Consider the following 72,089-nt stretch of genomic DNA (forward strand, 5'->3'; position numbering starts at 1 on the left):
ACCTGGTGGGTCTGAGGAAGGGTAGAGGTAGGCCTAAGAAGTATTGGGGAGAAGTGATTAGGTAGGACATGTCATTGCTTCAGCTTACTGAGGACAAGACCCTCGATAGGAAGGTGTGGAGGTCGAGAATTAGGCTTGTAGATTGATAGGTAGTTGAGAGTTTCTCCTCATCGTACAAGTAGTATTGGTATTATTCTTACATTTTTGTGTTCTTTGACCTTTGTTATTCCATATTGTGTCATTCTTACCCGTATTGTTAGTTGTATTCTTGTATTTCTTATTTTTAGATCTTTGTTACACATAGTGTCTATGTTTTTTTTCTTGTATCATTACTGTTGGTCGCTTCTTGTTTAGTGTTTCCTTAGCAGATGGTCTATCGGAAACATACAACCTCTCTATCTTCAGAAGGTAGTGATAAGGTCTGCGTACACACTACCCTCCCAAGACTCCAATTATGGGATTATATTGAGTTTGTTGTTGTTGTTAAATATAGAATCTGAACCAAAGCTACTGGGTTCACCTTAACCCGTAGGGAACATGGTGGCTCCGCCCCTGTCCATGCTGGAATTAAGTCCTGTTCTAGAGAGGAAAAAAAGTAATTGTTCTCCTCTAATTAGGACATTCGAACATAAGTCACACGACCCACGATCACAGGATGTTCCTTTCTGATTAGCACGTTATTATTTATTAAGGTTGATTATTGAATTAGCACATTATTAATCCGTTAAATCACTTTTGTATCACGGCTTAATCTTAATTGTTTCCGCGTGTCATTCTCTACGGTATAATATATTGTCCTGCTGTGGAAGCAATTACTTTGTTACTTTCGTAAGTAACTTGCTGTTGTCAAATCAATATAGCATGCGGAACGATAATTATTTTTTTAACTGTAGCTTAATAATGTTTATACGCATCAATTGCAATATTGCCTTTTTTTTTCTTCTCTTTTTCGGACGAGAACTTGAAACCAATTAGTTGAGAATATGTTTTAGTCATGTTAATATGTTTACTTTATGATACTATTATTTTTAGGAGTTTTTTAACCGTATTAGAGTTGCTAACGATGATATAAAATATAGAAACTTTCTAGTATTTTCCACAATCAACCCTAGCTTGTTTGGGATAGGGCGTCACTTATATTGCTGTCAGATTAAGAAAAATTAAATATTAGCCAATGGGTATCAGTAGCAAAATATAAATGAAGAAACTTCTTGGTAGTGTACATACAATTCCTAGAAACGCTTAGGCTGGAGAGCTACTAGTTTCCAAGACGAACAAAAATATTGATGTTGATGGGATCCAGATCTTGGCACAGGTCAAGCATGTTGAAGAACAATGTTCAAATAATTAAAGAGAATAATCTAAGTCCCATGTGAAAATAAAGGATGGATAATTTATCGTTGAGGAAGAAGATAATAGACAACTAATGACATTCACAAAACTACTAAGTCTATAACCCATAATAGTCTATCTCAAGTTGCATTGGCCAGCTTGTCTTGATATTTCTCTATAATTTTCCCTGCAATGTGGCCACATGGGACTCTCGCAATTTTCTTCATTAATTTCAGAAAATTGAAATTAGAAGAAAAATATAATCAGAATATCCACCTATAAATACCCACTCATTTTATCATTTCCAAACACCAAGCACACAGCATTTTCACTGTATTAGTCACATTCAATCAATAGTTGAGAGTGCTAATTAACACTGACAAAATGGCTAAGTTTGCTGCATCCTCCATTGCCCTTCTTCTCACTTTGAACATTCTCTTTTTCACTATGGTTAGTTCCACTGATGTCCCATGCCCACCACCCCCACACCCCAAGCCCCACCCTACCCCCAAACCCCACCCCAAGCCTACCCCTACCCCCTCTACCCCATCCACCCCATCAACCCCATCATCTAAGGGTAAGTGCCCTAAGGACACACTTAAGCTAAAAGTGTGTGCCAACTTGTTGAATGACTTGGTGCACCTTGTTATTGGAAGTAGCCCAGCCAAGACTGAATGTTGCTCTCTAATTCAAGGACTTGCTGATGTTGATGCTGCTGTTTGCCTTTGCACTGCCATTAAAGCTAATGTGTTGGGAATTAACCTAAATGTCCCTCTTTCCCTCAGTTTGTTGCTCAACAACTGTGGAAAGTATGCCCCCAAGAACTTCCAATGCGCATAAGCTGCTGTTTTCTTTATTTTCCTTGTTTATTTAGAAGCTTTTCATTTGTCTTTCTTCAGCAAGTTTGGTATTTTATGCTTATGATTGTATCCGAATTTTATTATTAATAAAATGACATCTTATAAAGATTCATAATATTGTTAGGTGGTTGTCTTGTTAAGTCATTTATCGTCATTCAAGGTTTGCTTTCATTTATCAGCTTCCGCGTGACACCTAATTATTTTGATATCACATATTTGAGATTCGAAAATTGGCTGACAAATTAGTTTCTCATTTAAAAGCTGGTTTTTACATGATATTTTTAGGCCGGTCGACTAAAAACTAATTACAGTCGCTAGTCAAATAAACAAAATATATATATATATATATATATATATATATATATATATATATATCACAGATTCAGTTATATTGATTTGGGGGTGACTAGATTGTGTAAAATTCTCTTTTAAATAGAAATCCCAGTAACAGATTTGTATTTTTCTGTCCCCATGCATCTTGTACGAACCAAGAATCGCCTAGAGAAAGAAAAAACAAAAGTTGAAAGAAGCTTCATGCAGCAACTGTAGCTGCTAGCTTCTTTCTTCAGGCTTCAGTAGTTGCGTCTGTTGTCAAAAATTGTACGTAGTTAGTTTGCTCAACCAGTTCCATTTTATATATCTAGACTAGAAAACGTTCGATTTAATTTTCATCAGTTCTAGAGTTGTTTTATAGTACTGTTTACCCGTAAAACGGTCCAGTTGAATTTATACGTGGTTTATAAACAAGTGAATTAATTTGATCCTAAAATAATAGACAAATTAGATGAAAATGTGATACTTAACCTTGAGATTTGGATAGAATGTGGCGTATCTTTTCAAGAAAATTTGTGTCTTTTACAATGGTAATGGAGCTCACTATTTATAGCTGGATCTAAGGAACAAGGTCCGGGGATCAAACCCCTCTTTAATGTCAATTATGAGGGTCATTGAAGAATGTGTAACAGCGGGCATGAATGCCATATCTTTTTGTAACGAGCAGTATACTAAATGCTGTAGAATATTCTTCATAAATACTACCTGGTGGCAAGCATTTATTTTATCTTTATGAGTATCATTCTCTCACATAATAGACGAGATCGTTGCCTTCGATTTCAGCCATCATCTATCTTCGTCTCCACGTGTCACTTTCTTATGTGATCATTTAATATAACATATTTTACCCTATACATATACATTTTTAATTACTCACTGGATTCTGATAGATATCTTGAATTGTTGCGCTAAGTAAAAAAAAAGGAAAGGAAAGAAGGATATGTTCAAAGTAAGGGGAAAATCAATATTACACTTGAAATTAATTATGTGGCTGACATAGCAAGACACATGGATCAATAGAAAAGTGACAGTTGACGAACAATACTTAAAGAGATGCGAGTCTTAATAAGTACGAGCAAAGCGTCTAGAAGACAAGAAGAAACGGTCACTCGGGTCTCTTCATACACCGATGGAATGAATCAAGACAACAAAAAGTACAGATTCGCTAATCTTCAATTAATGAGCATGAATGATCAGAAATATTACAGAATCCTCACGAAACAGTTACGATTGCCAATTATAACATTTTATTAATGTCATTAAATTCTCATAATGACTCGATTATGAGAGGAAAAAGACGTTGTACTTAAAAATAGCTATAAAAGGAAGAGAAATGGCATTTGTATGGACACGTTCTAATTACTATTGGAATATACTTGTTTATTTTGCTTTATTGCTTTGCTATTTTTCATTCTAATTTTCCTTTTTCATTGCAAAAACATTCTTTTATTTGATTATCAATAGCCCGAGTACTTCATAAAATAAGTTTTGACAGAAATTCTTATTTTCTGGTTAAATAGTAACATTTCTCTGTTGTGGGAATGGCCAGGTGATTCGTGGAAAGAATTAGACTGCAATATTAAGGAAGTTCTAGCTTCAATTAAGTGTTGGTACAAAATGTTTAAAACATATATAGGTATTCTGAAAAACTTTCTCGATCTCAAACATTTACATGTCACGTCTAAATGTCCGATCATCATAATATTGGTGAGACCTAGAAGAGGAAATATACTTAGAAATAGATGGACACTGGAATTCCAAACTAGGGGTATACAAAATTCGATAAAAGTTTGAATTGTCGAATCGAAATCAAACCAAAATGGACGGCGTACGGAAATTGCAAAAAGGAAAATTCGCAAATTTAGGGTGTGTTTGGTATTAGGGAAAAATGTTTTTATGGAAAATGAGTGATTTTATCACTTATTTTTCCTTATTTGGTTGGTGAGTAAAAAGAATTTTCCGAAAAATATTTTCTAGTATTTGATTAGTGTTATAAATAGAATTCTATTTAAGGTGAATGTCTATATTTTAGAGAGATATTAGGGTTTGTTACTTGGTGGCTAAGTAACTTTTTCCCTATAAATAGAGGGGTTGTATTCCATTGTAAATCACTCCAAGATCAATAAAAATTCTCTCTCCCTACTTTTCTCTGCAATATTCTTCTTCTTCTTCTTCTTTTATTGTTTTATAACACGTTATCAGCACGAGACTGTAACCAATTGAGTAGAAGCTTTGAGATTGAGCATAATGATTGTCAATTATTCTATGAACTTCCTTCATGATTAAATTCTGGATTTAAGGCAAGTATTTTATCTTATTTTTCTCTTTTAAATTCTATAATTTGATTTTAAATACAAACGAAGACAATAAACTTTGATTATAACTCTAACAGAGTTTGAAAGAAATTATAACCACCCAAAGTGGTAAAATTTCTATGTCTTGCCATGATCAAAGTCATGTATGATCGTGAGCACAAGAAGTGAAAACCCGCCCCGTTGAATTTGCTCCATTCTCATTCCCTTAAGAGAATATAATAGCAATATGTGATAAGTCTGAAGGAAGACAAAACTATTGCCATGAAGGTATCAATGGATGTGCACGTGGCAATAGACGAAATTATAATTGTCATCATTGTGGTAATGAGAATAATAAGAGTTCTCAAAATAATCCTTCACTCTGTGAAAGTAATATTTGTCATCGATTTGACATGAGATTTTATAAAGCACATATAGATGATTATGGTCCATTCATGATGTGAATGTGACAACATCTGATTTATGAATACATATTCATTCTTAGAAGAATATGAACGTGCTAGTGGTAGTGAATATACCACACGCACCTCTAAAAGGAGGTCTGAGATGATATTAAAAATAATGTCATTATTATGGCATGAATGGTCATTGGTCACGTACCTATTGCATGCCAAAATATTTTGGTAATGTGATTATTAAAAAATAACATTAATGCAAGAAACATATCTTGCATATAATTTTGACCATAACCATAATGGTATAATTTTCTCTTTAAAAGAGATATTCACCATATGGATGTTGATGAATATGTGGTACTACAAAATTAATTGAGAACTCTGCAAGAGCCAATTATACTATTTTGGAGAAACATAATTGATTACCAATAAGGTATTGTGTTGTAATAAGTATCAAAGAAATTTATTCATTTTCCAAAGTATACGCAAAAGCGGTTGATTATATTGAGACTATAAATAAAAGAAAGATTTAATATCTTCTATTACTACAACTTGTAGCGGGATAATATGTATGTGAAAAACTACCCGCTTTATTCTCCAGTTTGTACCACACAAATAAAATAATACCAGATTAAACTGAATGTTTATTGATATAAAACCCATATCATAATAAACTTGGAGTTTATTGATATTCAGTTGGCATGGCTGGTTTAGTCATATTAATTTAAGTATGATGTGCAAAATATAAAAGAGAATTCACATGGGTAAATATTAAAGAACTACAAAGTTCTTTATGAATTCTCTTACGTTGTTTGTTCTCATTAATTAATTGTCACGACCCCAGTTTTCCCTGCGTGAACTATTGTGACGGTACCTAGTCTCTACGACTAGGTAAGCTTTGCAGAAACGGGAAAACAACAGACAAAAACTAATAAAAACTGCTGGTAAACATAATGAAAATGTATAAGATGCCGCTCGGCATATACAAATACACACTCTTAACTGAAAAAATCTCCCAAAATCCGGAATCTCATGAAATCACAAGCTAAGGATACTACATAGTGCTCTAACTCTAGAATGTCTAAATCAAAGTAAATACAGAAGGACTATAACTACAAGAGAGAATGAAGGGGGACTCCTCGGTCTGCGGACGCAACAGATATACCTCAAAGTCTCTGAAGAATCGCCTCACCTCAAGGATGGTAGGGCTGAGCCGAAGAACCTGGATCTGCACATGAAAAACATACGCATGAAGGGCATGAGTACACCACATCGGTATTTAGTAAGTGTCAAGCCTAATCTCGATCGGGTAGTGACGAGGAAGGTCAGGGCCCTACTGGTTATATATATATATATATATATATATATATATATATATATATATATATATATATATATATATATATATGACAGGGTAAGCAGTATGAAGTAAAACAGTATGATTAAAGTACTAACAGTCGATAAAGAATTAAAGACACAGAAAGGATATACCTCAGTACACAGAAATAGCAACAGGGGAATCTATCGGAATATCGTCTCATAGTCCCAAATGTAAATGTGCAGGGGGATCTACCGGAATACCAATCCGTAGTCCCAAAGTAAATATCCAGTATAGGGGAATCTACCGGGTGCTGTCCCGTAGTCCCAAACGTAAATGTGCATTAGTCCCAAAGAAAATATCTAGTACAGGGGGATCTACCGGGTGCTGTCCCGTAGTTCCAAACGTAAATGTGCAGGGGGACCTACCGGAATACCAATTCGTAGTCCCAAAGTAAATATCCAGTATAGGAGGATCTACCGGGTGTTGTCCCGTAGTCCCAAATATAAATATGCAGGGGGATCTACCCGAATACCGATCCGTAGTCCCAAAGCAAACACACAACAATCTCAGAAGAATTTACGGTTTTATTCTAGAATTAAGCAGGAAATTCTACTCTAATATGCTGCACAAAGTACAAATAGGCAATTAAAGCAGGTAAGACAATTAAATCACATAAACATGATTTTCCTAAGCTAAACAGGAGTTTTCAATTACAAGTATTGCTTAATCACAAGAAAAATACAGATATTTACGTAATGAAAATGAGTTTTTCAATAATTAGCACGTGTACGCACTCGTCACCTCACGTACATGACACTCATATAACAACAGTACCAAATCCTAAGGGGAGTTTCCCCACACAAGGTTAGGCAAGCCACTTACCTCGAACGAGCTCAATCAACTCGAAATCACGTTCTTGTCACGAGTACTCGACTCCAAATGGCTCAAATCAATTGCATAATATAAATATAACTTCAAGTAACTAATTCTACTAATTAATTCGAAGCTAACACGCGAAATTAAGAAAATTGCCCAAAAAGTCCCCCGGACCCACATCTCAGAATCAGGTAAAAGTTACGGATTATGAACCCCTATTCACTCACGCATTCACTCGTACCAAAATTACTCCAATCCGATACCAAAATCTACCCCAAAATTAGGCCTAAGAACTTTTCCAAGTTTCCCCCCAATTTCTCACCCCAAATCCGAAATTAGATGATGAATTCACGTTTAAATTAATGGGTTATAAGCCAAAAGGATTTAGGAATCATTACCCAATTGATATATCTGAAAACCCCTCAAAATCTCGTTCAAATCCGAGCTCCCAAACTCTAGTTCTTATAAAAATAGCTGAACCCTCGATTTTGAAACTTTATAATCTACGCAGGTAATTCCTTCTTCCCGATCGCGAGTCCATTATCGCAAACGCGATGCACAAAAATCACTGGCCAGTATTTCCTCTTTCGCGAATGCGAGGGTCCACTCGCAAATGCGTAGCTTACACTGGCGGACCCTACGTGAACGTGAGGACCATGTCGCGAGCGCAAAGACCAAATAGCCCACACCTTCGCGAACGCGGGGCATCATCGCGAATGCGAAGCATGATTTAGCTTCTTCACCCAGATGCTCTACGCGAACGCGAGAACCCTCCCGCGAACACGATGAAGGTTTTCTCTGCAACACAACAACAGAAAACCTGCAACTTCTATAAGTCCAAAAATGACCCGTTGAGCATCCAAAACACACCCAAGGCCCCCGGGACCTCAACCAAACATGACAACAAATCCTAAACCATCATACGAACTTATTCCAACCCTCGAATCACATTAAAAAATGCTAAAACCACAAAGTACTCTCCAATCCAAGCCTTATGAACTAGAAATCTCAAGAATCCTACATCCGATGATAAAACCAACCAAACCAAGTCCGATTGACCCCAAATTTTGCATACAAGTCACATTCAACAATACGGAGATACTCCAACTCTCGAAATCGGATTCCGGCCTTGATATCAAAATTTCATTATCGAACCGGAAACTTCAAAAATTCAACTTTCGGTATTTCAAACCTAAATAAGCTACGGACCTCCAAAACACAATCCAAACATGCTCCTAAACCCGAAATTACCCTACGAAGCTAACAGAACTGTCGAAATTACATTTCGAGCCCGTCTTCATACTGCTCCGACTACGGTTCAAATTCTAAAACTTAAACTCTCTTTTAGAGACTAAGTGTCCCAAAACACTCCGAAACTCAAAACAAATCATCCCGACAAATCAAATAGTAGAAACAAGCACAAGGAAAGTAGTTAATAGGGGATCAGAGCGTTAATTCTTAAAACGATCGGTCGGGTTGTTACATCCTCCCCCTCTTAAAATATTCGTTCATCCTCGAACGAGCATAGAGATATACCTGAAGTGGTGAAAAGATGAGGGTAACAACTGCGCATATCCTGCTCGGTCTCCCAGGTCGCCTCCCCAACCGCCTGACCCCGCCACTGAACCTTCACTGATGTAATGTTCTTTGACCTCAGCTTCCGAACCTGCTTGTCCAATATTTCTACTGGCTCCTCAACATAATATAGATCTTTGTCCAACTGGACTGAACTGAAATCCAACACGTGTGATGGATCGCCGTGATACTTTCGGAGCATCAAAACATGAAATAGCGGATGAACTCCAGTCAAGCTGGGAGGTAAGGCAAGTTCATATGCAACCTTCCCAACACGTCTTAGTATCTCAAAATGACAAATAAACCTCAGACTCAACTTCCTTTTCTTCCCAAATCTCATAACGCCCTTCATAGGCGAAACCGGAAGCAGAACCCACTCTCCAACCATATAGGAAACATCACGAACCTTCCGGTCTGTGTAACTCTTCAGTCTGGACTGGGCTGTACAGAGTCTATACTGAATCACCTTAACCTTCTCCAAAGCATCCTAAACCAAGTCTGTGCCCAATAATCTAGCCTCACCCGACTCAAACCAACCCATCGGGGATCTACACCGCCTACCATACAAGGCCTCATATGGTGCCATCTGAATGCTGGACTGATAGCTGTTGTTGTAGGCAAAATCTGCCAGTGGCAAGAACTGATCCCAAGAACCTCCAAACTCCATCACACACGCACGGAGCATATCCTCAAGAATCTAATTAGTGCGCTCGGACTTTCCGTCTATCTGGGGGTGAAATGATGTGCTCAACTCCACCCAAGTACCTAACTCATGCTATATGGCCCTCCAAAACTGTGATGTGAAATGAGTACCTCTGTCTGAAATGATGGAAATTGGAATACCATGCAGACGAAAAATCTCCCGGATATAAATCTCCGCCAATCGCACCGAAGAATAGGTAGTACACACAGGAATGAAGTACACTGACTTGGTCAGCGAATCCAGAATCACCCAAATAGCATCGAACTTTCTCAAAGTCCGTGGGAGCCCAACTACGAAGTCCATGGTGATCCGCTCCCGCTTTCACTCCGGAATCTCTATCTGCTGAAGCGACCCACCCGGTCTCTGGTGCTTCTACTTCACCTGCTAACAATTGAGGAACCAAGCTACAAACCCGACTATATCGTTCTTCATCCACCTCCACCAATAGTGTTGCCTCAAATCCTGGTACATCTTCGCGGCAACCGGATGGATGGAATACCGCGAACTATGGGCCTCCTCTAGAATCAACTCCCGAAGCCCATCAACATTGGGTATACATACCCGACCCTGCATCCTCAATACCTCGTCATCACTAATAGTCACATCTCTGGCATCACCGTGCAGAACCTTGTCCTTGAGGACGAGCAAATGAGGGTCATCATACTGATGCTCCCTGATACGATCAAATAAGGAAGACCGAGAGACCACGCAAGCTAGAACCCGACTGGACTCCGAAAGATCCAATATCACAAACTGGCTGGCTAAGGCTTGAACATCCATCGTCATGGGCCTCTTCACTGCTAGTAAATAAGCCAAATTCTCCAAAATCTCCGCCCGACGACTCAAATCATCGGCCACCACATTGGCCTTGCCCGGGTAATACAAGATAGTGATATCATAGTCCTTCAGCAACTCTAACCACCTCCTCTGGCGCAAATTAAGATCCTTTTTCTTGAACAGGTGCTACAAACTCTGGTAATCAGTATAGATCTCACAAGGAACACTGTACAAATAATGATGCCAGATCTTCAATGCGTGGACAATAGTAGCTAACTCGAGATCATGGACAAGATAATTCTTCTCATGTACCTTCAACTGTCTGGACGCGTAGGCAATCACCCTACCGTCCTGCATTAATACCTCTCCAAGGCCAATCCTTGAGGCATCACAATAGACAGTATAAGTCCCCAAACATGTAGGCAATATCAGAACTGGGGATGTAGTCAAAGCTGTCTTGAGCTTCTAGAAGCTTGCCTCACACTCTTCTATCCATTGGAATGGAGCACCCTTCTGGGTCAGCCTGGTCATAGGTACTGCAATAGATGAAAATCCCTCAACGAATCGATGGTAATAACTTGCCAATCTAAGAGAACTACAGATCTCTCTAGCTGAGGATGGTCTAGGCCAACCCTGCACTGCTTCCACTTTCTTCGGATCTACTTGTATCCCCTCACTTGACACCACATGACCCAAGAATGCCACGGGATCCAACCAAAACTCACATTTCGAGAACTTTGCATGTAACTTCTTTTTCCTCAAAGTCTAAAGCACTGTCCTCAGGTGCTGCTTATAATCCTCCCGACTTCGGGAGTATACCCGAATATCATCAACAAAGACAATGACGAACGAGTTAAGATATGGCCAGAACACACTGTGCATCAAATGCATGAAGGCTGCTGGGGCATTAGTTAGCCCAAACAACATAACAAGGAACTCGTAATGACCATACCGAGTCCTCAAAGCAGTCTTCGGGATATTTGACTCCCAAATCTTTAATTGATGGTAACCTGAATGTAATTCAATCTTAGAAAACACTCGTTCACCCTGTAACTGGTCAAACAGATCATCAATACGAGGCAAAGGACACTCCTGCTGCCCTAGCTGCTCTGCCCTTACCACGACCACGGCCGCGTCCTCGGCCTCTGGTGGCCACGGCTGGTGGTACTGGTGGTCGTCCATCCTGACCGGTAGCGCGTGTCCTCACCATCTGTGAGAGAATAGAACAACAAAATTTTAGTACTCGGACCAGCAAATTCACACGACAAGAATTTCAAGAATATGAAGTTTTCCTAAAGGTTTTGCAGCCTCTCGAGGATAAATACAGACGTCTCCGTATTGATCCGTGAGACTCTACTAAACCTGCCCATGACTCGTGAGACCTATGTAACCTAGGCTCTGATACCAACTTGTCACGACCCTAAACCCGGACCCGGTCATGATGGCGCCTCTCGTGAAGACAAGGCTAGCCGACACTTCCCATTCTCCAATTTATTAACAATTACGCATTTAGAAACAGTCTAAACATGAATAAATAAACCAAAGTTTAAGCAAATGCTAGTATAATATGCGGAATACAACCCAAACACAGCCCGATACCGGGGTGTCACTAGTCATGAGCATCTATAAAACCTAATACACGTCTGAAAAGTCTACAAGCCATTACAAATGTCTGATAAGAGATAGAAATGATAAAGAGGGAGAAACACGGAACTGCGGACGCCAAATAACTACCTCATGGACTCCGATATCTACCGTAAGCTCTCAACTCGCACTGGCAGGATCAGCAATGCCTGAATCTACACACGGAGTGCAGGGAGTAAAGTGAGTACTCCAACTCAGTGAGTAACAAATGTAAATAAAGACTGAAAGCAAGAAATCACGTGAAGCACAAAGCATTCTATAATGAAGCAGTAAAACCATTTAAAAATCAGTGAATTAGTGGAAGATAAGCAAAAATCCTTTATATCAAATGTAATTTCATGAAAAGCCTTTTTCAACAATTAAGCAGGTAATGGACAGTTAATTAAGAAAATAAACACATAAAGGTTAGACCTTCGGGCACAGTATCCACAATTCCGCCCCTCGGGCAACATCTCAGAACAATACCAGCCCCTCGGGCAATTACATAGGACAGTACCAGCCCCTCGGGCTCAATCTCACATCACAATGGGTACCCGCACTCACTGGGGGTGTACATACTCCTGGAGGGGTCCCTTATGGCCCAAACGTAATATCAAGCCACCTCGTGGCATCATCACTAAGACCTCGACCTCATATTAATCAAGCCACCTCGTGGCGTACATATCTCAGGCCCTCGGCCTCATAATTAGTATCAAATGTTCCCTCACAACATAGGCCCTCGGCCTTACTCAGTCAAAATCCTCACAAGCAACTCAGGCAATACTAAAACATGATTTTCAACCCAAAATATCATTTAAAGATCATGTAAGTGTTAAAATAGAGTAAATATGGCTGAGTACGAAAAATAGTAAAATATGACATGACTGAGTTCAAGTATGAATTCAAAACAGTGAGGAAATACCAGTATAAATCCCCGAAGAGTTTAAATAGTTGGAACAAGGCCCAAATATGGCATTCAGCCCAAATCATGATGATAGCAAATAGATTTCAGTCAAATACGCGGTAAAATAGTAATTCAGGACGGACTAAGTCACAATCCCCAATAGTGCACGACCCCACGCTCGTCATCAAGCGTGTGTGTCACCTCAATATAGCTCAACGATGTGCAAGTCCGGGATTTCATACCCTCTGAACATCATTTACAATCATTACTCACCTCGAACCGGTCAAATCTCTAGCTCACGATGCCTTTGCCCCTCGAATCGGCCTCCACTCGCGTCGAATCTATTCAAAATCAGAATGAGGACGTCAAAATATGCTACGGGAACAAAGTCCAAGCGAAAATAATTAATTTATAACATAAATCCCGAAATTACCAAAACTCGGCCCCTGGCCCACATCTCGGAATTCGATAATTTTTACATCAATATATTCCTTATATCCCTATTAGTTCACACATATCAAAAGTTCTGAAATCCGACCTCAAATGGTCCTTCAAATTCTCAATCAAAGGTCTAAATTTGCAAGCCCTAGTTCTTCAATTTTTGGCTAAATTTCCATGATTATTTAGGTGGAATTCACAAGTCCAAGAATCTTACCTCCAAGTGATTCCCATTGAATCCCTCTTCAATCCCCTTCAAAAAGATCTAAAAATGACCAACAATGGAAAAAATAAACCCCAAAATCGCGGACAAGATGAGTACTTAAACATTCTGTCGAGGCCTAAATTTCCTTCTTTGCGAACGCGGTCAAGGCCTCACGTTCGCGAAGCACAAAAATTCCGTGGACCAAAATTCTTCTTCGCGATCGTAAACACCCCATCGCGAACACGATGCTTTACCCAGACAGACCTTCGTGAACACGCTCCCTCGCCCGCGAACGCGATGACCAAAATATCTCAAAACCCAGCTGGCCAATTTCTTCTATGCGAACGCGGAGCAGACCTCGCGAACGCGATGCATCATTTCCCAGCCGTTCGCGAACTCCATCACGAACATGAAGGCCAATGTCTCAGCCTACTCCAGCTAACCCTTTTCCATCGCGGCTCACCTCTCGCGAACGCGAAGAGCATTTGTCTGCAACACTGAGCAACAGATTTTTGGAAATTCTAAACTTCATGAAATGGTTCGATTGACCACCCGAAACTCACCCGAGGCTCCCGGGACCTCAACCAAACATGCAAACATATCCCATAACCTCATTCAAACTTGTTCCAACCTTCGAAACGCTCAAAAAAACATCGAAACACCAAATTCGCATCGGATTCAAGCCTAAGAATTCCAAAATCTTCTAAATTACGCTTTTGATAAAAAATCCAACTAACCCACGTCTGAATGACCTGAAAATTTGCACACATATCCCAAATGACACAACAGAGCTTCTGCAACTCTCGGAATTCCATTCCGACCCCTATATCAAAATCTTGCCTACCAACCGGAAATCGCCAAAATATCAACTTCGCCAATTCAATCCTAAATCTACTCCAAACCTCCAAAACTCAATCCGATCGTGCTCCTAAGTCCCAAATCACCTCCCGAAGCTAACCAAACCATCGAAATTTACATCCGATCCCTCTAACACATAAGTCAACATCTGGTTGACTTTTTCAACTTAAGCTTCCTCAAAAGAGACTAAGTGTCTCAAACCTTACCAAAATCATTCTAGATTCGATCCGACCAACCCGATACCACATAACACAGATAAACAAAGCATACAGAAGAAGAAATGGGGGAAAACGGAGCAGTAACTCATGAGACGACTGGACAGGTCGTCACATCCTCCCCAACTTAAACAAATGTTTGTCCTCGAACGAGTCAAGAAACATACCTGAAGCCTCAAACATGTGAGGATATCTGCTCCGCACCTCCCGCTCGGTCTCCCAGCCTCTATGGGCCGACCTCTCCACTATACTTTCACTGAACCTATATCCTTTGACCTCAACTTTCAAACCTGATGACCCAAAATAGCTATTGGCTCCATATCATAAGTCAAATCATCATCCAACTGAACCGTGCTGAAATCCAAAACATGAGATGGATCCCCAATATACTTCCGGAGCATAGAAACAGGGAATATCGGATGCACACTTGATAAGCTGGGTGGCAAAGCAAGCTCATAAGCCACCTCCCCAATCCTCCAAAGCACCTCAAAAAGCCCAATGAGTCGAGGACTCAATTTCCCTTTCTTCCCAAATCTCATAACACCCTTCATGGGTGAAACCTTCAATAGAACCTTCTCGCCAACCATGTAGGACACATCTCGAACCTTCCTATCAACATAGCTCCTTTGCCTCGACTGCGCTGTACGAAGCCTATCTTGAATCACCTTCACCTTTTCTAAGGCATCTTGTACCAAGTCTGTTCCCAATAGCCTAGCCTCACCAGGATCGAACCAACCAACTGGATATTTATACCACCTCCCATACAAAGCCTCATATGGAGCCATCTGAATACTCGACTGGTAGTTATTGTTATAGGCAAACTCTACGAGCGGTAGAATTTGATCCCATAACCCTCTGAAATTAATGACACAAGCATGCAACATGTCCTCCAATATCTGAATAGTGTGCTCGGACTGCCCGTCCGCCTGAGGGTGAAAAGTTGTGCTCAACTCAACCTGAGTACCCAACTCTCGCTGCACAGACCTCCAAAATTGCGATGTAAACTTAGTGCCCCTATCTGAAATGATGGAAACTGGGACACCGTGCAAACGAACAATCTCTCGGATATAGATCTCTGCTAACCGCTCTGAAGAATAGGTAGTACACACAGGAACGAAGTGCGCAGACTTGGTCAGCCGATCCACAATCACCCAAATAGCATCGAACTTCCTCAAAGTCCGTGGAAGTCAAACAACAAAGTCCATAGTGATACTCTCCCACTTCCACTCGGGAATATCCATCTACCGAAGCAAGCCATCCGGTCTCTGATGCTCATATTTTTTCTGTTGACAATTGAGACAACGAGCTACAAATCCCACAATATCTTTCTTCATTCTCCTCCACCAATAGTGCTGCCTCAAATCCTGATACATCTTCGCAGCACCCGGATGAATGGAATACCGCGAGCTATGGGCCTCTTCCAGAATTAACTCCCGAAGCCCATCCACTTTGGGCACACAAATCAGGCCCTGCATCCTCAACACCCCATCATCACCAATGGTCAGATCTCTGGAATCACCATGCTAAGCTCTGTCCTTAAGGACAAGCAAATGCGGATCATCATACTGGTGCTCTCTGATGCGATCATATAAGGAAGATCGAGAAACCACACAAGCCACTACCCGATTGGGCTCCAAAATATCTAACCTCACGAATCGATTGGCCAAGGCCTGAACATCAACTACAAGAGATCTCTCCCCAACTGGAATATATGCCAAACTCCCCATACTCACCGCCTTTCGGTTCAAAGCATCGTCCACCACATTGACCTTTCCCAGATGGTACAATATATTGATATCATAATCCTTAAGCAACTCCAACAACCTCTACTACCTCAAATTGAGATCCTTCTGTTTGAAGAAGTGCTGGAGGCTATGATGATCAGTAAACACCTCACAAGACACACCATACAAGTAATGCCTCCAAATCTTCAATGCGTGAACTATGGCAGCCAACTCCAGATCATGAACGGGGTAGTTCTTCTCATGGGGCTTCAACTGACGAGAAGCATAAGCAATAACTCTACCCTTCTATATCAATACATAACCAATACCAACTCTCGAAGCATCACAATACACGGTATATGAACCTGAAGTTGATGGCAAAACTAACACTGGAGCTATGGTCAAAGCTATCTTGAGCTTCTGAAAGCTCTCCTCACACTCGTCTGACCATACAAATGAAGTACCATTCTGAGTCAACTTGGTCAAGGGCAATGCGATAGATGAGAATCCTTGAATAAAACGACGATAATAACCCGCCAAACCAAGAAAGCTGCGAATCTCTGTGGCTGAGGACATTTTGGGCCAACTCTGAACCGCCTCTATCTTCTTCGGATCAACCTGAATACCCTCGCTGGACACCACGTTCCCCAAGAAAGCCACTGAACTGAGCCAAAACTCACACTTGAAGAATTTTATATAAAGTTTATCCTCCCTCAATCTCTGCAACACAACTCTCAAATGCTCCGCGTGCTCCTCCTGACTACGTGAATATATCAGAATATCATCAATGAAGACTATAACGAACAAGTCAAGATAAGGTCGGAACACACTGTTCATCAAATGCATGAATGTTGCTGGGGCATTGGTCAGCCCAAAAGACATTACCAAGAACTCATAATGACCATATCGGGTCCTGAAAGCTGTCTGAAGAATATCCGAGTCCCTGATCTTCAACTTGTGATAACCTGAATGGAGATCACTCTACTGGGAACATAATCAATCATGCCTCGCAACTCAATCCGTGGCACACCCGGTATAGCCAATATGACTGTCTTAGCATGATAGTCCAGAATAGCACGACACGGAGATAGCCAATCCATGCCCAAAATGGTATCGAAATCCACCATACACAATAATAAAAGATCCACACGGGTCTCCAAACCCCCAATCATCACCACACACGACCAGTACACTCGGTCTATAATAACAGTATCGTCCACCGGGGTAGATACATGAACATGTGAAGCAAGAAACTCATGGGGTGTACCCAAATAACGAGCATAATATGATGACACATAAGAAAAGGTGGAACCGGGATCAAATAATACAGAGGCATCTCCGTGGCAGACTGAAACAATACCTATTATAACGGCATCTGAAGCAATAGCATCGGGTCTGCCTGGAAGTGCATAGAAACGGGCCTGACGGCCACCTGATCAACCTCCCCCTCTAGGGCAACCCCTAGATGACTAACCTCCACCCCTAGCTGGCTGGGCGGGTGGTGGTGAAGTAACTGGCGCTGAAGCCAATGACTGACCCCTCTGTTGAGATGACCTCGCAAGACGATGAGGGCACTGCCTCCACATATGACCCATCTCACCACACTCATAACAACTCCCAAGTGCTGGAGAAGGGGACTAAAGGGAACCCCTCGCACCGGAGTGACTAGCAGATGCACTCGGCATAGAAGAGCCCTGGACTAATGGAGCACGGGACGAACTTTGAGCTGGAAGGGCACTAAGTGATGACTGACCCTGATGAGAATTGTGAGAACCATGACCCGATGACGCCCCACGACAACCTGGGCGAGCTGGCTGAGCATGCTTGAATGGACGACCTCTGCTGTGCTGAAACTAACCTCTCAAAGGAGTATCACTGTAACTACCAGATCCTCGAGGCCTCTTGGCCTCCCTTTCCTCGCGCTCCTGGCGACGAACAGACTCAATCTCATGGGAAATATCCACAACCTCCTCAAACATAACACCAATCACCCTATCCCTGATCATGAGAATACGAAGCTAATAAGTGAGGCCATCAACAAACCTCTTAATCCTCTCTCTATCTGTCGGAACCATCCAAACAGCGTGACGAGCTAACTTGGAGGACCTCATCTCGTACTGCGTCATAGTCATCTCTCCCTAACGCAACCACTCAAACTCCCTACGCAACTCCTCTCTGCGGGACTGTGGCACATACTTCTCCAGAAAGAGAACGGGAGAACTGCTGCCAAGTAAGGGATGCTGCACCAACAGGCCTACGCCTCTCAAAAGCCTCCCACCAAGTGAAGGCAGCTCCATATGTAGATATTTATTTTTGACCCACGCATTAGAATCACCTTTAATAGTCCTAGTATTTTTAGTATATTTATATGAGTTTATTTCTATAGAATTTTAATTTATTACTAGTTTTAATTCTATTTTTAAGGTACAAAAATTGAAAAATACAAAAAAATATTTTCATTTTTTATTTTATTTAGTATTAGGTATTTTAGAAAGATATATTACTTTCAACCTATTTTTAATCTAATACAATCCTTAAAATTACCAAAAAATAGTTTCAACTTTCATTTTTAGCTTTTATTTTTAATACTAATAGTTTATCAATTTCAATTAAGAGTTTTTATATTTTTGTAGGTATTTAAATTGGATTTTTAGCTTGCTTTTGGCCCAATTTTGTAAAGTTCGGAGCCCAATTCAAATATAGCCCAATACCCCTGACCCGCCGACCCAGTCCGCCTGACCCGCCCCACTCATTTGTTTTAATCCTGGCCATAATTAATTTTAATCCAATGGCCCATGTTTTATCCCACTCCCATATAAATATAACCTTATAATCATTAACCCTCAACCTAAACACTAACCAAACGGCGCCCCACCCCAACGCCTCTACCACTGCGTTCGGTCGCCGGAAAACTCCCTTTCCGGTGACGCGTTTTGTGGTCCCTTCTCTCATGGTCCCATCCTCTAATTCTTTCCCTCCACGTCACCCAAATCACAACAAACTCCTCACTCACCACAATCTTCCATCATTGTTTTCCCTCTATTAATCAAATTCAAATTCTTTTTAGACAATTTTTGGAAAATTGGAGGTTGTAGGATTAAGATTCTTTGGTCCTAGACTTCCACTTGTCTAGAATTTGTCTATATAGAAGAATTTCGGATTTTACTTTAAGGTTTTTGTATTTTTCGGATTTTTTTTTAAAAAAGAGAGGAGATAATTTTCGAATTCCTTGGAAAGGGAGAAAGAAGAAGCTTCTAGGATCCCTATATATATCGGAATTTTTCGGACAGAAGAGGGAGGGAGTCGGAGAAAAAGAAAAAGAGAAGTAAGAACTAGGGTTTCGATTTTGATTTTTTCCTCTGATTTTTGGTTAGTTTTGTTTTCCTATATATATATATATATATATATATATATATATATATATATATATAATCAGTTTCATCTATTTAGCATTTTACATCAAGAATCAGAAAAGAAAACACAAAAAGAAATTTTCTTCTCTGGATTTCGATCTTTGCTTGAAACATGGAATTTGTTAGAGTCCGTGCGGGATTTTGAAGCAACCATCCGTGGCTTGTTCGCGGTCTTACTTGCAATCCATTTGTTCGATTCTATCGATATTTCTTGTCGGATTTTTGGGGTTAAAGAAGTGTGTAGTAGCGGATTTTTCCTCTGTTAATTAGAAGAACTTCGACGTAACAGGTTCATTCTTCTCCCTCTATCTATTGGTGGCAATATTATCTTGTGTGTGATGATAAGTTATTCTATAATATCGGCCCATAGAAATGGTTTCACGTCACTGAGATTTGGGGTTAATGAACTTAAACTCACTGAGGCGTATTTAGTTTCTTCGAAAAATATAGTACTGCTCCATTGATGTCCGTTAGATTTGGTTTATGGCGCTTCTCCTTTCAAGCTAAGCTTGAGATTTCACTTTAATGGGTATAACTTATTTTGGGAGTCACACAGTTGATCTCTTCCTTTATACGTGAATAACACTTCTTTGGTTCATAGCTTTGCCAAATAGATTTTTAGTTAACAAATATTTGGTATGGTTTCGAAATTGTGATTCTCTGCTCATTTAGCCAATTTTTAGTCACAAATGAAAACATGACTGAATTTCCTTCAAGTATTTACTGGAACCCAATTCTTGAGACAGTGAATCTATTAGTATTTTTCTTTCATTCTTGGCGTTTATATCTTTTACTAGCTTTGTGTAAGATTTGGAGTATTCTAGTGTTCTGCCCTTTTATAAATATTTTAAAATGTGATTAAATATACTGTTAAATGAAGGGGTATTTCACATGAGTAGTATTGTTTTTAAAACAGAAAAAGAAAAAGTAGACTTGAGGTTCAGACGGTCTTATGGAATGGAGCTTAAAATTGCAATGTTAGTAACATTAATATTCAGTTACAGTCATGAATCTTCCTTTTTAGTGTAGTTAAAAAATCAAAATTGGAAAGTCTGCAGTTAACTTTGCTAACTCATATTAAATTGTGGTCATTCCGTTTCTTTGTCTTACTCGGTCATTAAGGAAAATTTCAGTTGGGCATTTGTCCATTTCTTTGTTTGCATTAGATATTATGAGTTATGCTTTAAGTATGCTTTTGTTTGCTTCGCCTTTGTGTTTTCTGTTCTGAATGCCTTGTATCACATTGTGCGCATATCTCTTGTTGATGAGTATGGATCGTTGGGTTGGGTTTAAATAGAACGAATCAAATTTGAGCATGAATTGAATTTTCCTCTTATTTAATACTCTTCTATTTATTTTACTTTCATAACTTACCCGTTAGTAGCATGTTTAGGCCGACCACATTTGGGTAGGCAAGCCTTAGGATTTTTATTGGTTTCGAGGCGAGAGGTTGTTTCCTTAGTTAAGTTTGTCTGGGGAATGCCCCGAGGTATTTGTAATTGGAGGTCGATAGTAGAACTCATGGTATTTTCATTTTTATTTTCATTTTTCTCTTTATTAGGTGGGGACGACCTCGAGCTTCTTTTGTGTTTATTTTTTTTTGTGTGTTATTACCTCAATTCGAATATTTTAAAAGCCAACTTGATCGAGTACGCCACCGTACTAGTTACGGGACTTGGTGAGTGCCTAACGCCTTCTCCCCGAGTCAAATGAACCCCCTTACCCGAATCTCTGGTGCAGACTAAGTTTTGAAGTCCTAGTGTTTTAAAAGAAAAATTTATTTTTTAGAAAAACGGTGACCTGACACACCGAAATCAAATGTCAGGTGGCGACTCTAAGTTAATCCTTTTGAACACGGATTTTTGTCACTTTCTAATTGAAAACCCGTTTGAGCCTCACAAAATATTTTTATTTATTTAAGAGGATTTGTGAGTTTGTAAAAAAGGGGGTGTGACATCTCTGGCGACTCGGCTGGGGACTTGCAGGTTCGAACTAGTACTTGATCTTGTTGGCTTTTTAGGATATTCGTTTGAGGTTTTTATGTGTGTTTGTTTGCTTTATTTGATTTTTATTTTTGTTTTATTATTTTCTAGATGCTTATTTGTTTACAGATTTCTTTTTATGTGTTTATTGCTTTATAATTGTTATCATTTGCATAACCCTGGGTCTTTTTTCTGCAACAAGTCTTCCGGAGTACGTTTGAGCGTACACAGTCTTTTTGTGAGTCACCCGTGTCTTTAGGGGGGTGGCGTGGGAGCGTGGAGTGGGCGGATAGCTAGAGCAGCCGCCATCGACCACGTGTCGCCCCGAATTGCCTTGTTAGTGAACCCCAAACTTGGGTCAGCCTTTAGGTCATTTTTATTTGCATCATGTCATTTACACCTAGTTAGGGCTCGGTCCCAGGCACCGTGTCCCATCGTAGGAGGCCTATCCAATTTTTGTCAAAATGGGCTTATGGCCCAAAAAGACATTTAATCATCCTTATGTGCTACATGCTGCATTTCTTTAGTGGTAAAAGAGTCATTTGGCGGACCAACAATATTTGAGGGCGAAGTATAAAATGAGGCAAGTAGGGCCCACTCACATTTTTCTTTTATAATTTTTGGAAATCCAAGAAAAAAATGAAAAAGAAAATCCAAAAGATTTTACATTTTTCTATTATTTTCCAATAATTCAAAAAAAAGGGAAAAAGAAAAATCCAAAAAAGATTTTACATTTTCCAAAAATAAAAAAAAGTGAGAAAAAGAAAATCCAAAGAAATTTTACATTTTCCATCATTTTCCAAAAAGACAAAAAATATGGTTTTTCCAAATTAGTTGCATTTCTTTTAAAGGCTTTCTCCTATGTCCAATCTTCCCGAACTACGCGAACCTGATTCTCGTCTCTCGGGGCGAGATACGTAGGCAACCCACATAGGGTTCAGTCTTCCTAGTGTCTTAGGTTCTTGGCTTTGCGGGGTCTTAGCCATATCTTGCATTTCTAGCCACTTTCGGCCATTCTTGCAAATTGGGGTCATTTTCGCAAAAGTGGTTCAATAACCCATGTCTTAGGATCTTGAGTCCACAACTAGGTGTCATATTATTCTAAGGTCCGTCCTTTTCAAGTTTGCATCTTTAGCCACTTCTGGCCATATCGGCCGTTTTTGCAAAACGGGTCATTTCTGCAAATTAATTTTGGGCCATGATTATTAAGAGTTAGAATTCATATAAGCTTTAGTGAGATATTCCCATGTCTTTGAGGTCACCTTTCTTGAGTTTGCATTTTTAGCCACTTTTGGCCCCTCAGGCCATTTTGTAGAAATAGCCCAACCGTCCCCTAGAAAATGTTGTGGTGTCACATAATATCTTGAGTCATTAACCATGATTTTCCCATTCAGGTATGGATCCACTTACTAACATTAGAGTATCGATGGTGGTCAAAGTCCCTAGAAGGCTAGTAAAATGGTGGAACATGTTCACATTACTTGAGCAACGTGATTTGATGGGTAAATTAGGGACTCTTATTTCTTTGATGGACATCACTCCCCGTCCCGACCTTGTAGAAGAAATTTTGACATTTTGGGACCCACAGAAACTAGTATTCAAGTTTGGGGATCTTGAGATGATACCCACCTTAGCTGAGATAGCCGGGTTAACCCGCCTGCCATACCTAGACAAAGATTTGATTTACACAAGGGCTCATTCAAGCACCAAGTTCCTTAAGATCATAGGGATGGATTTGGAAGATCACATGGGGTGTCTAGATCAATCTTGGGTACCTTTGAACTTTTTATTCGAGAGGTTTGCTCGTCCTACTGGGTATGAGACCTTCGTAGATGAATTTTCCATATCATATAATTCTTGGAAGAAGAGGCGTCCTATGGTCTTCGCTATCGCATTGTTGGGTCTCCTGGTCTTTCCTTTGGAAGGTAGACATATTAGCACGCGTCTGGGGTCAATAGTCTTTGCACTCTTCCATGATAAACATAGTAGTAAGGTCACCTCGGTTCCGACAATTTTGGCAGAGATCTATCGTGCTTTGACCAGGATTCGAGAAGGTGGGATGTTCTTTGAAGGAATCAACTTGTTGCTACAACTGTGGATGATAGAACACTTACACCCCGACACCATGTTTGAGAAAGATGTGATTGACTGTTGTCTAAGAGATCGAGTGAAGTGGATCGAGCATAGGATGACGTTCGATAAGTTTGCCTTACCACTCGGAGATCAGGATTGGGTTGATTACTTAGGATCCTTGACTGAAGAGAAGATATTGTGGTCATACCTTTGGATTGATTTGAATGTGATTTTGGCAGGATCTCACGTGCAAGACTTCTTGGTACTAATTGGACTTTGGTGTACTAGACCATATACCCCTGCTAGAGTGATGCGTCAGTTAGGGAGGCGGCAAAAAGTCCCCTACATTCCTGATTCTCATGACTTCATTAGGGAATTTGACACTATGCCGCATAGGGAGGTCGACATCTAGACCTATCATGCAATGAAGATGGGTAGGGATACTTTAGCAGCTGACCCACATTCACCTGGGTATACCCATGGGTACTTCATATGGCTACAGTCTACTCAGCGAGGGGTTAGCAGGCCATTGCCCCGACGTGTTAGAGGAGTATTTGACGAGGAGGCCACCTCACGGATATTACTTAGACAGTTGATGGATCGATTTACCCAGGCATAGGAAGACCATGCAGCAGAAAGGGTTGGGGTTCGAGCTACACTTCAGTCACTAAGATCACAGTTGGCAAAGTTGGTAGAGAACATGGGACAACACCGTGAGTACCTTACTATAGTCAGCCTTCCAGATGCGGGCGCGCATTCCAGGATTCTCATTCCCAGCTTCGAGGTGTCCTTGCAGGGTATAATACAGAGCTTAGATTCGACAGGATTGATGGGGCCATCCGGATCTTCATCGGACCCATCCCATCCACGACTGTTGCATTCAGGAGCAGTTTGAGGAGCCATTCTATTTAGATGTTTTGAGATTGTCTTATGTTGTCTTTTACTTTCGCATCTTGTCTAGGAGTACTGAGTCCTTTAGGTAGTGTCAGAGTCTGTCATAGTGTAGTCGAGTCTGTCATGTCTTTCATTATCGTACTTCCCTTTGTATTTTAGTATCGAAAAGTTTTAAATGAAAAATCCCAAAAAGATTTTATTTTCCATCACTTTTCCAGAACTACGCTTGGTCTGATTCATGAGGGACATGATACGTATGCAACCTACATCAGGTTCGATCAAATCATTTTTGGTTCAAAATAAAAAGAGAAGGGAAAAGAGAAAAGAGTGATAAGAGGTGTTGGAAAAGAAAGAGAAGGAAGGATTGAAATGAGCAGATTGGGATGATGCCATATGACCCTACAAACCTCAAAGCCATTTTAGAACTGTTAATTATTGCTAGGTGCATTACACGTACTGTGATATTATTATTTGATAAATGCCCTAACGCTAACATGGCAGTTTTGTGTTGTTGTCCTCTGTTATTTTTATTCAATTTACAGGAGGGTGGTTAGTTTGTTGGCATCCTGGCAAGTCATCCATACAACACCCGATCAAAGCATCAAACAGTCATGGCTAGCAAGGAAACAGACACTGGAGTTGTAGACCCACCAAGGGAGATTGTTGAGTCGGAATCGGAATTGCAAGAGGAGGTCTGGAGGTTGAAGCACCAGATGGCGGAAATGTATCAGGCCTGGATTAAGGGACACCCTCCACCCTCGTTCCCTACCAACTACACAGAAAACCCTACTTCCATTCCACCACTCTCTCAATCCTAGATGCCCAATACTATTGATCTTTCCCCACAACACGCACCTGGCTTTACACCTTACCACAACTACCCCGACACTTCAGCCCAAACTGTTCATGCTCCGCCAGCCAAAACAACCTCGTACCCTCCTCTGACATCTGCTCCTATTTTTATGCCCCCTCCACAAGATACCCTCCATCGATCCTCTAGTGAGCCCGCATTCCCCACTCCAAATGCCCACTACTATGCACTGAAGCCCATCTTCAAAGTCCCAGATCCTTACTCTTACACTCCCCAATTTAAGCCTCATGTTGAAACTGACAAACCACCCAAGAACACAGAGCAAGAAGAGATGTTTAGGAAGGTACAGAGTCTGTAGCAATCATTGAGAAATATGCAAGGAATGAGAAACCAGGTGAGTGTGGCCTACAAGGATTTGTGTTTGTTCTCCGATGTCCAACTGCCTGCTGGGTTCAAGATGCCCAAGTTTGACTTATATGATGGCCATGGGGATCATGTAGCTCATCTGAGGGGTTATTGCAGTAAAATGAAAGGCGCCGGGGGAAAAGATGAATTACTAATGGCATACTTCAGCCAAAGTCTGAGTGGGGAAGCTTTAGAATGGTACACCCGCCAGGACGCTAGCAGGTGGTACACCTGGGACGATATGGCTCAGGCCTTCGCCCGACACTTTCAGTACAAAATAGACATTGTTCTAGACCGTCTATCTCTGACCAAGGTGGAAAAGAAACCCAGTGAAAGCTTTAGAGAATGTGGGTTCCGATGGAGGGAGCAAGTTGCACGAGTCAATCCTCTAATGGAAGAGGACGAGATGGTTAAATACTTTCTTCAAGCCCTGGAGCTCACTTACTATGGACGTTTGATCTCAGCCATTGGTAAGTCTTTCAATGATGTGGTGAAGATGTGAGAAATGGTGGAATAGGGGCTCAAGTCGAGTAAGATTATGAGCTATTCTGCTATAAAAGCAACCACCCAGGCAATCCAGAGTGGTACCGGAAGTTTGCTAGGCAAGAAGAAGAAGGAAGATGTCGCTATGGTTGTCTCCGGATCATGGCATGGCCAGAGGGGTTCGCCTCATCAATATACCCATCCTCTACCCCGACCTCAAACCTACGCCCAAGCTCCATATAATCCACCTCAACATTACTTTTCCCCGCAAAACTCCCAATACTCAGCCAGGCCATCCTAATACCTTGTTCACCATGCACAGTCATATGCTCAACCCCCTCCTTACCCGCAATGGCGTGCTCCTACTCCGTAGAATATATACCCAGCTCCACAAAATACCTATCCACCCCCAAAACCCTATCAAAACCCCACTGGTTCAAATTTCGATTAAGACCAAAGTATAGGAGAGAGCCAGCAGCAGAAACAAACTTTCACCCCGCTTAGAGAGTCCTATGCTAGTCTGTTTCAAAGGTTAAGGCAGTTGGACGTCTTGAGGCCGATTGAGTCAAAGATACCAAATCCTCCTCCAAAGAACCTCGATTATTCCCTGAGGTGCACCTATTGTTCTGATGCTCCAGGGCATGACATAGAGAAGTGTTGGCATTTGAAAAGGGCAATCTAGGAGCTCATTGATACAAACCAAATTGTAGTCCAAAGCCCAGACGCGCAGAACATCAACCAAAACCCTTTGCCAGCCCATGAAGAGACACATATGATTGAAATAGTTCACAAGGATGGGGAGACCAAGAAGTCTTCTAAGTCCGTCATGATTATTCGGGCTAGTGAAAGTAATTTGGTTAAAGCTCCAGACTTTACTAAAGCAAAGCCCTTGACAGTTGAAGGGGCGACAGAAAAGCCGAGCTCGCTTAATTTGAAGCCACCAGTGTTGGTCGTGAAAGGTCTTTCAAAAGATATTGGGGCAAGTACGGAAAGTTCAAAGGTGGTAGTGCCCGGGATTCTAAGTAAGCATGTCATAGTTGTGAAGGGGGCTCCTATCACCACTATCATCATTAAACTAGTGACCCAGCTGCTAGTGATTGATGCCAAGGCTGTTCCGTGGAACTACAAATAAGTGATAGTGCCATACAAAGGAAAAGAAATAGAGGAAAAGGTTAATGAAACTGGAGGATTGACTCGTTCTAGGAGATGTTTCACCCTAGAAGAATTAAGGAAAGCCAAGCTATTCAAGGATAACAACCAATAAAGAAATCGGTCACCGAGGAAGAGGCTGAGGAGTTCCTGAAAAAGATGAAAGTGTAGAATTATTCCATTGTAGAGCAGTTAAGGAAAACACTAGCTCCGATTTCTCTTTTGTCTTTGCTGATACATTCAGATGAACACCGCATGGTCTTGATGAAGATTTTGAATGAGGCACATGTTCCTGATAAGATCATAGTCAACCACTTGGAAAAGATAGCTGGCAAGATCTTCGAAGCAAATAGGATCACTTTCTCGGGCGATGAACTTCCTATGGAGGGTAAAAAACACAACCGAACTCTTTATCTCATAGTGAAGTGTGAAGATTCTGTTGTCTCAAGGGTTTTGGTTGATAATGGCTCTAGTGCGAATATTTGTCCCCTGTCTACTCTGCAAAAAATGAAGATTGGCTCTGAAAGAATCCACTTGAACAGTGTGTATGTTCGAGGCTTTGATGGGAGAGGTAAAGATTCTGTTGGAGATATAATTCTCAAATTGTTGATAGGGCCAGTTGAGTTCACCATGGAATTCCAAGTGTTAGAGGTGGTTGTTTCCTATAATCTGTTGTTGGGTAGGCCCTGGATACATGCTGTTAAGGCAGTCTCGTCTTCTCTGCACCAAATGATGAAGTTCGAATGGGATAGGCAGGAAATAGTGGTGCACGATGATGAGGATTTGTCAGCTTGTAATGACACAATTGTTCCGTTTGTCGAAGCTGAAGAGGATAAGGGACCTTGAGTCTATCAGACTTTCCAAAATAGTGTCTGTTGATAAAAGTCCTGAAGGAAAATGCATTCCGGGTCCTAAGCTATCCTCCGTGTCCGTCATGGTTGCGAATGAAATGTTGAAGAATGGTTTTGTGCCGGGCAAGGGTCTGGGCTCATCTCTACAGTGTATTATGCATCCAGTGCACCCCAATGGGAATCTTGGTACATTTGGTTTGGGATTTATGCCCACAGAGAAGGACGTGAAAATGGTTAAAAATCTGAAACAGAAGATATGGTCGCTCTCTAAGCCCGTCCCATACATCTCTAAGTCTTTTGTCAAACCAGGGGCCGAAAAGCCTCCAACCTCCTCAATCCCAAAACCTGTGGTCGATGTTGATCAAGAGCTGATCAAGAGGTTCTAGAGTCTGTTCGATGAGGTCAATATGGTAGAAGTTGGTAAAGGCTCTATTAAAGTAGATGTGCAGCTCGTTTGCCCAAACGTGTAGCTTAGCAATTGGGAAGCTACTCCTCTCCCCACCAGGAGGGAGTTTTTGTAGTTTGCTTAGTTTTCCTTTCTGTTATCTAGGTTATTCCAGGGTTGTAATCCAGATTCTTAGTTTTTGCTTGTTTTGATGTTCAAACCCTTCTATCCTTTTAGTTTCAATGAAATGCAATTTCCCGTTTTTCGTTATTCTTAATAGTGTTTTGTTCTTTTTCTTTTGTACAGTTCTTTTTATGCAGGTTGCAATGACATGACATGCATGAAGAATTTTTTGCCGAGTCTTAAAAGCCAATCTAATTCTGAAATAATAATCCAAGAAGTAGAATATGATGAAGATGTAGCATTTGAGGAAATCAGTAAAGAGCTAAAACAATTTGAAGAAAAACCAAAGCCTAATTTGAGTGAAACTGAAGCAATCAATTTAGAGGACCAGGATAATATTAGGGATACCAAGATAAGTGTGCATTTAGAGCCGTAAGTTAAGGAGGAAATAATCAAGACATTGTTTGAGTACAAAGACGTCTTTGCATGGTCATATGATGATATGCCGGGCCTAAGCACTGATCTGGTAGTTCATAAATTGCCAACTGATCCAGCATTCCCTCCTGTCAAGAAAAAGTTGCGAAAGTTCAAGACTGATATGAGTGTGAAGATCACAAATCAACTTACTGCAAATGTCATTCAGGTCACTCGATATCCCACTTGGTTAGCCAATGTTGTTCCAGTACCAAAGAAGGATGGTAAGACCAGGGTATGTGTTGATTACCGTGATCTTAACAAAGCAAGCCCAAAGGATGATTTTCCATTGCCGAACATTCACATTCTGATTGATAATTGTGCCAAGCATGAGATTGGGTCTTTTGTGGATTGTTATGCAGGATATTACCAGATCTTGATGGATGAGGAAGATGTAGAAAAGACAGCGTTCATCACGCCATGAGGAACATATTACTACCGGATAATGCCATTTGGTCTGAAGAATGCTGGGGAAACTTACATGAGGGTGATGACCACCATATTTCATGACATGATACACAGAGAGAGAGGTTTATGTAGATGATATGATCATAAAGTCAAAGAAGCAGTCTGACCATGTCAAAGATTTAAGGAAGTTTTTCCAAAGGCTCCGCAGGTATAACCTCAAGCTCAATCCAGCAAAATGTGCATTTGGTGTCCCGTCTGGGAAACTGCTGGGATTTGTAATTAGTAAACGCGGCATTGAGTTAAATCCGTCGAAGATCAAAGCCATCCAAGAGTTAATGCCGCCAAAGAACAAAATAGAGGTGATGAGCCTGCTTGGAAGGTTAAATTACATCAGCAGGTTTATTGCTCAGCTCACAACAACCTGTGAGCCCATCTTTAAGCTGCTGAAGAAGAATGTTGCAGTCAAGTGGACTGACGAGTGTCAAGAAGCATTTGATAAAATTAAGAGGTACCTGTCGAATCCACCTGTGCTGGTCCCACCAGAGCCTAGAAGACCTTTAATTCTCTATTTGACAGTCTTGGATAATTCTTTCAGTTGTGTATTGGGTCAACATGACATCACGGGAAAGAAGGAGAAAGCAATCTATTATATCAGCAAGAAGTTCACTCCCTACGAGGTTAAGTACACTCCGCTTGAGAGGACATGTTGCGCCCTGACTTGGGTGGCACAAAAGTTGAAGCATTATCTATCGTCCTACACTACTTACCTCATTTCTCACATGGATCCTCTAAAGTATATCTTTCAGAAGCCTATGCCCACGGGAAGACTTGCAAAGTGGCAGATTTTACTTACAGAGTTTGACATCATCTATATGACTCAGACCGCGATAAAAACCCAAGCCTTGGCCGACCACTTGGCCGAGAATCCGGTGGATGATGAATATGAGCCACTGAAGACTTATTTTCCTGATGAAGAGGTCATGTGTGTTGACGAGGTTGACCATGATGAAAAGCCAGGCTGGAAACTCTTCTTTGATGGAGCTGCTAACATGAAAGGGGTCGGAATAGGGGTTGTACTTATCTCTGAAATAGGGCAACACTACCCTGCAATAGCCCAGCTTCGATTTTATTGCATCAACAACATGGTTGAGTAAGAAACATGCATTCTGGGTTTGAGGTTAGCTATAGACATGGGAGTCCAGGAAATACTTGTTCTAGGAGATTCAGATTTGTTGGTTCACTAGATTCAAGGAGAATGGGAGACTCGATATTTGAAGCTTATACTGTACCGACAGTGCTTGCATGATCTTTGTCAACGATTCAGATCGGTTGAATTTAGACATATTCCCAGGATTCATAATGAGATTGTTGATGCCTTGGCTACTCTGGTGTCAATGTTACATCATCCGGACAAGGCTTATGTCGACCTCGTGCATATCCAAGTTCATGATCAACATGCTTATTGTAATGTGGTGGAAGATGAAATCGATGGCGAACCTTGGTTCCACGATATCAAGGAATACATCAGGTCGGGGGTATATCCAATACATGCTACAGGTGACCAAAAGAGAACCTTTCGATGTCTGGCTAGTGGATTTTTCTTGAGTGGAGGAATCTGATTCCAAAAGTTGTAATTTTGATCCCTTTTCATCTTAAGTTAGTTTGAGCCTTCATGCCACCCTTTCTTTCTAACCCTATCCAAAAGCCTACATTACGGTCCAAAGAAAGACATTCCAATCAATCTTTGAGGATGCCAGATCAAGCAAGATAGAGGTATGATTTACATCATGGGTAACACTTTGTTCATGGGCGCAAGAGAGAATTTAAAATGAGAGTCCTATTGGTGAAAACCCTCACGGGCACCGTAAGGCAATGGTGAGCTGAGAGAAAATTAAAAATGAGAGAGTCTTATTGGTGAAAACCCTCGCGGGCACCATAAGGCGATGGTGAGTTGAGAGATGAACAAATGAGAGAGGCTTGTTGGTGAAAATACTTTAGGGCACTACAAGTCGAATGAGGCTCATGACTTTACAGAGAAATTGGATCAGTGAAAGCCCGATTTTAAAGTATGAAGACATGACATGAATTGAAAATATGATTGGTTGGACGGATTAGGCTTATTAGTCCGAAATGCATGTCATGATCATTGGAGCTGGTTGCTTCCCTCAGATAAGTCTTCTTTTTCTCGTTCTTCTTCATATAGTCATCTGTGTTCAAAATTTTCCTTTATTCCTTTTGTCAAAAATCATTTCACTTTGCTCTTTGAGTCTATCTTTATGGGTCTCTTTCGAGTCAGCCCTTGTTGAACAAGCAGGAAAGAATTTCAAAGCCTACTTCCAGCTTCTAAATTGCACAAAGCGGAGTCCGGCCAGGCACATCACAATTGACTTGATTTAGAATAAGCAGTATGGTGATAACTAAGGTTCAGGTAATCAAGTGAATCTTGAATTTTGAGAAAATACAAGGATTCAGCAACTTTCAAAATGAAAACACAATGCAACAAGTGAGTGTGAGAGATTCAGGTCATGCAGAAGTTTTGTGGTCCAGTTCCAATTAAAAGGTCAAATAACTCCTTGCTAGCCCGAAACAGCTAATCAAAATGAAGCATGGCAGTGGCGGAAGCAGACACTCAGCAATGATGCCACAAATTAACCACAACATTTTCAAACTAACAAGATTTTATTTGTCTGAAACAGGGGCAAGAATTTTTTTTAATCCACAGGGACCTCCCATGGAAAAGCATGGTTCAGGGAGCAAGAAATTCTGTTAAGAATCCTCCAGGATGTGGGCATGGCTCAGGTAAGTTCATTATCAGTTCTCAAGACCCTCCTGGATAATGGGATTTAATTTTCAAATTCTCAGGACCCTCCTGGATAATGGAAGTTAATTTTAAAAGTTTTCAGGACCCTCATGAATAATGAGATTTAATTTAAAAGTTCTCAGGACCCTCCTGGATAATGGAATTTAATTTAAAAGTTTTCAGGACCCTCCTGGATAGTGGGATTTAATTTAAAAGTTTTCAGGACCCTCCTAGATAATGGGATTTAATTTAAAAGTTTTCAGGACCCTCCTAGATAATGGGATTTAGTTTTTAAATTTTCAGGACCCTCCTGGATAATGAGATTTAATTTAACATTTTCAGGACTCTCCTGGATAATGGGATATAGTTTTAAGTTCTAGCGTAAGTTCTCCCTTTAGAAAATATAATTTAGCTTTAAAGTTATCACTCTTAAGATGAGATTTAATTTGAAGTTTTCAGGGTCCTACCGGATAATGGGATTTAGCTTTTAAATTCTTAGAGCTCTGTAGGTACCATGATTCAATTAACACTCACAAATATGCCCAGATCCCAAACTGGGGCAGAAAAAATTCTTTTGTTTTGTTTGTTTTGTTGAAATGTCAGGCGCCCACCTGGATAACGAGGGAATACAGTCTCAAGTTTTAGCAATAAGGCTCCCACCTGGATAACGAGGGAATACAGTTTCAAGTTTTTGCAAGCAGGCGCCCACCTAGATTACGAGGGAATACAGTCTCAAGTTTTAGCAATTAGGCGCCCACCTGGATAACGAGGGAATACAGTTTCCAGTTTTAGCAATCAGGCGCCCACTTGGATAACGAGGGAATACAGTTTCCAGTTTTAGCAATCAGGCGCCCACCTGGATAACGAGGGAATACAGTTTCAAGTTTTAGCAAGCAGGCGCCCACCTGGATAACGAGGGAATACAGTTTCAAGTTTTAGCAAGCAGGCGCCCATTTGGATAACGAGGGAATACAGTTTCAAGTTTTAGCAATCAGGCGCCCACTTGGATAACGAGGGAATACAGTTTCCAGTTTTAGCAATCAGGCGCCCACCTGGATAACGAGGAAATACAGTTTCAAGTTTTAGCAAGCAGGCGCCCATTTGGATAACGAGGGAATACAGTTTCAAGTTTTAGCAAGCATGCGCCCACCTGGATAACGAGGGAATACAGTTTCAAGTATTAGCAAGCATGTGCCCACCTGGATAACGAGGGAATACAGTCTCAAGTTTTAGCAATCAGGCGCCCACCTGGATAACGAGGGAATACAGTTTCCAGTTTTAGCAATCAGGCGCCCACCTGGATAACGAGGGAATACAGTTTCAAGTTTTAGCCAGCAGGCGCCCACCTGGATAACAAGGGAATACATTTTAAAGTTTTAGCAATCAGGAACCCACCTGGATAACGAGGGAATACAGTTTCAAGTTTTAGCAAGCAGGCGCCCACCTGGATAATGAGAGAATACAGTTTCAAGTTTTAGCAATCAGGCAGCCACCTGGATAACGAGGGAATACAGTCTCAAATTTTAGCAATCAGGCGCCCACCTGGATAACGAGGGAATACAGTTTCAAGTTTTAGTAATCATGCGCCCACCTGGATAAAGAGTGAATATAATTTCAAGTTTTAGCAAGCAGGCGCCCACCTGGATAACGAGGGAATACAGTCTCAAGTTTTAGCAATCAGGCGCCCACCTGAATAACGAGGGAATACAGTTTCCAGTTTTAGTAAGCAGGCGCCCACCTAGATAACGAGGGAATACAGTCTCAAGTTTTAGCAATCAGGCGCCCACCTGGATAACGAGGGAATATAGTTTCCAGTTTTAGCAATCAGGTGCCCACCTGGATAACGAGGGAATACAGTTTCAAGTTTTAGAAAGCAGGTGCCCACTTGGATAACGAGGGAATACAGTTTCAAGTTTTAGCAAGCAGGTGCCCACCTGGATAACGAGGGAATATAGTTTCAAGTTTTAGCAATCAGACGCCCACCTGGATAACGAGGGAATATAGTTTCAAGTTTTAGCAATCATGCGCCCACCTAGATAACGAGGGAATATAATCTCAAGCTTTAGCAATCAGGCGCCCACCTGGATAACGAGGGAATACAGTCTCAAGTTTTAGCAAGTAGGCGCCCACCTGGATAATGAGGGAATACAGTCTCATATTTTAGCAATCAGGCGTCCACCTGGATAACGAGGGAATACAGTCTCATGTTTTAGCAATCAGGCACGCACTTGGTTTACGAGGAAATACAGTTTCCAGTTTTAGCAATAAGGCGCCCACCTGGATAACCAGGGAATACAGTTTCAAGTTTTAGCAAGCAGACGCCCACCTGGATAATGAGAGAATACAGTTTCAAGTTTTAGCAATCAGCTGGATAACAAGGGAATACAGTCTCAAGTTTTAGCAATCAGGCACCCACCTAGATAACGAGGGAATACAGTATCAAGTTTTAGTAATCAGGCGCCCACCTGGATAACGAGGGAATACAGTCTCATGTTTTAACCATCAGGCGCCCACCTGGATAACGAGGGAATCCATTTAAAAATTATTGTGATTTTCAGGCGCCCACCTGGAGAACGAGGGAATTCATGTTAGAGTTACTTCAATTTGCAAATTCAAGAAGCATCTGGAGCCTGCCTAAAGAACAAGGTCCATTTCTCAATTGCATATTGAAGATCAAGTAGAGATTCGCGGAAGATTCATGACAAGAAGTAGATAGGATCTTTTATTTTTCTTTTACTTTTGCGGTAATTTTTCCCTTTTATTTTTGATGTAATGGCAGGAATCGCGGACCGGAACCTCGACGGCACTTCACTCGGCTCTCCACCTCGGTATACTCCTTCGCTCTTCTCACTCTGAACTACATGTGGCCTGATCCTTTATAGCCAAGGATATGTAGGCAGCTCAGATACCAGGGCTCGGTCACATTCTTTTTTCTTTAGTTTTTGTCTTTCTAAATAAGGGTCGGGTCAAAAAGTATGTCTTGTTGTTCTTTGTCTGAAAACACTTCGTGTTTCCCGTCAAAGAGGGGCAGCTTGTAATTTTTGACCCACGCATTAGAATCACCTTTAATAGTCCTAGTATTTTTAGGATATTTATATGAGTTTATTTCTACAGAATTTTAATTTATTACTAGTTTTAATTCTATTTTTAAGGTAGAAAAATTAAAAAAATACAAAAAAAATATTTTCATTTTTTATTTTATTAAGTATTAGGTTTTAGAAAGACATATTACTTTCAACCTATTTTTATTCTAATATAATCCTTAAAAATACCAAAATATAGTTTCAACTTTCATTTTTAGCTTTTATTTTTAATACTAATAGTTTATCATTTTCAATTAAGAGTTTTTATATTTTTGTAGGTATTTAAATTGGATTTTCAGCTTGATTTTGGCCCAATTTTGTAAATTTCGGAGCCCAATTCAAATATGAGCCCTAAATTCAACAACCCAACCCAATACCCCTGACCCGCCGACCCAGTCCGCATGACCCGCCCCACTCTTTTGTTTTAATCCTAGCCATCAATCAATTTTAATCCAATGGCCCATGTTTTATCCCACTCCCATATAAATATAACCTTATAATTGTTAATCCTAAACCTAAACACTAACCAAACGGCGCCTCACCCCAACGCCTCTGTCACTGTGTCCGGTCGCCGGAAAACTCCCTTTTCGGTGACGCGCTTTGTGGTCCCTTCTCTCATGGTCCCCTCCTCTCATTCTTTCCCTCCACGTCACCCAAATCACAACAAACTCCTCACTCACCACAATCTTCCATCATTTTTTTCCCTCTATTAATCAAATCCAAATTGTTTTTAGACGATTTTTGGAAAATTGGAGGCCATAGGATTAAGATTCTTTGATCCTAGACCTCCACTTGTCTAGAATTTGTCTATATAGAAGAATTTCGGATTTTACTTTAAAGTTTTTGTATTTTTGGATTTTTTTTTAAAAAGAGAGGAGATAATTTTCAAATTCCTTGGAAAGGAAGAAAGAAGAAGCTTCTAGGATCCCTATATATATGGGAATTTTTCGGACAGAAGATGGAGGGAGTCGGAGAAAAAGAGAAGTAAGAACTAGGGTTTCAAATTTGATTCTTTTCCTCTGATTTTGGGTTAGTTTTGTTTTCTTATATATATATCAGTTTCATCTATTTGGCATTTTACTTCAAGAATCAGAAAAGAAAACACAAAAAGAAATTTTCTTGTGCGGATTTCGATCTTTACTTGAAACATGGAATTTGTTTGAGTCCGTGCGGGAGCTTGAAGCAGCCGTCCAAGGCTTGTTTGCGGTCTTACTTGCAATCCATTTGTTTGATTCTGTCGATATTTCTCGTCGGATTTTTGGGGTTAAAGAACTCTGTAGTTGCTGATTTTTCCTCTGTTAATTAGAAGAACTTTGACGTAACAGGTTCATTCTTCTCCCTCTATTTATTGGTGGCAATATTATCTTGTGTGTGATGATAAGTTATTCCATGATATCAGCCCATAGAAATGGTTTCACGTCACTGAGATTTGGGGTTAATGATCTTAAACTCACTGAGGCGTATTTAGTTTCTTCGAAAAATATAGTACTGCTCTGTTGATGTCCGTTAGATTTGGTTTATGGTGCTTCTCCTTTCAAACTAAGCTTGAGATTTCACTTTAATGGGTATAACTTATTTTGGGAGTCACACAGTTGATCTCTTCCTTTATACGTGAATAACACTTCTTTGGTTCATAGCTTTGCCAAATAGAAACAAATATTTGGTATGGTTTCGAAAGCGTGATTCTCTGCTCATTTAGCCAATTTTTAGTCACAAATGAAAACATGACTGAATTTCCTTCAAGTATTTACTGGAACCCAATTCTCGAGACAGTGAATCTATTAGTATTTTCCTTTCATTCTTGGCGTTTATTTCTTTTACTAGCTATGTGTAAGATTTGGAGTATTCTAGTGTTCTGCCCTTTTATAAATATTTTAAAATGTGATTAAAATACACTGTTAAATGAAGGGATATTTTCACATGAGTAGTATTTTTTTAAAACAGAAAAAGAAAAAGCAGACTTGAGGTTCAGACGGTCTTATGGATTGGAGCTTAAAATTGTAATGTTAGTAACATTAATATTCAGTTACGCTCATGAATATTCCTTTTAGTGTAGTTAAAAAATCAAAATTGGAAAGTCTGTAGTTAACTTTTCTAACTCATATTAAATTGTGGTCATTCAGTTTCTTTGTCTTACTCGGTCATTAAGGAAAATTTTAGTTGGGCATTTGTCCATTTCTTTGTTTGCATTAGATATTATGAGTTATGCTTTAAGTATGCTTTTGTTTGCTTCGCCTTTGTTGTGTCTGTTCTGAATGCCTTGTATCACATTGTGCGCATATCTCTTGTTGATGAATATGGATCGTTGGGTTGGGTTTAAATAGAACGAATCAAATTTGAACATGAATTGAATTTTCCTCTTATTTAATACTCTTCTATTTATTTTACTTTCATAACTTACTCGTTAGTAGCATGTTTAGGCCGACCACATTTGGGTAGGAAAGCCTTAGGATTTTTGTTGGTTTTGAGGCGAGAGGTTGTTCCCTTAGTTAAATTTGTCTGGGGAATACCCTGAAGGATTTGTATATATTTTATTCCGGGGTATGCACCGAGGTATTTGTAATTGGAGGTCGATAGTAGAACTCGTGGTATTTTTATTTTTATTTTCATTTTTTCTCTTTATTAGGTGGGGACGACCTCGAGCTTCTTTTGTGTTTATTTTTCTTTTTCTGTGTTATTACCTCAATTCGAATATTTTAAAAGCCAACTTGATCGAGTACGCCACCGTACTAGTTACGTGACTTGGAGAGTGCCTAACGCCTTCTCCCTGAATCAAATGAACCCCCTTACCCGAATATCTGGTGCAGACTTAGTTTTGAAGTCCAAGTGTTTTAAAGAAAAAATTTATTTTTTAGTAAAACAGTGACCTGACACACCGAAATCAAATGTCAGGTGGCGACTCTGAGTTTATCCTTTTGAACATGAATTTTTGTCACTTTCTAATTGAAAACTCGTTTGAGCTTCACAAAATCTTTTTATTTAATTAAAAGGATTAGTGAGTTTGTAAATAAAGGGGGTGTGACACCAAAAAACTGATAAGTAGTGAAAGCGACCCCGCTGGTCTCCAGAATACCCGCTGTACGAAGCATCCTCTGGCACTAATCTAAGAAACCCTGGGCATCATCGCCCTCTGCACCACTGAAGGTCGGAGGCTGCAGTCTACCAAACCTCTCCAACCTACGCTGCTCGTCCTCTAGCATAGCATGAACTACACAGTCCTGAGCAGCTGCAACTGGCTGGGCTGGATGTTCCCCCGACGTCTGAAGTCCCTGCACGACCTGCTCATTTGTGCGAGCGGCGGAAGTCTGATTGCCTCCCCCAGCTTGAGAAGTAGCTGCAGCTGTAGTAGCTGAAACCACCTGGGCTAGGCCAGTGTAAACTGATAAGATCTGAGCCAAGGCCTCCTAAAGAACCAGAATCACAATGGGCATAGCTGGTGCCTGAGCTGGTGCTGCTGGAGCATCCATAACTGGGACCTGATCCTGAACTGGGGCAGTTGGTGGATCTGCAGGTGCTGCCCTAGCTGCTCTAACCCTACCACGACCACGGCCGCGTACTCGGCCTCTGGTGGCCACAACTGGGGGTACTGGTGGTCGTCCATCCTGACTAGTAGTGTGTGTCCTCACCATCTGTGAGAGAATAAAACAACAGAACTTTAGTACTCGGATCCAACAAATTCGCACGACAAGAATTTCAAAAATATGTAGTTTTCCTAAAGGTTCTGCAACCTCTCTAGGATAAATACAGACGTCTCCGTACCGATCCGCGAGACTCTACTAAACCTGCTCATGACTCGTGAGACCAATGTAACCTAGGCTCTGATACCAACTTGTCACGACCCTAAACCCGGACCCGGTCGTGATGGCACCTCTCGTGAAGACATGGCCAGCTGACACTTCCCATTCTCCAATTTATTAACAATTACGCATTTAGAAACAGTTTAAACATGAATAAATAAACCAAAGTTTAAGCAAATGATAGTATAATATGCGGAATACAGCCCAAACACAGCCCGATACTGGGGTGTCACTAGTCATGAGCATCTATAAAACTTAATACACGTCTAAAAAGTCTACAAACCATTACGAATGTCTGATAAGAGATAGAAATGATAAATAGGGAGAAACACGGGACTGCGGATGCCAAGCAGCTACCTCGTGGACTCCGATATCTGTCGTAGGCTCTCAACTCGCACTGGCAGGATCCGCAATACCTGAATCTACACACGGGGTGCAGGGAGTAAAGTGAGTACTCCAACTCAGTAAGTAACAAATGTAAATAAAGACTGAAAGCAAGAAATTACGTAAAGCACAAAGCATTCTATAATGAAGCAGTAAAACCATTTAAAAATCAGTGAATCAGTGAAAGATAGGCAAAAATCCTTTAAATCAAATGTAATTTTATGAAAAGCCTTTTTCAACAATTAAGCAGGTAATGAACAATTAATTAAGAAAATAAACACTTAAAGGTTCGCCCCTCGGGCACAGTATCCACAATTCCGCCCCTCGGGCAATATCTCAGAACAATACTAGCCCCTCGGGCAATCACATAGGACAGTACCAGCCCCTCGGGCTCAATTTCACATTACAATAGGTACCCGCGCTCATTGGGGGTGTACAGACTCCTGGAGGGGCCTCTTACGGCCCAAGCACAATATCAAATCACCTCGTGGCATCATAACTAGGCCCTCGGCCTCATATCAATCAAGCCACCTAGTGGCGTCCATATCTCAGGCCCTCGTCCTCATAATCAGTATCAAATGTTCCCTCACAACATAGGCCCTTGGCCTTACTCAGTCAAAATCCTCACAAGCCACTCGGGCAATAGTAAAACATGATTTTCAGCCCAAAATATCATTTAAAAGATCATATAAGTGTTAAAATAGAGTAAACATGGCTGAGTACGAAAAATAGTGAAATATGACATGACTGAGTTCAAGTATGAAGTCAAAACAGTGAGGAAATACCAGTAAAAATCCCCGAAGGGTTCAAATAGTTGGTACAAGGCCCAAATATGGCATTCAACCCAAATCATGATGATAGCAAATAGATTTCAGTCAAATACGCGGTAAAATAGTCATTTGGGACTGACTAAGTCACAATCCATAACAGTGCACGACCCTACGTTCGTCATCAAGCATGTGCGTCACCTCAATATAGCGCAACGATATGCAAGTCCGGGGTTTCATACCCTTAGAACATCATTTACAATCATTACTCACCTCGAACCGGTGAAATCTCTAGCTCGCGATGCCTTTGCCCCTCGAATCGGCCACCACTCGCGTCGAATCTATCCAAAATCAGAACAAGGACGTCAAAATATGCTAAAGGAACGAAGCCCAAGCGAAAATTATACATTTACAACATAAATCCCAAAATTACCAAAATCCGACCCTCGGGCCCACGTCTCGGAATTCGATAATTTTTACATCAATAGATTCCTAATCTCCCCACGAGTTCATACATATCAAAAGTTGTGAAATCCGACCTCAAATGGTCCTTCAAATCCTCAATCAAAAGTCTAAATTTCCAAGCCCTAGTTCTTCAATTTTTGGCTAAATTTCCATGGTTATTTAGGTGGAATTCTCATTAGAATCGAGTTTTATGCCCAAAAATCTTACCTCCAAGTAATTCCCCTTGAATCCCTCTTCAATCCCCTTGAAAAAGCTCCAAAAACGACAAACAATGGAAGAAATATATCCCAAATTGCGGACAAGACAAGTACTTAAACATTCAGTCCAGGCCTAACTTTTCTTCTTCGCGAACACGGTCAAAGCCTCGCGTTCGCGAAGCACAAAAATTCCGTTGACCAAAATTCTTCATCGCGATCGCGACCACCCCATCGCGAAAGCGATGATTAACCTAGACAGACCTTCGCGAACGCGCTCCCTTGCCTGCGAACGCGATGAACAAAATATCTCAAAACCCAGCTGGCCAATTTCTTCTATGCGAACGCGGAGCAGACCTCGCGAACGCGATGCATCGTTTACCAGCCCTTCGTGAACGCGAAAACTCCATCTTGAACGTGAAGGCCAGAGTCTCAGCCTTCTCCAGCTAACCCTTCGCGATCGCGGCTCCCCTCTCGCGAATGCGAAGAGCATTTGTCTGCAACACTGAGCAGCATATTTCTGCAAATTGTAAACTTCATGAAATGGTCCGATTGACCACCAGAAACTCACTCGAGGCCCCCAGGACTTCAATCAAACATGCCAACATATCCCATAACCTTATTCAAACTTGTTCCAACATTCGAAACGCTCAAAACAACATCAAAACACCAAATTCGCATCAGATTCAAGCCTAAGAATTCCAAAATCTTCTAAATTACGTTTTTGATCAAAAACCCAACCAACCCACATCAGAATGACCTGAAATTTTGCACACACATCCCAAATGATACAACGGAGATACTGCAACTCTTGAAATTCTATTCCGACTCCTATATCAAAATCTCGCAACCAACCGGAAATCGCCAAAATATCAACTTCGCCAATTCAAGCCTAAATCTACTCCGAACCTCCGAAACTCATTCTGATCACGCTCTTAAGTCCCAAATCACCTCCTGAAGCTAACCGAACCATCAGAATTCACATCCGAGCCTTCTAACACATAAGTTAACATCCAATTGACTTTTCCAATTTAAGCTTCCTCAAAAGAGACTAAGTATCTCAAACCTTACCAAAATCATTCTAGATTCAATCCGACCAACCCGATACCACATAACACAGATAAACAAAGCATACAGAAGGAGAAATGGGAAAAACGGAGCGGTAACTCATGAGACGACTGGCCGGGTCATCACATACCGGGATATCATCTCGTAGTCCCAAACGTAAATGTGTAAGGGGGTCTACCAGAATACCAATCTGTAGTCCCAAAGTAAATATCCAGTACAAGGGGATATACCGGGTGCTGTCCCGTAGTTCCAAACGTAAATGTGTAGGGGGATCTTCCGGAATACCAATCCGTAGTCTCAAAGTAAATATCCAGTACAAAGGGATCTACCGGGTGATGTCCTGTAGTCCCAAATATAAATGTACAAGGGGATATATCGGAATACCGATCCGTAGTCCCAAAGTAAACACACAACAATCTCAGAAGAATTTACGGTTCTATTATAAAATTAAGTAGGAAATTCTACTCTAATATGCTGCATAGAGTACAAATATGCAATTAAAGCAGGTAAGACAATTAAATCACATAAGCATGCTTTTCCTAAGCTAAACATGAGTTTTCAAGTACAAGTATTGCTTAATCACAAGAAAAATACAGATATTTACGTAATGAAAATGGGGTTTTCCACAATTAGCACGTGTACGCACTCGTTACCTCACGTACGCGGCACTCATATAATAACAATACAAATCATAAGGGGAGTTTCCCCACACAAGGTTAGGCAAGCCACTTACCTCGAACCAGCTCAATCAACTCGAAATCACGTTCTTGCCACGAGTACTCGACTCCAAATGGCCCAAATCCATTCAAATCAATTGCATAATGTAAATATAACTTCAAGTAACTAATTCCAGTAATTAATTCGAAGCTAACACGCGAAATTAAGAAAATTACCCAAAAAGTCCCATGGGCCCACGTCTCGGAATCAGGTAAAAGTTACGGATTATGAACCCCTATTCACTCACGCGTTCACTCGTACCAAAATTACTCCAATAAGATACCAAAATCTTAATCAAACCCCCAAAATTAAGCCTAAGAACTTTTCTAAAATTTTCCCCAATTTCTCACCCCAAATCCGAAATTAGATGATGAATTCAGGTTTAGATTAATGGGTTATAAGCAAAAAGGAATTAGGAATCATTACCCAATTGATATCTCTGAAAATCTCTCAAAATCTCATTCAAATCCGAGCTCCCAAACTCTAGTTTTGATAAAAATGGTTAAACCCTCGATTTTGAAACTTTATAATCTACCCAGGTAATTCATTATTCGCGAACGCAAGTCCATTGTCGCGAACGCGATGCACAAAATTCACTGGCCAGTATTTCCTCTTTCGCGAAAGCGAGGGTCCACTCGTGAACGCGTAGCTTACACTGACGAACCCTATGCGAACGCGAGGACCATGCCGCGAACGCGAAGACCAAAGAGCCCATACCTTCGCGAACGCGGGGCATCATTGCGAACGCGAAGCACAATTCAGCTGCTTCACCCAGATGCTCTACGCGAACGCGATGAAGGTTTTCTCTGCAACACAACAACAAAAAATCTACAACTTCTCTAAGTTCAAAGATGACCCGTTGAGCATCCGAAACACACCCGAGGCCCCCGGAACCTCAACCAAACATGCCAAACAAACCTAAACCATCATACGAACTTATTGCAACCCTCGAATCACATCAAACAATTCTAAAACCACAAATCACTCTCCAGTCCAAGCCTTATGAACTAGAAATCTCAAGAATCCTATATCTGATGTTAAAACCAACCAAACCAAGTCTGATTGACCCCAAATTTTGCATACAATTCACATTCAACACTACAGAGCTACTCCAATTCTCGGAATCCCGATATCAAAATTTCACTACCGATCCAGAAACTTCAAAAATTCAACTTTCGGCATTTCAAACCTAAATAAGCTACAGACCTCCAAAACACAATCCGAACACGCCCTTAAGACTGAAATCACCCAAAGAAGCTAACTGAACCGACTGAATTCCATTCCGAGGCCGTCTTCACACTACTCCGACTACGGTCCAAATTTTAAAGCTTAAACTCTCTTTTAGGGGCTAAGTGTCCCAAAACACTCCGTAACTCAAAACAAATCATCCCGAAAAATCAAAATAGCAGAAACAAACACGGGGAAAGCAGTTAATAGGGGATCGGGACGTTAATTCTTAAAATGACTGGCCGGGTCATTACATTAATAGACCAACTAAAATTGGGATTGAATCCCATGAATGCTGGAAATATCAAAGGTGAATATGAGCTCATTCACCTGCCATGTATACCACATAAGATGCATCTATGAGATGGTTACATGTTCGATTATTATTAACCCGCAACATGGTATTTGTGAGGTAACTTGCTCAGTAATTTAATTTCGAGCATAATTTTCATATTTTTCATTCAAGACAGTTTATCTTGATAAGTTGGTATTAATCACAGTTGATTTAGCAAAATAATTTATTGAGTGCCTCCACTTAATAGCTAAACTATTATATATTAGTACAAAGTTATGTATATCAGTTTGATATACATTATATACGAATGTATATTACATGTTCCCCTTACAAGTGGTTCATGGTCAGGAACCAAATAATTCCATCTTATTATTATTGATGTGCGGTGTATATTTTCATTAACACTATAAAACACAAAGGTTAACGCCAAAACGCGTAAAGATGGGTTCTCAAAGTTGAGAAAACAAGTTAGTTTTTCTGACATGAGGGGGAGACATGATAAACAGTTGAGAAAAAGTTACGAGAAATGAATTATCATTTGTACATTTAGATCCTCGAATAAGATAATATGAACTTGAGGTTCATAAATTTAAAAAAAAAAGATAATTCATTTGCAATATATTGCAAAACATGCCATACGCATTTACTTACCGAATGAAAGTAACTATATTCTCACTGGAAATGCTCCTATTAGAATAAGTCCTAGAAGGACAAAGTCTATGGTACGCTTAAAGCGTATAGACAAATCGGTTTCAAATAAACTTTTTGATAAAGAAGATGAGCAAATGATCTAAATGATCATAATAAAGGAAGCAAGTGAACTAGAAGGTCACATGACATAACACTTCATAAAATATCAGGAGAGATTCAAGTACCTAAAAATATAAATGAAGAGATCTCTATGTTATGTCTTTATGAAAAATAAGGAGGTTGGAACCGATATAAAATGTTCGTCGATAATATCTATGATAGCGCTAAATATATATAAGCATCTTAAGTCTGGAGAAACAATTTCGAATAGAATTGGTTTCATATGAAAGATATGTAGTTTTGGACATGTAGTTCAAACACTTGAAAGCATAAAGCCAATATGTGCAATCAGTTTTTGATATCTTATTTGTCTAGCATGACATGAAAACTTGATATGCATCTAATTAAAGTCTATTTATATGACTTATTTGACTATACTTATATGATAATCCCTGAAGGATTTAAATTGTTTGAAGCATATACAATTCTTGACCTTGAAGTACCACATCCTCAGTGCAATTCATGCACAAATGTATCTTGTTACAACTATAAGCATGATAATGTGATAGCGAGAATTTTTACCTCTATGGAGATATTGAAAAGGTCATTCCACGGTAGTTTATGAAGACATTACATCTCTATCAAGAATGATGATTTCAAGGTGCAACATATTCATTCAAGTTAATATGGTTGATTTGGTTATCAAATCTCTACCAAAGATCTTCTGAAGCTAGTGCACAAGATTGAAATGCGAAGACTCAAGGATGTGAACTGTTTCTCTCATCAGGGGGAGTTAATACACGTTGTACTCTTTTTCCCTTACAAGGTTTTGTCCCACTGGGTTTCCTTGCAAGGTTTTTAACGAGGCAACCAAAAGGCGTATTGTTAGATATGTGTACTCTTTTTCCTTTACTAGAATTTTTTTCCCATTGGATTTTATTTTAGTTAAGGTTTTAACGAGGCACATTATTTGTTGGGTAGACATTCAAGGGGGAGTGTTATAAATAGAATTTTATTTAAGGTGAATGTCTATATTTTAGAGAGATATTAGGGTTTGTTACTTGGTGGCTAAGTAACTTTTTCCCTATAAATAGAGGGGTTATATTCTATTGTAAATCACTCCAAGATCAATAAGAATTCTATCTCCCTACTTTTCTCTGCAATATTCTTCTTCTTCTTTTATTGTTCTATAACAGTTTGAGTGTAGAAAATATTTTTTTAGAAAAATATTTTTTATGCTACTCTACTCACCCCGAACTTCCCCATGACCCCATGTTTCCTTACTCCCCCCCCCACCTCCCCCAAATACAAAATTCACACAAACCCAAATGAACTAATGTGTGCTTTACTTTTTTACGCGAAAATAACATTAAAATTTGTGCGTCATAACTCAAAAAAAATACTCTTTTTTGGTTGAAAAAGAAAATACTATTTCTACAACATGAAAATAAAGTACTCATTTTGTTGAAATGAAAAAAAATACTTTTTTTTACATCATGAAAAGAAAATACTTTTATTTTTGTTGAAATGAAAGAAAATACCTTTTCTATGAAAAGAAAGTACTTTTTCATATCATGTAAAAAAAATACTCATTTGTTGAAATGCAAAAAAAAATCTATCTATAACATGAAAAGAAAGCAGTATTAATGATACTTTTATTTAGGTTGGGGGGTGAGGAGGTGGAGTGGGTAGGCATGGGGTGGGGCGGGGGTCTGTTGGGTGGGTGTGGGGGTGTGAGGATGGAAAATAGGGTGAAGGAGGTTGAGAAGGAGTTTTGGAAAATGTTTTCCCTTTTCTTGATAAGGAAAATGAGTTTACAAGGAAAATGTTTTCCAAAATATTTATGTCACGACCCAAATTTACCACGTCGTGATGGCACCTATCGTGGTACTAGGCAAGCCGACACACTAACAAAACCAATCAATATTTCCATTTTAAAGATAAATTCAAAGCTATTAACAATAAACCTTCATAAAGTGATTAAGTCAAAATAATAGTACGGAAAGAAAGCCCAACATCGGGGTGTCATTAGTCATGAGCATCTACTATAATGTATCTCACAATATCAAGACCAGCATAGTTTGGAAAGTAACTAAATACATCTAAAGGAAGATAAGAGGGAGAAAAGCAGGGTTGCGATTGCCATGCAGCTACCTTGCTAACTCCAACAGATCCGCGACGGATGAAAACACCACTCACTAGCACATCCAGCAACCCCTGGATCTGCACACAAGATGCAGGGAATAATGTGAGTACGCCAACTCAGTAACTAATAAAGGTAAATAAAGACTGAGCAGTAGTGACGAGCAATAAAACATATATAGTTCATAACATGAAATCTCAGTAGAATATAGCAGGCTTTTAAAATCAGGATTTTGAATCAACTCATCTCATTTAAATCCAGTTTCAGTAAAACCATTTAAAACATCTTTCAACAGTTTCAAACGAAGTGATAAAAATAGTGAGTAAAAATGATGAAAACATAATCAGCCCATCTAGCAAAACTCACTCGTATACAGCCCCTCGGGTAACATAAATCATAAAAAGCCCCTTGGGTAAACATCACTCGTATACAGTACCTCGGGCAAACATGAATCATAAACAGCCCATCGGACAAATATCACTGTCACTCATATACAACCCCTCGGGCATACCTCACAATCACTCGTAAACAGCCCCTCGGGCACAAAATGAATCAAGAACAGCCTCTTGGGAAAAACATCATATCACTCACTCAGGGTACTCGCGCTCACTGGGGGTGTACAGACTCCGGAGGGGCTTCTACAGCCCAAGCGCTATAACAAGCCACCTCGTGGCATAAATCAATCTGGCCCTCGGCCTCATAACAAGTCACCTCATGGCATAAATCAATTAGGCCATTGGCCTCATAATATGCCACCTCGTGGCATAAATCAATCAGGCCCTCGGCCTCATAACAAGCCACCTCATGGCATAAATCAATCATGCCCTCGGCCTTACAAAATCATGAATCGGTAACAACATGTTGCGGCCTGCTGTCCGATCCCATAAATATCCTCACAAAACAGGCCCTCGGCCTCACTCAGTCATAATCCTCTCAAGCCACTCATGCTATCAGTAAAACAGGGTGCTCAGCCCAAAATAACATTTTTATGCATCAAAACGGAGTAATAAAGATTGAGTTATGAAATCAGTAAGTATAACATGACTGAGTATAGATTTTTAATCAAAAATAGTGAGAGGATAGTATGAAAAAGGCCCCTAAGGGTCCAAACAGCTCTAACACAACGCCCAAGCATGGCATTCAATCCAAATTATAGAAATTCTTTCTAAAACACAAAAGTATCATATAGACTTAATCAAATACGCAATTATTTACTTGCTACGGGATGGACCAAGTCACAATTCCCAGTGATGCATGCCCACACGCCCATCACCTAGTATATGCGTCACCTCAAAATAGTAAAACAATGTGAAATTCGGGGTTTCATACCCTTAGGACAAGATTTACAATCATTACTTACCTCAAACAAGCCAATTCCAATACCGAGCAAGCCAAGCGATGCTCCAAAAATGCCATCTCGCGCGTTCCGACCTCCGAATGGCTCAAAACTAACCAAAAACAACTCAAATATATCAAACAATGCTAGAGCAACAATTCTCAATCGAAAAAGGTCGAATCTATAATCAAAAGCCCAAAATCGGCCAAAAAGCCCAATCCGGGCCTGCATCTCGGAATCCGACAAAACTTACAAAATCCCACAACCCATTCAATTATGAGTGCAACCATACTAGTTTCATCCAATTCCGACTCTGAATCGATGTTCAAAACTTAAAATTTCACTTTATGAAACTTTAGCCAAAAACCCCCCAAATTTCACTTTCAAATCATCAATCAAATACCAAATATGAAGATGGATTCATGAAATATAACCAAAACCAATTAAATAACACTTACCCCAATACATTTGGTGAAAATCTCCTCCAAAATCGCCCAAATCCGACCTCGCTAACTTAAAATATGACCAACTGAACAAACCATTATTTTATATATTTTCCTGTCAGCTATTCTGCCTCGTTTCTCGTGTCAAATAATCCCAAAACTCACTTTTGATACCTTCAATGGATTTTTTGTAAAATTTTAGTCAAGTTAGGCTCTTTAATCACTCCATTTGACCTTATATTGAAGGAGATATGTTGGTTTTAATATTTGAAAATAGTGCAGATTTTTAAATACGAATTAGAGGCAATTTTATAATTAATCTAAAAAATCTAGCAACCTAGTTCTTAGTAAAATGACCATAAAATCCTCATACGATGTCCAAATTCGACAATTCTTTTCTCTATGGCTCTGTAATTACGATACAAATCAAATGCTTCAATAAAACAGAAATTGGAGCTCATTTGCTTAATGTAGTACCATTTATACTTGAAAAACGACGTCGAAACATCAAAAACGAGCACAGCACAACCTAAACCTATCTGAAACTCACTCGAGCCCCTTGGGACCCTGTTTGAACATACCAATAAGTCCCATATCATAACATGGACCTACTTCAGGCCTCAAAACACACATAACAACATCGAAACGACGAATGACACCTCAATTCGAAATCAATGAACTTGAAACTTTAAACTTCCACAACCGATTACGAAACCTATCAAATCACGTTCGATTAACCTCAAATTTTGTACGAAAGTTACATTTGACATTATGGACCTACTCCAACTTCCGGAATCAAAATCCGACCCCGATATCAAAAAATCCACTCCTCGATCAAACTTTCCAAAACTTCAACTTTCGCTATTTCAAGCCAAATTCTATTACGAACCTCCAAATCACAATCCAAACGCGCTCCTAAGTACAAAATCACCCAAAGGAGATACATTCGTCCTCGAACGTGCCCAGAGTTGTTCCAAAAGCCATCAACTTGCTGTATAATCTCACTATGCACATACCCGGGGGTGATCCCACATCACCCTATCCCATATAGGTCTGATAACACAAGATAACTGAAATTTCTTAATCCAACCTAGTCCATAAGTCTTAGGGCCCAATTTCTAACATCCGAAATTTTCTATAAGATCAGAACCTCGCATCTACACACTGTGTAGGTCCGAACAAGCTGTATCAAACCATATCCGTAACCCAAGATGTAATCAAATGATATACCACATAACTCAAACACTCATGGCGATAACTCCTAATCACAGTAGCTGCTCAAAATAACCCAATACCGGTACTACACCTCTTAACAAACAAAGACTTGTTCTAACACTTTCATATACTGCCAATGATGAAAGAAACACTCAGAAACTCATAACCATTCGTCAGATCAACAAGTCATGGAGCTCCCTCTTCTCCGACAGGAACTATAACAGATTTCTAAGTCGACTTCTGATATTATCCTTCCAACCATGTTGTAACCAATTCTAATAGTATTCACTCTAGGTCCGATGACCTCATCTCATCCAACATGACCACTCTGATCACATGACACATTAATACAATCCAAAGCTATAAACTGTGCAATTCGTGCACCCAATAGCAACATCCCAAATGTACTCAAATCATGGGAAAAAAACTCAAACGAGAGGATTGTCATGCAAGCTTAACAAGTACTGCCACAACGAAATACTAAAAATCCATCACACCCCGTAGGACCATCATACGAATCTAACACAAAGGTTCATACCTTAACATAATTTCGCTGCAATGCGTGCCCTATCCAAACACTAATCCATGCCATATACCTCAAGCCACCTTGCTCAAAATCAATAACCATGCGCAATTCAACATCAAATACTCAAAGTGTATTACCATAACCACGAAGAAGCAAATGACATAATGCCACACAAAACCCAAAAGATCATAATCAATACGCCATCTACCAAACAATACCCACTACTTTTCCCGCTCAAATTCCGCTATAAGATCCCAATAGAACCGCACCATATGTGCATATAACTAACTAATCATAACCCCTCATAACACGAAAGAGTAGCTCATAGATCATTCTAGAACACGAATAAACTCAACAACAATCGAATGGCATATCCTTCAACAATAGCAGTTCGGAGTCAACAAATCTGACCCGATGCAGAACATACCTCCATGTTAGGCCTACCAATGAACCCCAAATCAGCTCTGGTCCACCACAATAGATAAATAACTCCAGAAAGTTCACAATGGCTGAATCATGGCACATACTAACATCTGACTAGCTTTGCCCATATCTTCACAGTCCATAAGCACGATATAACCTATTTGTGAGAACTCTCAGTCCCCAAATTCATGAAGCACACGAATCACCATATCCGATCCCAACTCCACCGCCTGAATATCTAACACGTCTCTAATACTTGATCATTCCACGAGGGATACTCCTATAATTCTTTTGTGCCACCAAGCAAAATTTGAACTCCAGTAGTCATTCAAACAAAAGATTGCCCCAATACCAATGAAGTATTCATAACTCCCACACATCGGCCTTTCTGAAATGTATAGTCTCATCAAGCCATACCAGTTAGTAATATCATTTACCTAGTCATCTGAAATTGTCCATGTTGTCTAAGAATTTATGACCTTCCTTTTAGAACTGTACTGTGACCTTACACATGCAAATATCAACCATACACAACATACCGCGTATACTATGCCATCCCATGATAAATATGAGAACTTCATAATCCACTCCAAGTCACAAGCAACTACGTACTCAATAAGCCAAGAACTTTCCATTTGATCCCATCTAGGAGAAAATCACTATACATCACATGCTCCTCACGCTAGTAGAAGATATACCTCTCTAACCGTGGTAAAAACCATTAAGAACTCTCTGAATCCCATTTGCTCAAAACCCAACTGTCAGGACTGAATCTTTCTAACCCAACCAAGCTACGCAGGTCACCAAAACTCAAGAGCATTGCCACGAAACACCTGTAGAAACCCATTATCTCATAAACACCCAAAGAACTAATCATACCCATTACCATGCCGATTTAACCTACTACCAAGCTGTCATATCTATCCGAGTTACTTCTGAATTGCATTTACATTTATACTTCTCATCTCCATAATACCTTAATCCTCAACCCATACTCACTACACGAGACCTTAACATAAACCACACTACCCTAAGGCTCATAAGCCGTTGAATGCTCTCTTAAGCACCCCAAAAGTACCACAACCGAGATACCCACTCCGAAGAGAACTTATGTGAATTTCAAGTTGTTCATCTTACTTTCCTGATACTGAAATATAGAATCCATAACGATGTAGAAATACTGCGAGCCTCGACACTATCCAATGTAACTCTCAGCTTCTAGCCACATACAAACCCGCAAAAATTCTCAATTGCCACATATAAATCTTGAATTTATTAGAATCGTTCTCGAGAGTTATCAACTCTTCTCAAATCTCAATTAGACTGGTCAAACGGGCCGATCGACCTGTGCCCCATTAGCACTCCACACCCAAGGATGTAACCCCACCTTAATACAACCAGATAAATTTCTACTCCACGCACATTACATCCTTCACCAATAACAACTCAAACCATTCCATGATTCTCATATACTCATAAACCTAATACATCTCATATCCAGAAATTCCCTTTACTCGAGTCATCCTTGATCTCAACCTCTGCAAGTCATAACTAATTCACCAGTATAACTCAAACTGAAACTAATACGACGCTTAGCCGTGCAATCAACTTATCAATAATAGACTCCCCACTTGGCTCAAAGCCATAGATCAAAACACACAAAAACTCACAATGCCCATACTCTATTACTGCCATAATACCATAGTGAGATTAAACTAAATCCTTCATAAGCTCGTGCAACACAAACCATCTAGTACTTCAAATCATCTACAAATCTCGCATTCTCCCTCGTGATAGTCAAGCTCACTCTCATAAGCGATCCAAACTCAAGTTGCAACACGCATATTTCACTAGTAAAAGAGGACTTCCAATAAACAACATAGGGATCACACGCCCTCAGGAAACCCCTCAGGAGATAACCCACCTACTTCGCCTCAAACTAACATCTTTTCGTACCTTTCCACCGTCATAAACATCACATAATTACTTAATCTTCCTGAGTCTGAATTCATATCACGACATGAAATATACTTCACTCCCTAACTAAACAACATGAAAAGATCCTTCAACACACTCATAACTCGGGGATATTCATCAAATCAAGATGGAAATCAAGCACCAAATAGTTCTTTCTACCCTCAAGAAGACCCTTATCGTCATATTCAAATCATATGAACACATCTCGCAGTCACATCATACTCATCACATAGCCATCCAACCATCACTTCCACTAATAGGGACACTACCGAACATATAAATTCAAAAGCAGGCGCTCACACAATCAACACCTCAGTGCTCAGCTACAAGCAAAGCATGGCCTCAAGTCCTCCAGACTATCCCAACATCAACACACAAAAATCACAGCTCGCCCCTCGTTCAGGGAATCATAAGTCGTCGATGCATAACTGAACGAGCGCCCACGTGTGCACACGAATGCATGGAAGGAATTCAAAGAGTTGCATTTCAAGCTGAATCAATGCCGCACGATAAGAATTCAAGAATGTGGGATTTCCTAAAGGTTCTGCAGCCTCTCAAAGATAAGTACAGATGTCTCCGTACCGATCCGCGAGACTCTACTAAACCTGCTCATGACTCGTGAGACCTATGTAACCTAGGCTCTGATGCCAACTTGTCATGACCCAAATCTACCATGTCATGATGGCGCATATTGTGGTACTAGACAAGCCGACACACTAATAAAACCAACCAATATTTCCATTTTTAAGATAAATTCAAAGCTATTTAACAATAAACCTTCATAAAGTGATTAAGTTAAAACAATAGTGCAGAAAGAAAGCCCAACATCGGGGTGTCACTAGTCATGAACATCTACTATAATATATCTGAAAATATCAAGACCAACATAGTTTGGAAGGTAACTAAATACATCTAAAGGAAGATAAGAGAGAGAAGAGCAGGGTTGCGATCGCCAAGCAGCTAACTTGCTAACTCCAACAGATCCACGATGGATGAAAACAACACTCACTAGAACGTCCAGCAACCTCTGGATCTGCACACAAAATGCATGGAGTAATATGAGTACACCAACTCAGTAAGTAATAAAGGTAAATAAAGACTGAGCAGTGGTGACGAGCAATAAAACATATATAGTTCATATCATGAAATCTCAGTAGAATATAACAGGCTTTTAAAATCAGGATTTTGAATCAACTTAGCTCATTTAAATCCAGTTTCAGTAAAACCATTTAAAACATCTTTCAACAGTTTCCAACTAAGTGATAAAAATAGTGAGAAAAAATGATGAAAACATAATTAACCCCTCAGCAAAACTCATTTGTATATAGCCCCTCGGGCACAACATGAATTAAGAACAGCCCCTCGGGTAAATCATCACATCACTCACTCAGGGTACCCGCACTCATTGGGGGTGTACAGACTTCGGAGGGGCTCCTACAGCCCAAGCGCTATAACAAGCCACCTTGTGGTATAAATCAATCAGGCCCTCGGCCTCATAACAAGCCACCTCGTGGCATAAATCAATCAGACCCTCGGCCTTACAAAATCATGAATCAGTAACAACATGTTGCGGCGTGCAGCCCGATCCTATAAATATCCTCACAAAACAGGCCCTCGGCCTCACTCAATCATAAACCTCTCAAGCCACTCGGGCTATCAGTAAAACAGGGTGCTCAGCCCAAAATAACATTTTTATGGATCAAAACGGAGTAATAAAGACTGAGTTATGAAATCAGTAAGTATAACATGACTGAGTATAGATTTTTAATCAAAAACAGTGAGAGGATAGTAAGAAAAAGGCTCCTAAGAATCCAAACAGCTCTAGCACAAGGCCCAAACATGGCATTCAACCCAAATTATAGAAATTCTTTCTAAAACAGAAAAGTATCATATAGTCTCAATCAAATACGCAACTATTTAGTTGCTACAAGACGGACGAAGTCACAATCCCCAACGGTGCACGCCCACATGCCCGTCACCTAGCATGTGCGTCACCTCAAAATAGTAAAATAATGTGAAATTTGGGGTTTCATACCCTCAGGACAAGATTTACAATCATTACTTACCTCAAACAAGCCAATTCCAATACCGAGCAAGCCAAGCGATGCTCCAAAAATGTCATCTCGCGAGTTCCTACCTCCGAACGGCTCAGAACTAACAAAAAATAACTCAAATACATCAAACAATGCTAAAGCAACCAATCCCAATCGAAAAAGGTTGATTTTTTAATCAAAAGCCCAAAATCGGCCAAAAAGCCCAATCTGGGCCCGAATCTCGGAATCCGACAAAACTCACAAAATCCGACAACCCATTCAATTATGAGTACAACCATACTAGTTTCATCCAATTCATACTCCGAATCAATGTTCAAAACTTAAAATTTCACTTTATCAAACTTTAGCCAAGAACCCTCAAAATTCACTTTCAAATCATCAATCAAATGCCAAAAACGAAGATAGATTCATGAAATATAACCAAAACCGAGTAAAGAACACTTACCCCAGTACATTTTGTGAACATTACCTCCAAAATCGCCCAAATCCGAGCTCCCCAACTTAAAATATGACCAAATGAACAAATTTTTATTTTATATATTTTCTGCTAGTTATTCTGCCTCGTTTCTTATGTCAAATAATATCAAAACTCACTCTTGATACCTCCAATGGATTCCTTATGAAATTTTAGTCAAGTTAGGCTCTTGAATCACTTCATTTGACCTATATTGAAGGAGATATGTTGGTTTTAATATTTGAAAATAGTGCAGATTTTTAAATACGAATTCAATGGCAATTTCGTAATTAATTTGAAAAAAATATGGCAACCCAATTCTTAGTAAAATGACCATACAATCCCCATACAATATCTAAATTCGACGATTCTTTTTGCTATGGCTCCGTGATTACAATACGGATCAAATGCTTCAATAAAAACAGAAATCGGAACTCATTTGCTTAATGTAGTACCATTTATGCTTGAAAAACAACGTCGAAACATAAAAAACGAGTGCAACACAACTCAAACCTATCTGAAACTCACCCGAGCCCTTAGGACCCTGTTAGAACATACCAACAAGTCTTATATCATAATATGGACCTACTTGAGGCCTCAAAACACACATAACAACATCGAAACGTCGAATCACACTTCAATTCGAAATCAATGAACTTGAAACTTCAAATTTCCACAACCGATGACGAAACCTATCAAATCACGTCCGATTAACCTCAAATTTTGTACGCAAGTCACATTTGACATTATGGACCTGTTCCAATTTTCGGAATAGGAATCCAACCCCGATATCAAAAAATCCACTCCCGATCAAACTTTCCAAAATTTCAACTTTCGCTATTTCAAGCCAAATTCTATTACGGACCTCCAAATCACAATTCGAACTCGCTCCTAAGTACAAAATCACCCAGCGGAGCTAACAGAACCATCAGAAATCCAATTCGAGGAACCTATTTCCAGTAGAAAAATAGTACTCCCTTTGCTCCAGTTTATGTGAACCTATTTCCTTTTTGGTTCGTTCAAAAAAGAATGACCATTTTCTAAATTTGTAAACAATTTAATTTAAATTTATAATTTTACCCTTTTCTATATATATATATATATATATATTGCATTTTTCATTAAAACTCAAATATTTAAAAATATGAAAAATAATTTTATAAAAATTATGGACCGGCCCGTGACCCATATAGAGTTGGCTTGGGCCGACCATTATAAAGGTCCATGGAAATAGTAGCCGGGCCTAGTTAGCCTGTCAAATGCTAAAGCCCGCGTGACAGATAGATTTGGCTACTTAGCAAATCCTCCGTTGTTTGCTTTAGTAGTCATAAAAGTAGACAAATACTACTTTTGTCAAAATACTATTATCTCAACTACATGTATGGCTTCGGATATGTGCTTATAATAGAAGCTCACATTTTGTAATGACGCATAATATAATAATATTTCCGTTTCTAACCAAAAAAAAAAAAAAACTTAATCACGGACAAGAAATCTGTGTAATATATCAAGTCACGTAGAGAGAGCTCTTAATCAATCTTTCAAATATTACTATATATGGTATGTGATAAATCGTGGCTCGTGGCCAGTCTATGAGATCCAAAAAAAACAACAGCAAATATTCTCTTTATCATTGAACAACTGCTAGAAATGCAAGGATATTGTTGCATGTGTCCAATAAAATAATTTCTTTCAATTTCTCATTCCATAATCACAAGAACGGAGATATTCGGTGCTTATTTATATCCTAAAATGAACACCTATCTGGTCAAATTATGTCCTAAAATACTAAGTACTAATAAATTTGCAGCTTGGATTTTGAATATTTATTAGCAACCACATGATTCACAGTGCTATTTGTTTATTTTCAACGAACGTGAGAGGACAGTTCCTTCTGTCAGGTGTTTGCCATAATTTTCTTACCATATTTGATTTTCCTATTTGTTGAAGGAAAAAGAGTAATATAATTACCTTAATTGGGTTTTCCTTTTTGTAGAAGGAAATTATAATTCTTTTATACTCAGCTAGTCCTTTTTCTTGTAGGAAAAGATTTGGACTTCTATAAATCGAGGATCCTTCCTTCTCATTCAACAACATCCACAATGTAGCCATAGAGGGCTTGAGAGTCGTGTTTAGGGGGAGAACTTTACGGGACAAGTGTTAGTGTGTCAATTGTGTTTGCCTCTTCGTGAGGTTGTTCTCTCGATATTTTGAACTCTCTTTTTATTATAGTGGATTGCTCATCTCTGTGGTGGACGTAGGTCAGTTGACCGAACCACGTTAAATGTTTGTGTTTCTTTTGGTATATTTCTCCTTTGTTGTATGATTTATTGTCGCTCAAGATTTGCTTTGCTAGCTTCCGTATGACACCTAATTTTTACGGTCTTAACACCTTCTTCTTGTTTACTTATTGTACGTACTTCACATTTTCATATTGATAGGAGAAATAGAAGATTGAACAAAGTAAAACACGACCCAATTCCTTGAAAATGAACTCCATATATTCACGAAATAATTTCGAATGGGCAAAATGCATTCATAGAAGAATTGGTCGCTTAGTTCTGATCCTCTAATCTAAATTATCGCAAGAAAACTCTTATGACAGGCAAAATGCATTCATAAGTTAATTTTTTATTTTGCATGTAGCTTTTATAGGCATATAAGCAAAAGTGGAACACATCACATCTATGGTTTAACCATAGTGTATAGTATATCTTTGTATATCACTCAATTACAATTAAATAACATAGTTCAGTGTAAATATCATGTATCAGCAAATTTTTTTTCCATCATAATGTCGTTGACTCATACAGAATATAAGGAGGTAATTTAAGCCTCATGTGAAAATAAAGGAGGAATATTTTTTTCTTTGAGGAATAAGAATTGATAGGCAATGAAAATCTCATAACTATAAAGTCAATAATCCAACATAGTTTTATGTCAGTTGGAATTTGCCAGCTTGTTTTCATATTCCTTACATTTTGTACTGCAATTATGACCACATGGGCATCTTCTAATTTCTTCATTATTAATTTCATAAAATAGTAAGCTAATGCAATATTTTTCAGAATTATCCATCTATAAATACTCACACATTTTCATCATTTCCAGCACCAAGCAAACAACATTTTCACTAACTAATTCAATTGTTGATAGTGCTAATTAACTTTAGTGGAAATGGCTAAGTTTGCTGCATCCTCCATTGCCCTTGTTTTCACTTTGAACATTCTCTTTTTCACTATGGGTAGCTCCACTAATATCCCATGCCCACCACCCCCACAACCCAAGCCCCACCCTACCCCCTATACCCCAAGCCCCACCCCACACTCCAAGCCTACCCCTACCCCTTATACCCCAAGCCCCAAGCCCCACCCTACCCCTAATACCCCAATCCCCACCCCACACCCAAAGCCTACCCCTTATACCCCAAGCCCCAAGCCATACCCTACCCCCAATACCCCAAGCCCCACCCCCAACCCCAAGCCTACACCTACCCCGAATACCCCACACCCCAAACCTACCCCTACACCTAATACCCCTACTCCATCAACCCCATCATCAAATGGTAAGTGCCCAAAGGACACACTTAAGCTAAAAGTGTGTGCTAACTTGTTGAATGACTTGGTGCACCTTGTTATTGGAAGTAGCCCAGCCAAGACTGAATGCTGCTCTTTAATTCAAGGACTTGCTGATCTTGATGCTGCTGTTTGCCTTTGCACTGCTATTAAAGCTAATGTACTGGGAATCAACCTTAATGTCCCTCTTTCCCTCAACTTGCTTCTCAACAACTGCGGAAAATATTGCCCCGAGAATTTCCAATGCACATAAACCAACTTTTCAATTTTGTTTTTCTAGCTCCAATATATGTATTTGGAAAATTTTCTCTTCTGTTTTTTGTATTTGTGTGTTTATGATTATTGTTTATTTTCTCAGGAAATAATTTTTTCCTAATTGGTTAGGAAAGAAGACACCGTGGCCCTTGCATTCTTTTCGTTGTATTCCAGTTTTATTAGTAATAATAACATGATATTTTATTTTTGATATCTTTGGAAATAGGCTGACACAAATAAAATTATCATTTGTAAGGAGAAGCAGAAGCAGTTTTGGAGAATCAGAAAAAAATAGTTTCTCTCCAAAAACACTTTTTCGAGAAGTACTTTTGAGAAAAATACATTTAGAAGCAGTTTTTTAAAGCTTGATCAAACACTAATTGCTACTCAGAAGTGCTTTTCAAATTAATTAGTCAAACACAAACTGCTTCTCGCCAAAAGTACTTTTGAGAAAAGCATTTTTTTAAGAAAAGCAATTCTCAAAATAAGCTAATTTTTGCAGTTTGGCCAAACGGGCTATAAATCAAAGGCGCAATGCTGCTTTCCATTTTGACTTAATTGCTGCGGTCTTAGGAAGAATATAAATTAAATGATAAAGCACTGGGAATGATCACGAAAACCAAAAAATGAAGAAAAAACTGAAGCATTTCTCTAAGTCTATCCTACAAGCAGAAGCAGCATTTAATCTCAGTGTAATGTTATATAACTCTTTGCAAAAAATAAATAATCTTACGACTCTGCCGTTTGTGTTTTATATACAGAATGACTGTCTCGAATCATTTCCAAGTTTTGCCAAAACTTCTCAATGTTGCCTAAAATAAGAAGTCAACACATAAATCACGAAGAACTTAACACACAATCAAACTTGCTGCTAACCTGCCATAGCTTTAATTTACTGTCTCGGGTAAAAAATCAATACCCCCTCCCCTCTAAAGAAATTTAGAATAAGGATGATTTAGAAGTTCAGAATACTTCCCCTTGACTTCATACATGGAGTTACTTGATGTATATATACATCTTGTCAAGAGTTCCTTGTAGCTAATATTTAGCTATTGTATCTCTATCTACCGGTGATTATATTAATCACAACCACTTGTATGTGCTATTTTATATCTCCTAGAAGTTATCCTTTCACAAATAAGGCTAGTGGGATAATCATATACAAACACTAGCTATATAATTCATGACAGCTAGGAATAAAGTTCAAAGGAGTCCTAGGTTACACCCAATACGAAATCATACGGTTGTCTAACATCCCCCTCAAGCTAGAGTTGGGTAGCTGCACAACTCCTAGCTTGGTCCGTAAAGTCCGAAATTGAGTCTCGACAGTGGCTTCGTGAAGATGTCCGCTATCTAGTGTAAAGATGGAATGAGCTTGGCGACCATAGCTCCTTGAACAACCTTTTCTCGCACAAAATTATAGTTAATTCCAACATATTTGGTGCGAGCATGGAGTACCGAATTAGCCGTGAGATGCAAAGCACTTAAATTGTCTGTAAACAACATTGGTGTGTGAGGTAAAGAGATGCCAATATCCTTTAAAACATAGGTAACCCATGTGACTTCTGCAGCCAGAGAAGCCAACGACCTATATTCCGCCTCAGCACTAGTTTTTGCGACTGTATGTTGCTTTCTTGATGCCCATGAAATGCAGTTTGTGCCAAGAAATACACACATGTCGGTCGTAGATTGCATTGTAAGGGGACACCCAGCCCAATCAATGTCAGAAAATCCCACAAGATGAAGGGAAGAGTTAGATGTGTTGTGGAAGCCAAATGTGTATAGTGTGAATGAGCCACAACTACTATACCAAAATTATGACAGCCACCAAATAATAAATAAGATAATAAAGCAACAATAAAAGGAACACCAGAATTTACGTGGTTCGACCAATTTTGCCTACTTCCTCGGACACAACCAATATTTTATTGCACTCAAAAAATACAAGTGAAATAATACTAAAGAGAGAAGATACAAATGTCTTAAGAAGATAAGAAGGCAAATGAGAGGTGTATTTAAATCCTAAACATTAGGCCTCCTTTTATAGGGAAAAATTCCTAACCAATTTGGTCCTCCACTGATGTGGGAGTTTTGGCATTCAAAAATCTCCACCTTGGCAAAATTCCATATTTTCAATTTTCTCTCAATAACAAATTTTGATTGTGTCTTCATCTTCAATCTTCAGTGTTCAACAATGTTGATCAAATCCAAACAATATTGAAACTTGACCGCAGTCACCACTTTTGTCAGCATATCAGCAGGATTCTCTGTAGTATGAATTTTCTTTACCGTGAATCCACCTTCTTCTATGATTTCTCGTACTAAATGATATGTGCTTCGTCCTTGCAAGATAAACTTGGTTCTTCGCTAATTGAATAGTATCATAAAAAATTGTGATACTTTTTTGTCCAATACCATGCTCTTTTAGCAATCCCTGAAGCCAAAGTGTCTCCTTCATAGCCTCTGTAATAGCCATGTACTCTGCCTCTGTTGTAGACAAAACAACTGTTGACTGCAAAGTAGACTTCCAACTAACTGGTGCCCTTGCAAAAGTAAACACATAACCAGTGGTTGATCTTCGTTTGTCCAAATCACCCGCAAAATCTGATTCACAATATCCAACTACAGGTTGATTGCCTTCCCGCTCAAAAACTAACACAACATCTACAGTATTATGAATATACCGTAGAATCCACTTCACAGCTTGTCAATGCTCCTTTCCTGGATTATGCATATATTTGCTAATAACTCCAACAGCTTGTGAAATGTCAGGTCTCGTACAGACTATTGCATACATCAAGCTACCAACAACATTTGTGTATGGTACCTTTGACATATACTCTCGTTCAGCTTCATTTTTTGGCAACATAGTAGTACTTAGCTTAAAATGGGGAGCAAATGGAGTACTAACTGACTTAGTCTTTTCATCTATGCCAAAACGTTGTAGTACTCTTTTCAAATATTCTTTCTGAAATAAACAGAGTTTCTTTGAACGTCTATCTCTTATTATCTCCATGCCAAGAATTTTCTTTGCCTCACCCAGATCCTTCATCTCGAACTCCTTCTTCAGTTGAATCTTCAACTTATCAATTTCTTTCAAATTCTTGGAAGCTATCAACATATCATCAACATATAGGAGAAGATATATAAAGGAACCATCTTTAAGCTTGGGCAAATACACACAATGATCGTATTTGCTTCTCTTGTACCCTTGTCGCAACATAAACTTGTCAAATCGTTTGTATCATTGTCTAGAAGATTGTTTCAATCCGTATAACGATTTTTCAAGTTTGCACACCATATTTTCCTTTCCAGCAACATTGAATCTTTCTGGCTGAGTCATGTAGATTTCCTCCTCCAAGTTTCCATGTAAAAACGCAATTTTTACATCCATCTGAACTAGTTCCAAATCCAACTGTGCTACCAAATCCAACATAATTCTAATAGAGGAATGTTTTACAACTGGAGAAAATACTTCATTGTAATCAATTCCCTCCTTTTGAGCATATCTTTTGGCCACCAATCTTGCTTTGTAGCGAACATCTTCTTGGTTAGGAAATCCTTCATTCTTTGCAAATACCCATTTGCACCCAATTGCTTTCTTTCCCTTCTGGAGATTGGCCAATCTCCATGTATGATTCTGATGAAGGGACTATATTTCATCATTCATGGCAATCCTCCACTTATCTTCTTCTGAACTTTGGACTGCATCTTTATAAGTGGTAGGAACATTATCAGCTACAATTGAGGCGGCACAAGCAACCGTCTCTATAAGACGAACATGTTTTGTTATTGTCCTTTTTGGCCTGCTGGTTGCTATTGATTCAAGTTGTTGTTGAGGTTCCTGAGTTGGAATCTCCCTCTCTACTGGCTCTTCTTCCAGAGGATAATCTTCATTTGTTTCCTCCTCTGCTTCTTGTGTAGGAAAAATAAATTTTCCCTCAAACTCCACCTGCTTAGAAGCACCCTCATTTTGTTTGGTATCTTTTGTTACCTTATTTACCATAGCAGATTCATCAAAGGTAACATCCCTGCTGAATATTACTTTCTTTTTCATAAGACACCATAAGCGGTATCCTTTGACTCCAGAAGTAATCCCCATAAAAATAGCTTTTTTTGCCCTTGGATCCAATTTTGACTCTGTCACATGATAATATGCAGGTGAGCCAAACACATGCAAAGAGTCATAATCTACAACACGTTTTCCATACCATTTTTCAAATGGTGTCTTGCCGTCAATAGCAGCAGATGGTAGATGATTAATGAGGTGGCATGCATATGTAATTGTCTCATCCCAAAATTTTTTGCCCAAGCTAGCATTGGACAATATGCACCGTACCTTCTCCATTAAGGTCTGGTTCATACGTTCTGCCACTCCATTCTGTTGTGGTGTATGTCTGACAGTGAAGTGTCAGATGATGCCATCATATTCACAGACCTTATTGAAATGATCATTTTTCTATTCACCTCCATTGTTTGTGCGAATACACTTGATCCTCCTGCCTGTTTGATTCTCCACCATCGACTTCCATTTGAGAAAAATTCTCAACACTTCATCTTTGCTCTTTATTGTATACACCCACACTCTTCGGAAAAAATCATCAACAAAGGTTACAAAATAGTACTTTCCACCCAATGAAGGTGTTTTGGAAGGACCCCAAACATCAGAGTGTACATAATCCAAAATGCCTTTAGTATTATGGATCGTTGTACCAAATTTAACCCTTGTTTGTTTCCCTTTGACACAATGCTCGCAGAACTCCAAGTTGCAAACCTTTACTCCCTTTAACAATCCTTGATCTGATAGAGTTTTCAAGGATTTTCCTCCAGCATATCCCAAGCGCATGTGTCATAGCATGTTGCTTCTGCCTTTTTTTCGTCACTGGATGTCACTGTCACTATCCTAATAACTGTATTACCACGATAACGGTACATGTTATCATTTTCCGATTGGCCTTCATTACCACTAGTGCACCGAAACATACTCTCATCACTCCATTTTTTGCAATGATTTTGAACCCTTTTGATTCTAGGGCTCCCACAGAGATGAGATTCTTCTTCAAATGCGGTACATATCGAACATCTATTAATGTTATGATCATTCCATCATAGTTCTTAATCGTATTGAACCAATTCCATATAAGGTAAGAGGGATGTTGTCCGCTGTGTGGATGACTTCATATTCTCCTTCTTGAAAATCCACGAACCAGTCCTTGTTGGGACACATATGATAGCTTCAAGCCGAGTCCATCAACCATATGTCTGATGATGTTGATGATTCTGTTGTAACTAATGAGAAGTCTGAATCATCACAATCAACTACATTTGAATCTATAATGGCCTTTCCATTGTTATGTTTGGCCTTATTCTTCAACTTCGGATAGTCTTTCTTCCAGTGCCCCTTTTCTCGACAAAAAACACATTCATCTTTACTGGGTCTAGATCTTGACTTGGATCTTCCCTTCTTTGTCCTCGTTTGATTTTGAGGACAACCCCTCACAACCAGTGCTTCTCTTTCTCCGCCCTTCTATTTTTCTCCCTTTCTTTGTTCATAGCTGTACAAAGCCGAACAAACTTCTCTGAGAGAAACTTCGTCATTTTCATGGAGTAGAGTAGTTTCAAGATGCTCGTACTCATCAGGAAGTGACCCCAACAACATCAAGGCCAAGTCATCATCATCAAAAGTTGCATCCATATTTTGCAAATATGTGACCAACTTATTGAAACTGGTGATATGTTCATTCATTGTGGTACCAGGAACATAGGTGAAGCGAAATAGTCTCTTCTTCATGTACAATTTATTTTGACTGTTTTTCTTCAAAAATTTACCCTCCAGTGCTTTCCATAATTTACTTGCAGAAGTTTCCTTTGTGTATGGATATTTCTGCTCTCTAGCAAGGTAGGATCGAATGGTACCGCAAGCAACACGGTTGATAATTTTTCGATCTTCTTCTCCAATAACATCTGGTTTCTTTTCTTCAATGGCAAGATCTAGCCCTTGTTGAAAAGGGACATCTAGAACCTCGCCTTGCCACATCCCAAAATATCCTGACCCGTCAAAAATTTATATCGCAAATTTCGCATTTGACACGATTCGTGTCATAAGAGAAGATGCCAATGATGACGTATTGTTGACACTTGATGTAGGTTCTTCTTGTTTATTATCTCCATCTTTGACACAAATATTATTTAATAGCTGACGACACAAATCAAGATTATTTCCTTTTTGGTGTGGAAGATCAGACTAAGCTGCAGCCACAGAGCATACTCAGACAGAACCTTGACTCAGTTACCAAGATAAATCTTTTCTGATGTGGAAGATCAGACTATGCTGCAACCATAGAGCACGCTTAGACAATACTTTGGCTCTAATACCAATTATTGCAGAAGTCAAATGTATATAGTGTAAATGAGTCACAACTACTATATCAAATTATGACAGCCACCAAATAATAAATAAGACAATAAAGCAACAATAAAAGGAACACCAGAATTTACGAGGTTCAGCCAATTTTGCCTACTTCCTCGGATACAACCAATATTTTATTACACTCCAAAAATACAAGTGAAATAATACTAAAGAGAGAAGATACAAATGCCTTAAGAAGATAAGAAGACAAATGAGAGGTGTATTTAAATCCTAAACATTAGGCCTCCTTTTATAGGGAAAAATTCCCAACCAATTTGGTCCTCCACCGATGTGGGAGTTTTGGCATTCAACAAGATGTGATGCGCAATCCAAGTTGTGATGTCCCGACAATGTAACGCATGTTGCATGAATTGACATAAGAGATTCATAGCATGTGATGTTTGTGGACGTGTTAGAGTAGTTGAAATGGAAAAAACTATACGTACTGTTGCAGCCTTTACTACTAGACTAAATGTGTATTCAAAGTCGACTCCTTCAATTTGGTTATAGCTTTTAGCTACTAACCTCGCCTTGAAACGTTCCACTTGACCATCTTCTTTCAATTTCGTCTTTAAAACCCATTTAGATCCAACAACATTCATATGTGGTTGGCAAGGAACCAATTAACAAGTATCATTTGTTCTTAAAGCTTGCATCTCATCAGTCATTGCAGCCTTCTAGTGAGGTTTGAGCAGTGTCTCCTTGATGTTTTAGGTTCGTTGAGGTCCTGTTGGAGAGATGCAATGAAGGATTGTGAGAAAGAATTATTCTAGGAGTGTGTTTTGGTGCGGGTGAGCACTGGATGGGTATTGCCTAGGTTGGGTGATCGAGCAAATGTGTGATAATGGCGGGAATAAAGATTCTGTCTATGTGAGTAGAGGCAGGTTGTATGGAATTTTCATCTAGTAAAGTTGGTGTGCATGGCGATGGTTGTAAAGTACCAATAATATCAATGTCTTGGGAATTAGGTAGGTCAATAGGTAGTGGGGAATTACTTGACTCAATATAGGAGTGTGAGGCAATAGAGTTATATGTTTGTTGTGGACTTGGGCATACATCATTGGTCAAGGATGGTTGAACATCATTTTGTTGAGAACTAATCTCAAGATTCACGTCTAGTGTGTGCATGGGAGGCTCATCAGATAGTACCTCAAGATTTTTGCTACTATTTTGTTGCTCCAAATATTCCTTGGAAGTACTGAAGTGAGGATTTTGTGATTCTGCAGGCAAATCAACACTAGGAGAGACATAGGGTAAGTGTAATTCATCAAAAATAATGTATCTTGATATAAAAAAACCTTTTAGATTGTGGATGATAACATCTATAGCCATCGGCCACTGCATTTGTAACACTCCTCAAATCTATAGAAGTTTCAAGACCCGCTAAATATAGAATTTAATTTTATAATCTTAAATTATACTTTTATTACGGATTAAAAACCCTTGTGATTGATTTTTGAGTTACTTCTATATTTATAAATAAGTGGTTATATAATTATGGTAATATTAATAATTTTAATATTACTAATTATTAAAAGTGGGTATCATTAGTTATTAGTTAAGTCAAAACAAAACAAAAAGGGAAAAGAAATAAAAGTAAAATAAAAATAAAAAGGAGGGGGAGGGGCATAAAGTGGCTTGAAACGTACTTCTTTTTAAAAGGTCAAAAGGCTTGAAAGCCTTAATCAAACACAACTTAAAAAAAAGGTTGAAGGCAAGCCTTACCAAAACAGAAGGTTTAAACTTCTGTTCGTGAGATTCACGTATCGCTACGAAACAGAGGCAGCAAGGTTGTTTACGCAGACAAGAAAATTATAGGGTTCTTTACAAATCACTAATTCTCGAACTCAGGTATATAAAATTTTCTATTTTTAATTATCCTAAAGTAGTAGTAGATAAGAATTAAATAGTTAATTCCCTTCTTTCTCTGTATCAACATTAAATTTCATGTTTAGGTGTGAAACTTTAAAATTAATTAAAAGGTACCGGTTGTTGTAGAATCAATTGTTTGACGGGCATAAATTGGACTGGGGCCTACGTATTGGCTCGAGGAGTTTTGAGGTGAGTTGATATAACCCTTTACTAAAGTGGTTTAACTCACAAAAACACGCATACAACGCGTTTGATGAATTGCTTAAAAGAGTTTATATTTACTTAATTGGAGCGAGTGAGTACCTACTAACTTAGAATTGTTCTAGCAAAAGTTAAGATAATTTATTATGATATATATGCATAAATTTTCAGATTTTTGTGCTATTCTTATATGCTATTTTTATGTTGAAAATTTATGAAGAAGCAAGAATCTTTAGAAACACTTTTACATGTTTATTTCATTCTTATGTCATGATTTACATTTAAGGATATCAGCATGAGCATTTACATGGTGTTCTATAAAGAAAAGATTTAGACTTGAAAAGTCACAAGAAGAAGTTTTAGAAAGAAAAGACTTTTGGGAGTATCCTTTATTCTGAGAAGGGGTCATCATCCAGGCTGAGGGTCCTGACCAAAGCGTTGACTTCCTGAAACTACTTGTGCCAAAGTAGGGAGCACACGAGCCGAGGGTCTCGTTGCTGAGAATTTACTTACCTAAGCTAAAATATGATACATGAGCGTTGAGAACCATGAAGCGAGTAGCACCTCGTGGATTGGGCCTATTCGATCAGGTTGGGATCGAACCCGTGCTGATCACACGGTGACTGAGACAGAATTAAGTCAGAATAGTTGGAACTCTCAAAGTATAAAGTGAAGTATTTTTTTATAAGAAAGAAAAAGAAAAGAATTTCTTTTAGAATTTTCATAAACTGCTATTATGCAATTATTTAGAATTATTCTTATAAGCTTTAGTTTTACATGCATTTAGAAACTTTGCTCGTAATGTATATGATATTAAAGTTTCGCCCCTGTTGTTGAGACTCACTGAGTACAATGGATGATACTGACGTTTTCTTTTGGGAACCTACGTTGGTCTGCGGTACAACGTAGGAACCGATTTTGCAGGCGAACAGGTTACGGGTTAGGACTTCCTTCTCTTCCAGTGCTATTGGTGAGATCCGCTTTTGTTCGTGAAGTATTCCTTAGAGTCATCTTTATTTAGTTATTTCTTTGTTTGCTTAGAGAACTGGCCAGGAAATCTCATGTCCTGAGCAGTGCGTCAGTTTATCAGTAGAGGCTTCAGAGACATAGTCGTTGGGTTAAGATTCAGATGTTTTTGATAATAACTTAGCAGTAATTCAGTAGTTACTACGAATAAAGTTTTGGAATTAATTTATTTAAATATTTAAATTAATCAAAAGAATTTGGTTAGAGTATTGCCTTGTTGCATATAAAGTTTGAAGTTATAATAGATTTGATAAGCAGAGATGGTTCGCTCGGTCATGTTTAGTGATCGAGTGCCAGTCTCGGCTTGTTCAGAAATGGGCCGTGACAACTATAACCAATAAACACACATTGAAATGTTTTTGATTGAAATTTATCTTTATTTTGCCCTTTGAGATAAGGAAAATATCTGCAACCAAACACTTTCAGAGTGTTATATAATCACGCTCCATATAGCTTAGAAAATGGAGATTGCGTACTTAAAGTAGAGGTAGACATTCTGTTGATTAGAAATGTTGCAGTCATAAAGGCTTCAATCCAAAGAAACATTGTTAATTTTGCATTGAAAATTAATGCGAGCCTAGTTTTAATAATATGCCTATGCTTTCTTTATGCTATCCCATTTTGCCCAGGTATATAAGGACAAGAGATTTATCTTCTAATACCATTTTGAGCCAAATAACTTGTGAACTCCAAGCTATTGAATTCTCCACCTCCATCACACTGAAACACTTTGAGTTTCTTTGAAAACTGATTTTCTACTAATTTTTGAAATGTCATAAAATTAGAAATAAAATCAGATTTCTTCTTTAAGGGATAAATCCAAGTGAATCTTGTTGTCAACAAAAATAACACAATACTTTATTCTTTGAGATGAAGCGATGGAAGCAGGACCCCATAAATCACTATATAATTTTGATAATAGCTCAACTTCTCTTTTATTTAACTCTTGAAAAGGTAACTTACAACTTTTTCTTATTTGACAACTAGTACAAGCTGAAACATTTTTATTCCAACTACTAACATCAATCAACTTATTAGTATGCAAATAACTTAGAGTTCTTGAGTGTGGATGTCCTAATCTTTAATTCCAAATTGTGTCTGAGTTCTTGTCTGCTTTTATAACTGCCAATGCCTCATGCGAGTCATCTTCCAAAGTATATAAATCATGCCTCTTATTTCTCATTTCTAGAATTGTCCCTGTTCTTTTGTTTTTAACAAAAAAACCATCGTCAGTAAACTCAAGAGAGCATGAATTATCCTTAACAAATTTACTGACACAAATGAGATTCTTCTTAAGTTTAAGCACAACAAAGACATCTTTTAAATGTGGGTTCTTCCCAATAATCTTATCTCTTATATGTGTAATCAGCATTTTATCACCATTACCTACCATAACAAGATCAGTTTCCTTAAATGGAGATGAATTCACAAGAGTAATTGCACCATGTGATTGGTACCACCTGAGTCCATGTAGAGATGATTATTATGTTGATCAGTAAGAGACATAGTTGCTAGAGCTTGTGGTACTTCTTGTTGTGCCTGATATGAATAATCTCATCTATAGAAATAAGAGAGCGTTGTATGGTTATTTCTACCACAAATCTGACATGGATTATATTTTTAGGTTCTCTTTTGGCTGATTTGTTCAAGTTGATTGTGTATAAAATTATCTTTGATTAAATCCTCCTCTATTTCCTATTCCTCTTTGATTTCCTCTTCCTCTAAAGGAATTAACACGACCTCTTCCTTGAATTTTCTGTTCCATAAAGTCTACAACTGAATCAAGGTTTGTTTGTGTCACATGTTCCTCTGCATCTTCTCTTATTTCGAACCCTCTAAGGGTAGTCACAAACTGATTAAAAGTAGGGTATGGTGCTTTACCCAACATCACAGTACGAAGGGTCTTGTATTTGCTTCCAAGACCTGTGGTAAAATTAATTACTTTGCTATCTTCATCTAGTGGTTTTTGGATAGCTATCAGGCGATCACAGATTCCTTTAAACTCCTTTATATACTCATCAATGAATTTGGAACCTAGTTTTATAGTTTGAAGTTGTTGCTTCAACTGAAACTCCTTGTCTTTGCTTGCTTGTAGGTAGGTATCTTCAAGACAAGCTCACATCTGTTTTGCAGATGAACATCCTATGATGATAAACATTGACTTTTTGGTCATTGTTCCAGAAAGCCAACTCCTAATAAGAACGTTGTCATCTTCCCATTCACTGAACTTTGAGTTTGGATTGATTTCTCCTTTCTCACCTTCTATGCTCTCCATGGGAGGTTCTTCTTTGATGACCTTGTCAAGTTTCAATGTTTGCATAAGTTGAAGGATTTGTTTCCTCCAAATAAGGTAATTTGATGATTTTAGCTTAACGGGACAAATTGCAATGAGTTGGTGAAGTGAAGAGGGTGAGAGGGCTAGAGTAGTGCTAGAGGATGCTGTCATAGTTGTTTTAAGAGGGAAGAAAGAACCTTCAGGATCGTTTAGTTTTCAATGAAGCCTAAGCTCTTGATACCATGAAGAAATTTAGAATAATGATGATTTAGAAGTTCAGAACACTTCTTCTTGACTTCATACGTGGAGTTACATGATGTATATATACATCTTGTTAAGAGTTCCTTCTAGCTTATATTTAGCTATTGTATATCTATCTACCAGTGATTATATTAATCACAACTACCTGTATGTGCTATCTTATATCTCCTAGAAGTTATCCTTTCACAAATA

General features: G+C 39.2%; 4 protein-coding genes across 4 annotated transcripts; all 4 read left to right on the plus strand.

The window, feature by feature from the left end:
- Positions 1-1,716: 1,716 nt before the first annotated feature.
- LOC142162035 (14 kDa proline-rich protein DC2.15-like) lies at positions 1,717-2,172 on the plus strand. The gene has a single exon (XM_075218337.1). The coding sequence runs from the start codon at positions 1,717-1,719 to the stop codon at positions 2,170-2,172; it is 456 nt and encodes a 151-aa protein (XP_075074438.1).
- A 21,103-nt stretch (positions 2,173-23,275) lies between these two features.
- On the plus strand, positions 23,276-24,334 carry LOC142162039 (uncharacterized). Its single transcript, XM_075218341.1, has one exon. It carries the CDS (start codon positions 23,276-23,278, stop codon positions 24,332-24,334), a length of 1,059 nt encoding a protein of 352 aa, XP_075074442.1.
- Positions 24,335-28,045: 3,711 nt separating this feature from the next.
- Positions 28,046-28,510, plus strand: LOC142162043 (uncharacterized). Its single transcript, XM_075218345.1, has one exon. The coding sequence runs from the start codon at positions 28,046-28,048 to the stop codon at positions 28,508-28,510; it is 465 nt and encodes a 154-aa protein (XP_075074446.1).
- A 30,460-nt stretch (positions 28,511-58,970) lies between these two features.
- Positions 58,971-60,064, plus strand: LOC142179503 (uncharacterized). Its single transcript, XM_075249952.1, has one exon. The coding sequence runs from the start codon at positions 59,201-59,203 to the stop codon at positions 59,849-59,851; it is 651 nt and encodes a 216-aa protein (XP_075106053.1). The 5' UTR covers positions 58,971-59,200; the 3' UTR covers positions 59,852-60,064.
- Positions 60,065-72,089: the final 12,025 nt, after the last annotated feature.

Source organism: Nicotiana tabacum, chromosome 1 (genome assembly GCF_000715075.1).
Source record: "Nicotiana tabacum cultivar K326 chromosome 1, ASM71507v2, whole genome shotgun sequence".
In the NCBI taxonomy this organism is placed as follows: domain Eukaryota; kingdom Viridiplantae; phylum Streptophyta; class Magnoliopsida; order Solanales; family Solanaceae; genus Nicotiana; species Nicotiana tabacum.

What these genes read in the sequence shown, in the direction of transcription:
- LOC142162035 (XM_075218337.1), top strand. Translation starts at nt 1,717, where the DNA reads ATGGCTAAGTTTGCTGCATCCTCCATTGCCCTTCTTCTCACTTTGAAC.
- LOC142162039 (XM_075218341.1), top strand. Translation starts at nt 23,276, where the DNA reads ATGGTGGTCAAAGTCCCTAGAAGGCTAGTAAAATGGTGGAACATGTTC.
- LOC142162043 (XM_075218345.1), top strand. Translation starts at nt 28,046, where the DNA reads ATGGAGGGTAAAAAACACAACCGAACTCTTTATCTCATAGTGAAGTGT.
- LOC142179503 (XM_075249952.1), top strand. Translation starts at nt 59,201, where the DNA reads ATGGCTAAGTTTGCTGCATCCTCCATTGCCCTTGTTTTCACTTTGAAC.